The sequence below is a fragment of the Vulpes lagopus genome, chromosome 8 (genome assembly GCF_018345385.1).
Source record: "Vulpes lagopus strain Blue_001 chromosome 8, ASM1834538v1, whole genome shotgun sequence".
Lineage (NCBI taxonomy): Eukaryota > Metazoa > Chordata > Mammalia > Carnivora > Canidae > Vulpes > Vulpes lagopus.
Window position 1 is genome coordinate 79,767,614 of NC_054831.1, and position 72,089 is coordinate 79,839,702.

General features: G+C 40.0%; 2 protein-coding genes across 2 annotated transcripts; one reads left to right on the top strand and one right to left on the bottom strand.

Annotated features, from left to right (window-relative positions):
- Window positions 1-19,560: 19,560 nt before the first annotated feature.
- On the bottom strand, window positions 19,561-43,984 carry LOC121497759 (neuroepithelial cell-transforming gene 1 protein-like). The gene is made up of 3 exons (XM_041767481.1): window positions 43,739-43,984; window positions 23,678-23,744; window positions 19,561-19,656 (listed from the first exon to the last, which is right to left on the bottom strand). Exons 1-3 carry the CDS (start codon window positions 43,864-43,866, stop codon window positions 19,561-19,563), a joined length of 291 nt encoding a protein of 96 aa, XP_041623415.1. The 5' UTR covers window positions 43,867-43,984.
- A 10,476-nt stretch (window positions 43,985-54,460) lies between these two features.
- TUBAL3 (tubulin alpha like 3) lies at window positions 54,461-62,820 on the top strand. The gene is made up of 4 exons (XM_041766938.1): window positions 54,461-54,634; window positions 58,319-58,562; window positions 59,951-60,103; window positions 61,458-62,820. Exons 1-4 carry the CDS (start codon window positions 54,632-54,634, stop codon window positions 62,396-62,398), a joined length of 1,341 nt encoding a protein of 446 aa, XP_041622872.1. The 5' UTR covers window positions 54,461-54,631; the 3' UTR covers window positions 62,399-62,820.
- The last annotated feature ends 9,269 nt before the right edge of the window (window positions 62,821-72,089 follow it).

A 72,089-nucleotide genomic window follows, 5' to 3' on the forward strand; every position in this document is an offset into this window, starting at 1 on the left:
AGCTAGGACACGGACACTGATACTGGCCCTAGAGACTAGACATACAGAACAAGATTCTGGAAAAAGGGTAATGAGGTCTATAGTTGCTGATCGGTACAGATGGCGTTAAGCAATGGCCCACAGAGCAGTTGTGGCATAGGAAAAACATCCTATCGGAACTGCAAAGGTTGGAGAATTGGTGGTCTTCTCTTAACTGTTTTAAAGGCTTTGAAAAAGCAGCTGGTAACTTTCATAATGTTCTCAGAGTCATTACGGTGAGAAGGGGCAAGTGGGAGCCCCTGAAATTCTATCCCCTATCCCGGAGTCAAGATGATAAATGGAAGCAATATTGCACACCAAGGGAAAATGCAGAGATAGTCACCAAAGTTACAGTGGGCACTAATGACAGTCTCCACTACATTTCCATCCAATTAATTCATGGGGCTCTTACAATGAGATGGACCACGATGGCCAACAGTGGACTACTGTGAATTTAACTCAAGTGGTAGCTTTAATCTCAGTTGTTGGGTAAGATGCAGATCTTTTATTGGAACAGATCAAGACATCCTCTGGCATTTGATAATATGGCTATTGATCTGGCCCGTGTGTTCTTTCCAATTCACATTAGTGAGGAGGATTAAAAGTAGTTGGCTTTTATGATGGGAAGGACAGAAGTTTCTATTTCATGTCCTGAGGCTATTAACTTTTCTGTCAGAGTCCTAAAGGACCTTGCTATCCACAGAACATATTAGTTTAGTAAACTGACGACATCGTTCAAACAGAACTTGGTGGGCAGGAGATGGCAAGTATTCTGGACACCCCAGGAAGTCAAATGCATGCCGTGAAAATCCTGGGCCTCTCACATTCGAAGAGTTTTAATCAGTCCAATGGCCTGAGACTTTCTGAGATCTCTCCTCCAAGGTAAAGAACAAGTTGTTGTACCTTGCATTCCCTAGCACTAGGAAGGACTTTACCTGTATCTGGAAGTTTTGCTCTGACCCATTAATGGAGTAACCTAAAATGCTTTGAATGGAATCTGGAGCAAAAGAAGTCTTCGTAGCAGCCTTTTTTGAATGGAATCTGGAGCAAAAGAAGTCTCTGTAGCAGGTCTAGGCTGTGGTGCAAGCTGTCCTGCTGCTCAAACCATGTGACCCAGCCTATCTGATAAAGCCTGAGGTCTCTATGGTAGACAAAGATGCTGTGTGATGTTTTTGGCAAAGCCAGGAAAAGAATTGCAATGCAGGTCCCTAGGGTTCTGAAGCTAGACTATGCTTTTCCATGGCAGGAAATCACTTGCTGTTTGAGCAGCAGCTCATGTGCTAGCAGCTCTAGTACAGACTGAGGACTTGCCCATGGAACATCATGGGATTAATGCAATCAGAGCTGTCCAAAATGAACAGGGTCAAGCCTACCAAGTCACGGGGTTGGGCAGGTACAATGGCAACCTATTATATGATGGAAATGGTCTATGTGGAGTTAGGCCTGAACATGACCAAAAGGCCTAAGTAAATCACATAAAAAGATGTCCCCAACTGTCCCAGTACAGTGATATTACACCTTCAAGCCTTCAGTTGTTGTTGGTGGGTTCTTGATAACCAACTGATAGAGGAGAAAAACTTCCCCTGGGTTCCTGGGTAGATTAGCTTCATCTGTTGTTATAAGCACTACTACAGACTCCCTACTGCAATGCAGTGCCATTTAGGGATAATCTTGAAGGAGAAGGGTACAGGGAAACAATTCCAGCAGGCAGAGCTACAGGCAGTTGTCCAATTTATACAGAAGGAGAAAGGGCAGGAAATACAGATATATACAGGCTCCTGAGAAGTAATGAATAGCTTGGCTAATTGCTCAGGGCTTGGAAGGAGCAAGATTAAAACAAGGCTGAGAATTTTGGAAAGCAGCATATAAATGGACCTATGGAGTGTGCACAACGCGGGAGGATCTTTGTCTCGTTATCAAGAGTACAAAGGTACTAGTACCTTGGAAGCATCAGGTAAAAACAATGATTCATCCTGTGCATATCAACAAGTCTCTCTCCTAAACCATCACAGCGCTAATGGAAGAGGCCCACAGAGTGCGGCTGTAGCACGGGTATGAAGGGTATGTGCAGGTCCACCACCAGAGCCCTCGTTTACCAAGACTGACCTAACCACTGCCACTGATGAATGCCCAACCTGTCAGCAGCTAGAAATCTGGCCAGATAGTCCCATTCCCTGGGCAGACTTGGCGGCTAATTGATTACATCAGACCCTATTTCTAAGAGTGGGCAGTGGTTCACACCTGCTGCAATGGACACCTCCACTGGACGTTGAATTTCCTGGTCTATCTTCAGGGCCCCTGCCAGCACCATCCTCTAAGGGCTTGTATAGTGCCTGCTCTACTTGCATGGGATCCTACACAAGTGGGTCAGACTTCAGGACCCACTTTATAGCAAAGGAGTTAGAGCAATGGAAAGATAATCACTTGATCCATGGGTTCCTCCATATTCCCCATTATCCAGAAGCAGACAGCTTAACTGAATGACGTAATTGTTTATTAAAGATTTAGCTACTGCAGCAGCTCAGAGTTAAAATTCTGCAGTGTTGGAACTATCATACTTGGTCCTAGGAATCAAGGGGTGGAAGTAGAACTAGTCCCTCTCATCATCACTCCCAGATGTGGTGCTTCCCAGGTACAACCTGCTCTGTAGCCACCAAGGCTCAAAAAGGTAAACTAGGAGGTCAGACTCCTCAAGGATGAAGGTAGAGCAGGCAACTCAGACTCACTGAAGTGCTGGCCAACAGTGAAGGAACGCTATCACAGTAGTGGATGAGTAAGATGCTCATCATTTAGGGACTTGTGTAGCAGCAGACACTAGCTTGTTGCTCTGTATCAAAATTTGCAGAGTTGGTAGCTGGCCACTACCTAGAAGCCTCTGTGACAGACGGGATTTAAAGGAGTCTATGAGCACATCTCCACAGTACAGAATATAGACTATCAAACAGCATTTGTATCCTCTTCCTCCTCACATTCCCTAACCCTACCCTTTGATTAGTTGTACTACAAATCAATCTTTCTGCTCCAGGGCTTCTTGAATGCTTCACGAATATACAACCTACAAAAATACTAGGGTACATATATCCTACAGGGAACCTGGACCAACAGATGAGCTGCTTCTTCTCTGCCTGTGAGGATGCTCTATGTGACTCCTCAGAGGCCTAGCTGCCAAACCAACAAATCGCCCTGGAACTTACTTTTCCTCATTTTCCCAGTCCCTTATGTCCCCCAAATAAAGAATCTACATAAAAGCCTTACCTCATGTTCTACTTTCTGGGGGAAACGTAGACTAAGACCCTCGTATTTTTTTTTTTTTTAAATATTCGTTTATATGAGAGACACAGACTGAGAGAGAGGCAGAGACACAGGCAGAAGGAGAAGCAGGCTCCTCACAGGGAGCCCGATGTGACTCAATCCGGGATCCTGGGATCACAACCTGAGCCAAAGGCAGGCACCCAACTGCTGAGCCACCCAGGTGTCCCATTATTATTATTATTATTATTATTATTATTATTATTATTATTATTTTAGATTTATTTAAGAGAGAGAGAGAGAGAGAACACACAAGGGGGGTAGGCAGAGGGAGAGGGAGAAGCTGACCTGCTGAGCAGAGAGCTCCATGTGAGCCTTGATCCCAGGACCCCAAGATCATGACCTGAGCCGAAGGCAGACACTTAACCTACTCAGTCACCCAGGAGTCCCAAGACACCCATATTTCTAGTTCAATGAGGTATGAGCAAGTGGCACCAGCCACCAGCTCAGGGTGAGACAAACCTATCTTGGGTGGTGGAAGAGGAGGAGGAAAATGTGTTTCAATTACAGCTTTCCTGCAAGACTTACTCATGAGCATCTGATCAGAGAATGAACCATTCATGCCCACAGTAGCCATCTCCAATTCAGCAGAAAAGGACTGAGAAATAAAACTGTTGGTGTGGGGCCTATAGTTTGCCTGGAAAGAAACTGTTCTCTCTTCTCTCCAAGATTTCCTTCCCTTAGGGACTTTCAAGAGGAGAGAGGGCCAACGTGGCACTGAGCCCACATGAATGTCTGGTTCCTCTAGTACAAAGAGCAGAGGTGAGATTGAGGGCATAGTCTTGCTGGGGTGGCTGCACCCGGGTGGGCAAACAACAGCACGTACTAAAGGGCACATGGTATGCTACTTGCTAGAGGACATCCAAAAGACATGGCTCATCTTGCAATAAACTATCGTCACTACCTTGAGGAGTTTGACAGGAATGGATCCTTCATTAGCAGGATCTGATGGAGCCATTACTCATTCTCACTGATCCCATAGAGGATGAGATAGAACAGAAGTTACAAACCAACACCGAAAGGATTGTAATCTCATCCAGTACCGTAAAGAGACTCTTTCCTATTTCTCCTTTCACCCTTGGAATCTGGGTCTCAAAAAGGTGGGAAGGAGATGCATGCAATAAACAGAATACAAATCTCTTCTACAAATTTCTAGGTTTGCAGACAGATATAACCTGGAGACAGATATGCCTCCACTTCATGAGGGCGAAGACTATATTTTGTTCTCTGAGTGTCTAGCACACAGAAGGAGCTCAGTAATACAAGAATGAATGAATGAAGACCAAATATGCTGAGGAGTGGATAAAAAGAGCTATGAATCAAATTTGAGATTAAAATTTTATCATAAATACAGAAAAAAGAAATGGTTATACAATTTGTACAAAGTCACACTAATAGTTACACACGTGGGTTGAGTCCAAAACTTTGCAACTTCTAAACAATCTTTACTGGCCCTAGCATAATTTCATTTGGTTAATGGTTTATTTTATATTAGTTAACAAAGCAAACAGAAGGAGATGTTAAAAGAAATAGAAGTAATATTCTCAGAAAGGTAATAGAAGGAAGTACATTAATGAAAATAAAGACTATTATGGGAAAACAAAAAATTAGAGATCTTGGAAATAAAATTGTCAAAATTTTATTACCAAAATAGAAATGTAAATAGGCTAACTAGCAGAATAGACACTAATGAGGAATTAGCAAGCTAGAAAATGAAGTTGGGGAATAGCATACAAGATTAAAGAGATGGAAAGAAAAAAAGAGTTAGTAAACATAAAATAATTCCAGATTTTCTGAAATCTTCCTGAGTTCTAAAAGCTACAACTAGAGAAAGAGGATGAAAATAATCTGAAAACAAAAAATTTTACAAGGCATTTCTAAAAACAAATGTATGTAATTCTTTGCAATTAGAAGGTCCAAAATATGCCAAAAAAATTAATGAAAAATATTAAATAAATGATCCTATCAAAAGATAAAAACAAGAGACAAAAAAAAAAAAAAAACCCAAACCCTACAAGCTGTGATGAAATACACATAAAATTTACAATTTTAACCATTTTTGAAGATTTTATTTATCTGAGAGTGTGCGAGAGAGAACATGAGTGGGGGGAGGTACAGAGCGAGGAGGAGATGCAGACTCCCTGCTAAGCAGGGACTCCCTCCCCCCATCATGACCTGAGCCTAAGGCAGATGCTTAACCAAATAGGCCTGCCAGGCACCCCCCACTTTAACCATTTTGAAGGGTAAAGTATAGTAAGTAGGGCTCAGAAGCATTAAGTGCACTCACACTGTTATGCAACCATCACTACCACCATCTTCCTTCCCAAACAGAAACCTTATACACATTACTGTGCCTCTGGTAACCACTATTCTGTTCTGCCTCTATGAATTGGACTATTCTAGGTACTTCATATAAACAAACTCATACAACACTTGTCCTTTTGTGTCTGGTTTATTTCATTTAACATAATGTTTTCAGGGTTCATCTGTGTTGTAGCATGTAATCAATTCCTTTTTAAAGTTGAATATTCCATTGGATGTATGTATCACATCTTGTTTATCCATGAGGAAGTTTCTTTCTATTCCTAGTTTGTTGGCTATTTTTTTTTTTAATCACAAAAGAGTGCTGGATTTTGTCTTATGTTTTTTTCTGCATCAATTGAAACGATCATGAGGTTTTCTCATCCTGAATTGTGTTAATGTAGGGTTATTACACTGGTTTTCATTTATTGAACCATCCTTGCATCCTGGGAATCAATCTCAGTTGGTCTCAGTGTATAATCCTATTATCATGCTGAATCCACTTTGCAAGTATCTTCTGGAAGACTTCTGCATCAAAACTTATAAGGGAATAAGGGATATTGGTCTATAGTTTTCCTGTAGTATCTTTGGCTTTGGTATCAGGGTATTGTTGGCCTCTTCAATTTTTTAGAAGAATTTGAGAAGGACTTGTGTTAATTCTACTTTAAATGTTGGGTAGAATTCACCAATGAAGTCATCTGGTCCATGGCTTTTCTTTTTTGGGAGGTGTTTTGATTACTTATTCAATCTCTTTAATAGTTATAGGTCTATTCATATTGTCTCCATGATTCAGTCTTGGTAGGTTTCTAGGAATCTGTCCTCCTCATCTAGGTTATACAATCTGTTAGCATAAAATTGTTCACCGTTCTCTCTCATAACCCTTTTTATTTCTGCAAATTGGTAGTGATGTCTCTATTTTCATTTCTAACTTTAGTAATCTGAGTCTTTTTCCCCCCTTAGTCAATTTACCTAAAGATCTGTTGGTTTTATCTTTTCAAAGAACCATATTTTAGTTTCATTTATTTTTCTCTATTGTTGTTCTATTCCCTTTTTAATTTAATGCCCATCAAATCTTTATTATTTCCCTCCTCCTGCTAGCTTTGAATTTAGCTTGTTCATCTTTTTCTAGTTCCTTAAAGTGTGAAAATAGGTTGCTAATTTGAGATCTTTTTTTTTTTGAGAGAGAGAAAGAGAGTGCATGCACGCAAGCAGGGGTTTGGGGGAAAGGGAGAGAGAGAATCTTAAGCAGGCTCCAAGCCCAGAGTAGAACCCAGTGTGGGTCTTGATCTCACAACCCTCATGACTGAGCCAAAATCAAGAGTTGGACACTTAACCAACTGAGCCCCAAGATCTTTCTTCCTTTTTAATATAAGAGTTTAGAGCTATAAATTTCCCTCTTAGCACTGCTTTTGCCACATCCCACTAGTTTGGTATGTTTTGTTATGTCTTCATTTCCATTTGTCTTAAAGTATTTTCTGATTTTCTTTGTGATTTTTTTTCTTTGACCCACTGGTTGTCCAATACTGTGTTGTTTAATTTCTACATACTTGTGAATTTTTCACATACATTATTATACATAATATAGTAGTAAGGTAATCTGATACAAGATAGTGCTAAAATTTTCCTTCTATTATTTCTAGTTTCATTCCATTGTGATTACAAAAATATTTTATTTTTGTAATCACAATGTAATTTTGTAATTTCAATCTTTTCCAATTGATTAAGGCTTTATATGGTCTATCTTGGAGAATGTTCTACATGCACTTGAGAAAAATGTATATTCTGCTCGTTTTGGATAGTGTTCTATAGATGTCAGTTAGGTCCAATTGGTTTACGGTGGTGTTCAAGTCTTCTATTCCCTTATTAACTTTCTGTCCAGTTGTCTATCACAACAGTGGCAAAAATTTAAAACATTAAAAACATTCAGGGTTGAGAAGAATGCAGAGATATGTTTTCATAAACTGATGAAGACGTATAAATTTGTCAAACTACTGGAAGGCAAGTGAACAATATTATCAAAATTGAAACTTGTAACCCAGCATTTCTACCTCGATATCTGTATTAGAGACACAACAATGGTTCCTCTGTATACAAGAAGACACACTGTGGCATTATTTTTATTTTTTTTAAAGATTTTATTTTTTATTTATTTAACAGAGAGAGCAAGCACAAGCAGGGAGAGCAGTAGAGGGAGAGAGAGATGCACGCTCCTTGCGGAGAAGGGAGCCTCCTGTGTGGCTTGATCCCAGCACCCTGGGATCACGACCTGAGCTGAAGGTAGGTGCTTAACTGACTGAGTCACCCAAGCACCTCTGAAGCATTATTTTTAAAGTGAAAAAAATGGAAAAGATATTAAAGGGCCATTCTTTAAGGACTGGTTAAATAAATTATGGTACTTTATACTATAGACTAGGAATATGGCAACCAAAGAACAAGGTAGCTTTATATGGTATTGATAAGACATAAAGAGAAAAAAGCAAGCTATAACATGTGTATAGTACGATCATATATAGGTCACCATTATACACATTGTGTGAAAGTACTTAAATAAACAGAAAGGAACCTGGAACACATCAAATAGTAACTGGCTACTTCACAGGATGAAGGTGATACAAGGAAACTTAAAAAAAAAATATTTAATTTTGAACAAGGACAATACATTCTTGTATTACTTTTATAACTGAAAAGTAGATACAAGCATTTAAATGCACATAGTCTAGGAATGATTCACAGAGGTCTAGGAATGATTAAGCATAAGGATAAATAACTCTGGATACTTCAGTGGCTTCTTAGAGCATTATCAGGAGTAATTGTTTTATGTTTAACTTTTATGTTTTTGGCTAAGAAGAACCATTGTCTTGTATCTATCTATCCTCTGTTCCTCTTAACTTTCATTACTTGTGCTAGCAGTTGGCTTCATTTTCTGGACCTGTGTCCCAGAGAAATAATATTTTATTATATTATCTTACAGGGCAACCAGCAGAGACCATAAGTTACATCAAAATGGAAGAAAGGGGAGCAGTAAGTTAGCCTTATTCATAAGATAAGCCACTAGGGGCTCCTGGGTGACACAGTGGGTTAAGCCTCCAACTCTCAGTTTCAGCTCAGGTCTTGATCTCTGGGTTGGTGAGAACCAGCCCTGCATCAGGCTCTCTGCTCAGTACAGAGTCTGTGTGAAGACTCTTTCTCCCTCTGCCCCTCCCCCCTGCTCTCTCTAAATAAATCTTTAAAAAATATAATAAGCCACTAGTTTTAGCATGCCAGCTAGCTTCAAATTATTCAAATCTGTGCCTCAGAAAAATCACCAATTACCTGTCATGGTTCTAAGAGGTGGGTTTCTCAAAAGTGAGATTTTATTAAGCCAGGAACTGACAAAAGAGTATTATAATTCTAAACAATCACAAATGTTTTTAAAAATCATTTATTAGGAATAATATATATATAACTCATTATGTTTAATCTAAAAGTTAGAGTATACAAATACTCAAAGTATAACCCTTTAATATACTATTTAACTAATCAGAAAGTGAAATCCCTAAATCTGAACATTCTGAAAAAGAATGAACTATTCATATATATGTATAATCATTCCCTTTGAAGAGTTCTGGTTTGTTTTTTGTTCATGACTATCAGAGCTAAAAACTTTAGTCATAAAAATATGACTCAGTATTACTCATCCTGGTATTATTTGTAAAAAGTCACTTTGGACTCTTTACTATCAGAAGAAAAGGGCAAGGTTATGGTTGCTAACAACACAGCTGAGAAACACCTTTGAAAAACAAATACTTTGTTCCTTTTAAAATGAATAATTTTATATGTAATATAATGGTGAGGCAACCTGATAAAACAGAGTGCTAAAATTTAGAGACAAATTTGATTAAGCAACCATAACTTCACAACAAAATAGCCAAAGATCCCCTACATGACACATTCTTAACATCAGTATTACATTCCTAATGTAAGATATCCAAAATCAAAACATGTAACAATGCTCATATTACATGTTTACCTAAGTCCAAAGTCTTACTGGATTCATTTGACCTATATTATCTGTTCATTCATTAAATATTTACTGAGCACCTATTATGTGTCAGGCCATGGGGCTAGGTGGCTGAAGTAGAGGTAAATGAAGCAATGGCTGGAAGCAGCAGTCCTCAAAAGACCATACAAAGTGATTAGTATATTACATAATCACTGTTGTATTTATTTATTTATTTATTTATTTTTAAAAAATTTTTATTTATTTATGATAGTCACAGAGAGAGAGAGAGAGAGGCAGAGACATAGGCAGAGGGAGAAGCAGGCTCCATGCACCGGGAGCCTGATGTGGGATTTGATCCCGGGTCTCCAGGATCGCGCCCTGGGCCAAAGGCAAGCGCCAAACCACTGCGCCACCCAGGGATCCCATCACTGTTGTATTTAGATGAAAGGCCACGCAAAACACAGGGCTGGGAGAGTTGGCAGTGTATCTGTTTCACGGTGTGTTTTTGGGGAGAAGGACAACCTTAAGAATGTCACATTCTAACTTAATGGTTTTCTAACCCTGGCTATACTTAAGAATCACCACAACAACTTTAACAACAAAAACAAAACCCAAGGGACGCCTGGGTGGCTCAGCGGTTGAATGCTTGCCTTTGGCTCAGGGTGTGATCCCGGATTCCCAGGTTCAAGTCCCACATCAGGCTCCTTGCATGCAGCCTGCTTCTCCCTCTGCCTGTATCTCTGCCTCTCTCTCTCTCTGTGTCTCTCATGAATAAATAAATAAAAATCTTAAAAGAAACCAACAACCAGATGTTCCTAGGTCCCAAGGGCACCCATCCTTATTCCGCCATCTCCTCACATTTACACAGTCTGGGATAGGACCTAGCCATACATTTCCTCCTCTAAAAACTCTCAGGTGACTCTGACCTGCAGCCAGAGTTGAGTCGTTATTTTCAAGCTATAAATATAGCTTAATGCTACTGTGGATCATCAGAACTTCAATGCTGACCTCCTTCCTCCTCATGAAATCTTAATTTGTTCCTTCTCTATTCAATTTTCCCTACCTAGAGGGCTAATGGGAAAAGTAACCAGCCCAGGTTCATGGGGGTGGAATATAGCAGAGGTATAAGACTCTGGGAAGGGTTCCTGGATATAATGCCTGAGTGGGGATAGGCAGGCATTCTTCAGGCAAAGAAAATAAGGATGTTGAAGGGAAAGGAAACAGGGAGTATGATAAGAAGAGAGATTTTGAAGAGATGCTGCAGGAAGCTCATACAATGGGGATTACATGTTAAGTAATATCTGGGTTTTATCTTTAAAGCAATGAGTAGCTACTGAAACAATTTAAGCAAGGTACCGAACAGACCAAAGAGGAGCACCTGGGTGGCTCAGTTGGTCAGGCTTCCTGACTCCTGTTTTCAGCTCCGGTCATGAGAATGAGCACATGTTGGGCTCCACCCTGGGCATGGAGTCCTCTTGAGATTCTCTCTCCCTTCCTCGGCCCCTCCCCAACTTGCATGCCTGCGCATGCTCACTTTCTAGCTTGCTCTCTCTTAAAAAAAAAAAAAAAAAAAAACAGACCCAAGAAAAATCAATACAGCATCATAAAGAGGCTATAGGGAGGCCAGTTACAAGGCTGTATCTCTAGAAGCAACTGGATAAAGGGTCTGAAAATCAGGACTGTGATCTAGCTTAGAGATTCAGATTAGGGAGTCATCAATTACAGACAGCTGAATCTGGCAAGTGAATGAACTCTCCAAAGAAAGATAATTAAGTAAGAAGAAAAAAATTGATGAAGGGGATCCCTGAGTGGCGCAGCGGTTTGGCGCCCGCCTTTGGCCCAGGGCGCGATCCTGGAGACCTGGGATCGAATCCCACGTCGGGCTCCCGGTGCATGGAGCCTGCTTCTGCCTGTGTCTCTGCCTCTCTCTCTCTCTCTGTGACTATCATAAATAATAATAATAAAAAAAAAATGAAACCAATTCAATTATCAAAAATAAACTTTAAAAAAAAAATTGATGAAGATGAAACATTAGGAATGCTTTTCTCATTTCCACAGCCATCACTCTCATTCCAGGCTTCCAGACTCTGTACCAGGCCCTCACTAACCAGTACTTTCTACAGAGATGGAAGGACTGTAACCACAGAAAATCAGTTCAAGAATCCAGAATGTCCTTTCTGCTCATTTTCATAGATTGATAAACTCTTTAGCCTCCAAACTGAGTGGCCAATTAAGCCTCTGTACTACTTCATTTCTTAGTTCTTCCTCATATATTTGACTCTTTCCAAATAATGTTTATTATTCCTTACACTTAACTCATTTTCATTCTTGACATGCTCCAATCCAATGACAATGCTCCAATCCAATCTCCATTGTAGACGCCCCCAACTGGGGTGTCTGGTTTTTCTCCAATCCAATGATAATCTCCATTGTAGACGCCCCAACTGGGGTGTCTGGTTTTTCCCAGTTCATATTCACTTACATAAAAACTCAACTCCAAATCAAAACCTCCCCAAATCTTCTATTTCTCCCTCCAATTCCTCTTTTTAAGAACACTATCATACTTCTGTAATCTATGCAGGCATGATTTTGTCCTGGTTGGAAACTAAGGTTAAGTATAGGACCTGGAACACTATGGGTGCTCCATAAAATATTTGTGGAATCAAAAAAAAAAAAAAAAAAGAAAGAAAGAAAAGAAAAAAGAATTTAGAGCTGACCCTAGTGAAGTTTTGAGTATACAAAGATGATATTCAATAAATTATTATTTCAAATTCATTCTTTTCTTATCACAGTTGTATATGATTACTTAGGTTTAGAAGAAATGGAGATTATATCATGGCATGCAAGTGAGTCTGGTTAATGTCACCAAACTTTTATAAGGATTTCTTTCTTGAAGATAACTCCACAGTTTGAAGAAGCTAGTAACAGTACATGCAAATGTATAATCATTGCCCCAAACTTGATAAATTTTCAAAGACAATAAAAAGCTTATCTTTTGGCTAGTTGATGAATATTGGTATCAGTTCATAACATATGACCCTAAGAATTATAGCAATTTAAATAATTCCTGTAAATTCAGTGTCAATAACCTGTGATCAAATTATATTAGGTTCAGAAGAAAGCTAAATTTGCCTTTCACCATTGGGAATAAGATACAGAAGGCATAATTCTGGCTTAAGGTGGTGGCAGAGACATAGTTTTACAATTTTTCCAAATCCTTCAGAATAAGGACAGCTAGGCCAAAACCCAAAGGTTATTATGAATAGATATGTAACAAGGTACATATCTCCATTAACTCCAAAATACAAGTTAATATGGATAAACTACCAACAACTAACTATAAGATTTATATGGTATCAGAAGAGAAAGCAGAGAAAAATAAAACACCTGCCAGGTCTGAGTAGAGAGGAATCCTGAAACCATGACAGCTACTGGCTGCAGCTTCAGAGAGCACAGTAATTGAAACTGGGAAGGGTTTTATCTCCTCAAGGGTAGCAGTAAAGGGTTCAAGGCTGGAACACATGAGCTTAGAAACTTTCAAAGCTCCCTTCCAGGACAAAGCCATACACTGTGGCACAAGTTCTGGGAATAGATTCAAGTCAAGAGGAATAGAAGTGACAGATACACAGGAAAGAGTTCTGAATAAAGCTGAGGAGGGAAACAGGTCCTGGAGAGCTCAAAGTCTATCTATATCTACCATTTGTTAAAGTCAACAGAAGAGGAAGCTTTAGAGTCATGAAGCTAGAAAAGCTCTTCTGACGCACTCCTCCTTTCTAAGGCCATTTTCCTGTGGTAATGACCAATAGAAAAGAATCACAGTCACATCTCTATGAAGTTTTCATGAAGAAAAAAGGTATAAGGGAAAAAATAATATCCCAACAAAAAAAAAAAAGCCTGGTAGAAAAACATGCTCATAAAAAACTGTAATATTCCAATATTAGCTATTAAAGAGTATAAATCAGAATTAGAAAAGTGGTAATATTAAGGAAAGAATTAGCAATAGAGGAAAATCAAAACTTGAAATCAGACATAAAGGGTGTCCCCATGTCCTCTCAGTGGATGATTTCATCTTCTAGGGTGTGCATCTTCTTTGACACTGTTATTGATCAGGTTTTGTGACTCTGTAAGGGCAAACATTAAACTGCAGAAAGCTGAAAACAGTGCTAATACATTTTGCAGGTAGAGCTACAGATGAGGACATTAATCTGTTTTCCATCTAATTTAGCAATCTTATTCCACCATTCTTTCTTTTATTAAAAAATATTTTAATTAGTTTAGAGAGAGACAGAGAGCATGAGTGGAGGAGCGGAGGGAGAAAGAGAAGCAAACTCCAGGCTGAGCGCAGAGCCCCTCGTGGGGCTCCATCCCAGTGCCCTCAGATCACAACTCCAGCCAGAAGAAGTCAGACACCCAACAGACTGAGCCACCCAGGCCCCCCTTCACCATTCTTTCCTTCTTTCAGTAATTAGAATACTTCAGTGTTTCCTATAGTCCTTTGATTAGCTTTACCATTCTGTTGGTTCACTCATTATTATTATTATGTTAATTAAGTCTTTGACAGGTCTTCACACTTTAAAGTTAAAAAAAAAAAAAAAAAGGCAGCTAGAGCAACTAACCTAGCAAAACAGGAAACTCAATCTACAACAAAATGAAGACACAGTATTTCCCCCAAAACCTTTTCTTGGCCAGGCAGTGACAAAAAGGACAGCTAGGAGACCTACAGGGTTATCAAAGGGAAGGCAACTGGGCTTCTCTGAGAGCACTAGGGACAGGGAACCCCTCACGAGCATGCTAGTCTGCATGCTAGTCTGCGGACAGTAGTCTAACCTGGGAAGGACCCCAAGATCAAATTCTTGGGCTGAGCAAAGATCCTGCAGTGCTATAAAGGTTAAGCAGTCTGCGGCACTTAAACTCTTGAAGATAACACTACTTTGAAAAAACTACTAGGAGTAGATCCAAATTGAGTGGAACAGAGCAACAGAAGAAAAAAAAAAAAAAAAAAAAGCCCAGATAAAAAAGAGCAGAAAAGAAAAAGATCTCAGAAAGCCTGAGGCTGTACTGTTAAAAACCACTTTGTGAAGACAACAGAAGAGGGAGCTCTGGAGCAATGAAGGTGAAGACAGGGTAAAAGGGCTCACCCCTCTCACCTTTAAGACAGGAAAACTTATTGCACTTCAAAAAAAGAAAAAAAAAGAGCAACAGAAAAGAATAATGAATCCTATTTATTTATTTAAGATTTTATTTATTTATTCATGAGAGACAGAGAGAGAGAAAGAGAGGCAGAGACACAGGCAGAAGGAGAAACAAGTTTCCTATGGGGAGCCTGATGCAGGACTCAATCCCAGGACCCCAGGATCATTTCCTGAGCAGAAGGCAGACGCTCAACTGCTGAGCCACTCAGGCGTCCCCATGAATCCCTTTTAAAAGTATTATAAAGATGCAGAAAATGTGAAGTAGAATAATGTCTCTATAACATAAATTAAAAAAATTATAGAAGCTATGGAAGAACACAAAACTCAGAAATTAGGTGGGCAGAGAAAGCAAGATTTGTAATGAGGTGATAGAACTCAAAAAGAATTAAAAATAGAAGAAAATTATTTCAGAATAAAGAAAATCTATCTACTGCATTAAGAGAAAAAGAAGACAAAAGGGAAGACAAATTTAAAGACAGCCTGGGTGGTTCAGTCAGCAAAGCATCTGACTCTTGATCTCAGCTCAGGTCTTGATCTCAGGGTCATGAGTTCAAGCCCTGCATGTTGCTCTCCCTGATGGGCATGGAGCCTACTAAAAATAATAAAAATAAAAATTAAAAAGATATGAACAGATAAAAAATATTTTTAGTGATAAATATAAAAGAAAAAAAATCCAATCCAAGTATAAAAGGCAGGGAGAGGACAGAAAACAATGGAATAGAAAAAAATGACAAAAACTATGAGGAAAAAAATGTTCCTAAAATAAAAGATGACTCAAAAATATGTATTTATAGTAACTTTTCAACAGTAGCATTTTATGCAGAAATTAATGGAGTAAAATATTTAATTATCAAGGAAAGAAAATGTGAGCCATGGATTTCATCCATTCAAACCCTTCAAGTACAGTGACTGCAAATCAACCAATATGAACATTCAGTAACTCACATAATACTGTCCTCATTAACAAACAAGTCCTCTGAATTTTACTCAAGTCTAGAGGAGGGGTCAGCAAACTCTCTATAAAAGGCCAAATAGTAAATATTTCAGTCTCTATAGGTCAGATGGTCTCTGTCACTGCTACTCAACCTCTGCCACTGTAGTGTTTTTAAAAGCAGCCGTTGACAATACATGTAAGTCAATGAGCAGGTCAGAAATGGTTTGTGGGCTACAGTTTGCTGACCCCTTTGCTAGGGAATGAATTTCAGAAAACCAAAAACCTAGAACTGGTACTCAACATTCAATATACACTTACCTGTGAAACTAAAGCCTAGATAATGGTTACCAGGGTACACAGCACAGTCTGCAATGGCTAAATGCTCTGATCTTATGGACACAATTAAACTGTTCAATAAATGGAATAATGGTGATGTTCATGAAAAGTAAAATAAACACTTAATACTTTAAATGTATTAATTTAGAATGAAGAGATATTACTTTAGTTTATTAACAGGGGAGAAGGAGAGGAGGGAGAAGAGGTGTTAGTTGATTAAAATAATGCTTGTAGGAATGAACCAACTTACAAAGGCTAAAAAGAGCAAACTGAAGCAAAAAAAAAAAAAAAATAACCAAGAGAAAAACATGAACATTCCTAAATATGGAAAGACATTACAAAGCAATAAACACACAAGCAAAACAAACAAGGAAAGAATAAAATAGAGCACATAATGAAGGACAGCGTGCTACTGTGTAGCCAAGAAAGTGGAATATACAAATATACATGCAACTGCTTCTATTTTTAAAAAGTGAAAGAATAAAGCATAAAATTAAAAAAAAAGAGAGAAAAAAAAGATTCTGTATGGAAGAAAGAAGTAGGGTAGAAGGGCCAGGAATAGAAACAAGAATACTATGGAACTTAACTTTGAAATTCCACACAATTTTGTCACATGATTATAAGAAAAAATAATTAAAAAGTAGTAGTTTTTAAAAATTGAAAATAAAAAGGAACAAGTGAGTTGTTGTTGTAATTACACATAGAAAAGCACTAGTTCAGGGGCGCCTGGGTGCCACAGTTGGTTAAGCATCCAACTCTTGGTTTCAGCTCAGGTCATGATCTTGGGGTCCTGAGATTAAGCCAACCCCACCCCGCCCCATCATGCTCAGCAAGGAGACAAGGAGTCTGCTTGAGATTCTCTCTCTCCTCTGCCCCTCCCCTGTTCCTACTTGCAAGTGCTATCTTAACAAAAAAAATACTAGTTCAATAATTGAAAAACATAGTAAGCTGTACATACGCACTACAACTTATATGTAAAAAACAAAAAAATCTGAAAAATGAAACATGTTTTCAGTAATTGTCTCATTTATAGTAATACAGTAGTGATTTGCAGTAATGTAGACTGTTGTCTTTGAACTGTGAGTAAATCAAATCAGTAATTATGCCAGTATCTCCAAGACCTAGATTTTTGGCGTGGCCGAGAAATCCAGATAGTAAGATTGATGAGACTGAGTAAGAAACATTGTAGCCTCAAATATGAAATATAAGTATAAACTTATAGTGATATATATTTCCTAGCTTTGTCCATTAAAAGGCACAGAAAAAGGATCAATACAGCAGCAGGGAGTGTTCTTAAAGTACAGGTTTAAGCCTCTACCATTTCCTAAGGAAACCAGGATTTTTATAAATGACGGAGTCCAGGTATGGAGCAGAAACAACAACAAAATGTACAAGTGGGCCTGGAATAACTGGTCATCCTTGAAGAAAGGGAGGCCACTGAGCCTCTAGGTATAAGGGGGGGGGGGGTCAATGTCAAAGGATATAGGAAATCAATGCATTGCATTCCTTAAATTTACATTATATTAAATGTCAATTATACCTTAAAACTAGGGGAAAAAAGGACCTAGGAGCAAGCCATTCTGAAGCAGCATCCAGTGGCCAAAGATAGGGTAATCTAAACATTGTAAGAGTAATAACCAGAATGGATCAGAACACCGCAAATGTGCTAATATCTGCAAGTTCATAACTATATTAAAAAGAAAAAAAATTAACTATTTTCAGAGAATTGTAATGAATAAAACTCATCACTTCTGAAAACCGATAAAAGGAATCAAATCAAGCACCTGTCCTACCTTTAGTATAAGTAAGTACATCATAGTAACCAAATAGTTGATGAAGGGAGTTCTATTTATTTATTTTTTAAAAGATTTTATTTACTTATTAGAGAGAGAGCATGAAGTGTGTGGGGGGGCAGGGGGAGAACAGAGGGAAAAGCAGACTCCTTGCTGCGTAGGGAGCCCAATGTGGGTCTAGATCTCAGGACCCTGAGACCATGACATGAGCTGAAGGCAGATGTGTAACTGACTGAGCCATCTAGGTGCCCCAAAGGCAGTTTTCTTTTTACAGAAATATAATAAAGATGACTGATAAAGGCACTTTCACCATTTTGCAACCTTCAAGGAACAAATAAATCTAGGCAATGATAATTAATTTTGACAACATCACAAAAAGACATGATGTACCTCCCAAGGAATTAGAAAGCCCAAACCATCTCTAGCTCTATCAGTTTATCAGGAATAAAGGGAAGAGAGGACAGAAGAAATGATACCATGGAGACACAACCATGAACATGCAGACTATAAAAGGTCCTACACACGATTTCTTTTTTAACAACAAATCCTAAAAAACCCCAAAAAGCTAGAGAGGGAATCTGTGGATTAAAAGACACTGAAGAGACAACGTTTGGACTTTTATATGAATTCCAATTCAAACAGACAAAATGAACAAAACCAAAACAAAAAAGGTGTAAGACAAATCAAGGGAAGTATGAACACTTAATCTGACGATACAGATAAAATGATACAACTTAAAGGATTTTTCTTCAAAATAATCCAGGGGAGAGGAGGCAGGTTGATAGTTAAAATGAGAATGATCCGAATTGCAGAAGTTGGGATAAACCAAAGGAGGATTGTCTTTATGCAGAAGTTGGGATCAACCGAAGGAGGATTATCTTTAAGTAGATTTGACCATGGATTTTATTGTGGTGAATGATAAATACTGTCCTATTTCTGTATGTGATCTGACTTGAAGCATACCTAAAAATATTCAGAGCTGCCATTTTATCCTTTTTTCTTTCTTTGTAAGATTTTTAAGTGTAACTAAAATTGTTTTGCAAAAAGCCTAACACTTAAAACACAGAGTTCTTCCATAAACATATTATGTACATACACATGCCCCATCCCACCCCCCTCTGGCTAGCTGGATTTGGTAAAATGTTGATGGACAGACCTATAAAAATTTGCCATCATTTCACACAATGCCAGACATTTTTTAAATCTCACTTAACAAATGTATAACTTTTACATAACGATCTTTAAAAAAAGGTTCCTTAAAACCAAGATGGTTCTATAAAGTTGGCCAACTGACGAAAATGGTCTAAGAAATTCCAGAGACACTAGGTTTGGGGACTTAACAATTTTACATAGAATTCACTTAAAAATCCAGATTTCGATAGTCCTAAAGGTAGCCAAGGGCTAGAGCACAGTAGCAGCTGCCTCTTGCAGGAGGGCATGTTTCTCTTTTCCACCACAGCCCTCCCTTCCTCAAGGCATATACAGTAGGCCTGACCTCTTTACACATTTGAATGTGAGAGCACTAGCTAAAGCCTACATGGTTCTTAAGGAAGGCTCTCACCTCATTCTTAAGAACAACAGGAAAAAGAAAATACCTATAAGAGCCAGCATTATTCAGTTTTGCACTTACAATTTTTTAAAAATTAGCATTCATTATTATTATAGCTACAAAAAATAAAACACTATCTGCATTTTTTAAGTGCTTTTCTTTGACAGAGAAGGAAGGCTTACCTTTAGATCAAGGCTGTTAAGGCTCACAACATCATCATCCTTTGCTCTCCGCTTTCTTTTCTATGTGGAAAAAAAAGATTTCATTCTTATAAAAAAGGAATGCATGTTGCTTCATTAAACAAAGACTCCATAAAGCCAGAAAAAATCACTATAAAAAAAGTGAAGCTGTACTTAAAATTTTTTTAAAAGAGGTTATTTCTGAGGGATGCTCATAAATTATCTCTAGTATATTTACTACTTAGTCTCCCTGAGTGAATCATCTCATGCTACACCCTATTAAAAAAAACCTTACGGAAAGTTTTTCTAGAACACAACTCTGAGAAAAAGTAAATTATGTTTTAAACATAAAGGCAACTTTTTTTTTTTTTTTTTAAGGAACACATTATTTATCCTATGGAGGGGGGAAGGCCTTCACTAGGAAAAAAAAATCCTTTTCTCATGGCTCAAAGAAATTAAGACTTGTTGCCTGAAGCAGGATTTATTGGTTGGAAGACAACACACTCCTAGCTATTATTCTTCAGCCTCATTCAACTCTGCTGATGCCTGTAGTGGCAAAACTGTGTACAATCTCATTTCTGTCCTTTATCACTACTGAAGAAGAATCGTTAAGTAACATGTCATCCACTTACCCCTCAGAATAACTTTTCGGATTACCTGTGACACAGTCTAGCTCTTGTGAACTCTCAAAACTGACCAGCCAGGGTTCCCTTCCAGGACCTGACTCTATCCCAAGGAGAAACTGCTAGTAGTGGAGTCAAAATCGAGTAGGATAGGGACTACAGAGAAAAGGAAAGATGAAGTCCAGATGGAAGGGGGAGAACAGATGGAGCCTGGATCTCGCAGAAGTAAGGCATCATCAAAATAAGGAGAGGGAGCTCTGTGAAGTTAGCAAAGTTCTTTGTGAAGATCAAAGTTGATCTGAATCAAGCCTCTTTGCAAAGTTCAGAAAATCTAAATTCACATTAAAATGAACAGAAAATTCTCCAAGTCAAATCCTATACAAAGTAACTAAGGAAAAAACGGGAAAAAGGGAAGAGTAACATACCTACAGGGAATGAAAGTACCTCAGAACAAAATGCTCAAAGAAGCAGAGCAAAGCTATGACATACTTTTCAAAATTTAGCTAAAAGACATTAAGAAAATTGTGTAAGATCTGAAAGAAAATATAAATCAGGATTGGAAAAAATGAAAAATGATGTGACAAGAAATCTTTATTGATCCTAAGTTCATATCCAGAAGATCTAGAAAAATATGAATAATATGATCCTAATTTAGAAAAACAAACTAAGCAAAGATCATGCATGTGTGTATTTTATTTGTAAAGCTGTGTGTGTGTGTGTGTGTAAATAATTATATGAGCAAAACATAAAGGACAGGTACAGTGTTGCTGACAAGGGTTAGAGTGGAGGTTGGGGATGGAAGGATTGACGGAAGAGAGGAAAGGGGGAAAACTGTCAGAAAGAAGTGTACTGAGGGGAAAAGCTCATTTATGAGTGTACTTATGCATTTATATAAAATCACATACATGTGTCTGCATATGTATAAAGACATTTAACATATTTTAAAACATTCTATTGTATTTTCTTTTAAATATCTTAAGAATATTTTGCTTTTCCTATTTACATGTGCAGCCCATCTAGAACTTGTTTGTTGGTATATGGTATATGGTATATAACTATGCCACAGCTAACTAACTGTCCCACCGCTATTATCTCTGTTGCAAGCACTATTCCCCCTGATGCCTATGATGCTGTAAGTTCTCATACATATGTCAGTTTCTGGGTTCTCGATCTTACAGCATTGGCCTACTTACCTAGACTTTCATCCACACTGTGGTTCCATACTTAACTGTACCTGTGGGGTAAGTCTAAACAGCTAATATAATAAGTCACATGTATCCCTGGCTTGCACAATACTTTTACAGCTGTCGGGCCTTCACTTTTCTTCCTGAGCTGTAGAATTGAGATCTCTTATACTCTATCAGAACTGCACTGAATTTATAAATTAATACGGGGAGTACTGATATTTTCATGTTGCATGACTCTCCATTTAATTTGGTGTCTATGTTCTTTATTAATGCTTTCCAATCTTTCCCATAAAAATCTCACAGATCTTCTCATAGATTTATTCTAGGTTTAAAAATTGTTATTTCAATAAAAGCTTTACAAGTTACATTTAATTGTTTATTGCCAGTATATATACATTTTACTGAATTCTTTTTATAAATTTTATAGTCTGTAATCTTGCTTGAACTCTTATTAGTTCTAACAGCTGCAATTAATATTCTCTTGGATATTCTATGTAGATAGTCAAATTGTTCCTAAGTAATGGAATCCTACTGTCTCTTCCTTTCTAATTTGAATACTATTTGTTTTCCTGTCTAACTGTGTTGGTTAGAAGCACCAGTACTATACTGGATAGACATGGTGACAGTAGGCTTTTTAAAAAAAATTTAAGGGGATGTTTCTAACATATTATCATTACAAAACATGTTGCTTGTGGTAGGTCTCAGGCTAAGGAAGTTCAATTCTATTCCTAGTTTGCCAAGAATTTTCTCATGATTGGGTGCTGATTTTATTTTTAACCATTCTCACTTTTCCTTCTATTTTCTTGGGTTCATTCTGCTGTTTTCTCTAATTACTTGAGCTAGATGCTTACTTTTTGTTTTTTTCCTTTCTTAAACCATGTTATGTAAAAGTTTATAAATCTCCCTCTTAGAACTCCTTAATCACATTCCAAACGTCATATTACATGAACCATGAGATGTTTCTTTTGTCATGGGAGAACTCTACAAAAGTGTTTTTCCCAAGTGGGATGTACCCATCCCAGAGGAGATGTAAGATATCTTCCCTGGAGTGGAGGAGGAAAATGCAAGAAATTCTATTTTTATGTATTTACTAATCCTTAAGAATAAGCTTTACTAATATTCAATACACAGATGATGAGCTCATCATCATCTACATCATAAGGAAATCTAACAGATTAAGAAATTGACCTCACACTGTGAAAATGTCATGGCTATTTGCAATAAAGACTTATGTCCACTATCATGAACTTCACCCTAAGTTGAGTACTGTGCTGTTAGTAGTTAATAATGGTGGTACATACATAAAAATTCCAAATAAATGTATCAGGCATACATATTCAAAATATTTTTGCTGATAGGTTTACAAAATCAAGTTTGGAGATACTTCTCTACTAAAGTTTTTCTGTGTGAGTTTAGGCTTGTCAACTATTAAGGGAAAGAAACTAAGATGAAAAAAGTTTCAAAGAAAATAGAGAATTATATTAAAGTCAGGAGATTCTTGTTATGAATGCTTCACTGACCAATTAATATAAGTTACTGGTGTTAAGAGTACAGAAATCTCAAAGTCCCCAACAGAAATATAAATTAAATACAAAAGAAGAGAGTACAAATTAAATCTGTATTGCTGAACCCATTGGCACATGATTATGTAAAGCTTGGCAACCTAGAAACAGAATGGTATGTGCTATTTCTTCCAAATAAGAAAATAAAGAATCATGTTCTATTTGTATATACACTATTTATATGAGTATTTATAAGGTATGAGTTTTTAATTACAAAAAGAATCAATTGTCTGGTGTCATTTTGCAGTTAGATGCCTCCGTAAAGTCTCATTCTAAAAATAATGAGACTAGGATACAAGGATGATTAACAACACAAAATAATTCACTCATATATATCATATGAAATCATTTTTATATTTTTCAAACAAGAAAAAAGCTGTTAGAGTATGAACACAAAAACAATTTCATGTTTCATAATATATTCTAATTTAAAAACTGGTAGTAATAAGAAAAAGGGTTGCATAGGGTTAAAAATAAAAAGATCTGGTACTTTTCAAAATACGTTTTATATTTAATTGAAATAAAAGTATTTTTTTTTAGCTTGTTAGCAGAAAAGAATTAAATTAGACTGCCAAGGATGGTGATAGGAACTCTGTACCTTAAGATACTCAGAGAAGTACCGACAACTGAGTTGTACACCACACTGACTGAAAGACAATCTAGGAATTAATTCTATCAATGCCCAGACATAAAATACCCAGGAGCTACTCACCAAAGTGAAGTCCCAATGGGGGCCAGGTGTTAAAAATGTGAAGGAGCTACCTCTCCGAAGGGAATATCTGTTAAAAGAAAATTCAAGTAATAAATAAACTGAGAGTAACTTTTATAAAACAAAGCACTCTAGACATACAAAAAGCTCTTTTTCATAGGTTCAAAATGATTTTAAGTAGCCTTATTAGTCATTCCATTGTAGAAATGAGAGCATGCAAAAAAAAAAAAACAAAAAAAACAAACAAAACAAAAACAAAAAACAAACCAGGGTATAGGTTTTAGTCATTTTTACGATCTTTAAAAAAGTGAAAGGGCACTAAAATAAAATTAGTGGACATATCAAAAATAATTCACCAAACCAAGCAGGGTTACTTTAGGTACATATACATGGTTCAATAGCAAGAAATCTATATAGTATAGTATACTAATAGGTTAAATAAAAAGCAGTAAATGATGCAAAAAGTATTTAATAAAAGTCATTATGTACCGCTAGTATTTTAAAAATAAAAGGATGTTCAATATAATAAAACCCAAACATATTTAATTTGCATTTCATGTTTAAATCTCTTCCATGTACTTTTTAAAAAAGTTATGGCTTAAATAACCAAATAAAGAATTTTAAAAACTGTATCTGAGATGAAGATCTCAAGTAAGATTAAAATTTGACTAGAGTTTTTGTTCATTACTATTAAGTGACAGACTTTTCTTCTGTGTTATTTTTCCATTCATGAGAATCCTTATAACCAAAACCTGTCTTCACCTTTATAATATATAAGCCTCTATGTTTATAAAACATGTAGAAAAAAAAAAACACAAAATATAGATAGCACAAGAAATACGGTTTATAAATACTTACCATTAATCACTTTGGATGTAAGTAAATATAAAATAAATAGGTTTTCCCCTTGTATAGAAATAAATGAGAAAAGCAAAGGCTATATATTCATAGCCTGCCAGACGCTGGGGAGTCAGTCACCATCACTTGTGTTGAGGAAGACTCAAAGGCAGGCTGAAGAGAGGGAAAGCTTCATAGTGGAAAAAAGGGAAGGTTTCAAAAGTGTGCCCTGATTGGAGACTGTTGGCAATGGGAAGCTGAAGGTGAGACATCCTATGTGATTGGTGGTGGTGGCAGGGGGTGTATTTGGCTTGCTTTGATTGGTTCTAAGTTGGAAGCAAGGATAAAAATTAGGGAACCTGGCAGTTATTGATCAAGTCCTGGCCACATGGTTCAATTGTTAGAAAAGTTAGTGTTTCGCTTTCTGGATTGTAAGGCCATCCTCCATTTGTATATTCATTCCACCTCTCACCCTTGATCCTCATGGTCTTTATTCACTCTAAGTTTTATACCACAGACGCTATTAAACCTACAAGACTTTACAAGCTTACATCAAATACAGGTAGTTTTTTAAGCTAAATATAAAGCAGCAGTCTGCTTACATTTTGACAAGGAACACAAGGGAAAATGGCTACACAGAGAAAGAGGATGTCAAAAGGCTTCACAGAATCAATTCTTAAACAATACTAAAGCTAAATCAAAGAGAAATAGTAATTAGCAAAGCATAGGAGAGCCAGGAAGGCTTTTCCGGCAAAGAGAACAGCACAAGTGGGAGTGAAATGAATTATATTCAGGAAACAGCAAGTAGTTCCTTATGTTTGAGTATCTAAAGAAATAAGGTAGGACTAGATAAAAGGCCTTACATAACAACCCTTAGAGAGTATGGACTTGATCTTGAATGGCGGCAGCAATAAGCCTTGGAACAAGAGGGATGAACTGGGAGGCAACAAGACTGGTCGTGAAGAAGCAAGAGGGTGAAGGAATAGCAACAAAGTTTAGTGAAGCATATTAGAAAGTGGGTCAATGACAAAACTAGCAGATTTTTCCCTCTTTCTATGTCAGCCTCAGTTTCCAGCAAGTTTCCCGGCACAGAGAAATAGGGTTCCACTGATAATTAGATGCAGAAAGATCTTAAGATATTTAAGTAAGCATTTCCTAAATAATTATTTATGAAATATTAAAACAGTAGCCTTTGTTACTATTTTAAAAAAGATTTTTATTTATTTATTCATGAGAGACACACAGAGAGAGAGGCAGAGACCCAGGCAGAGGGAGAAGCAGGCTCCCTGTAGGGAGTCCGATGTGGAACTCGATCCCAGGACCCCAGGATCACGACCTGAGCCAAAGGCAGACACTCAACCACTGAACCCCTGGATGCCCCACCTTTATTACTATTAAAACTCATCCCACGCCCTTCCGTCCCCCCATCCCAGGCCTCCCCAGGGCCTCTTTAGTGGAGCAAGAGAACTTAAGGAACTGATTTTTCTTGCCACTGCAGAAAAACTAACAATGAAGAAAATAGTATGATTTTTGATAAAACACTAGAGTGAGGTATTTAGGTTAAACCAACATGACATCTGAAATGAATCAGAATTCATATGTCTAAACAATACATAGATATAATATTATAAACAATGCTAAAAGAGAATAGGGAAAAGCAGGACATTCATACCCCACAAGTCCATGGATCATACTTTTTAAAAATACTTCTCTAGGTAAGTGCTGTTATATACTACATGGTTAATAACAGCATCAGTGGGGACTTGGTTGAGAAGCATTAATTATGATTTCTCATAAGATTATTTTTAATCCAATGCAAATATTCATTACAAAGTAGTAATTATAGTAGCACTTAAAATATTCAATAAATACATCCTTAAGATGAGTTTTAAGGAGAACACAAAACCAAAGTTACTCATTTCTTTAGTCCCTAGAATCAACCAAACTGACCTCAGAATGAATTTCATGTTTGAAAGCTGGAAAGAAAAATAGCTCTTAGGAATTTCAAATAGGTCAACAAACTGGAAAAATATTTCCAATCAGATGGCAAGATTCTTTCCAGTACAAGCTGTAATCAGTTTTATAGTAATGCTATTTTTTCCCAATTCAATAACAAGTACCTATTTATTCTGAATACCCATGGAAAAAAAGAACCCAATAAACAAATTGTGCCTCAAAATCATGTAAGACAGTGCCAACTTTTAAAAAATCTTGGAAAGACATACAGTTATCTTTCACAGGGGTCAGGCCCAAATGTAATAGCTATTTTAAATCCTTGTGGGAAAAAAAAATTTTATTTCATAAAATGTTAAAATTGTAAGTGGCCTTTCTAAAAGATACTAAGCAGAGTTCATTTAAAGAGGTATTAAGGGCTGAAATAAGAAATGATGGTCCTTCATCTTTTCAATAATTTTTGTCCAATCCTCTTTTTTAATATATTCAAACAATTACAACATTTCAGGCATAAAATAAACTAATAAGTGAAGGAACCAGCTTGTTGTAGTAAATCGTGTTTTCTATTAATCTCATTGTGATTATTCCTTGGCCTAACATCCATACTTCTTTTCTTATCTTTTCGTGTGTTTTTAAACAATGTAAATTATTTTTACATTGAACTAGTTTTGGCCTACACAAAGCAAAACTACAATGGTAAAGATGATATTCAGTAAGAGAAAAATTGTTAGTTCATTCTTAGATTATGATTTGTATTACTGCCCTCTTCTATCGTGGCAAATAAGTAAGAATCGTGGCAAATAAGTAAGAACTGAATTTGAATTATAAATAGCAGAAAGACAGCTCAATGAACATTTTCATAAAATGTACTAGACAACATAAGGGAGTTAATCCTTCCAATTAAAAAGGAAAACCACAAAAATGTAAAGATACTGGCTTATAGCAAGGTAGACATTTAGAAGTTTTTAACAAAGAACCACCAAAATGAGTTAGCAAAATAAATATTTTTAAAAAGCAAGGAAAATAGAAGGGCTAAAGATAGGAATATAACAGACTAGGTCACTGACATTTAGCAAGACGACTTGATGCATAGGGCACCCAAAATAAGACAGAGTATAATTGAAAATTGTGATGCCTCCAGATCTGTTAAGGAGAATTAGTTCCTACATGGTAAAACAAGAATACAATAGGGCTGAAATACAGCTGCTAGACAAAGGAAGCTGGTCCTACACACCAGCAGTGCAACTCAAATAAATGTCTTAGCCTAATTACAAACTACTATGTATAACTCATAAGCAGCTAAAATTTAAAATTTTACTTTGTAGATGCTAAGGGTACCATGAATGTAGAAAGAATGATGTAAACTATTCTCTGTAGTGAAAATTTGTTGATATGTGGGGTGCTGAACTATTAAGGTTCTCAGTTTCTTCGTAAATCAGGCAAAAAACAATGACAAATATTACTGAAACAATTCATTTATTTGGGTCAAATATCTGATATAATGGACTGTTTTGACTACTTAGCATCTTTGCTATTAAGAAATTGTCTCTTCTTGGGGCACCTGGTGGCTCAGCAGTTGAGCGTCTGCTTTCGGCTCAGGGTGTGATCCTGGGGTCCTGGGATCAAGTCCCAAATCGGGCTCCCCACAGGGAAGCTGCTTTTCCCTCGCCTGTGTCTCTGCCTTTCTGTGTCTCTCATTTATAAATAAATATATAAATAAATAAAATCTTAAAGAAAAAAAAAAGAAATTGTCTCTTCTCCCACTTGGTAAAGTTTCCACAAGAAACTCATATAGACTAATATCTCTTACTATTAGGGCTTTCTCAACTTTGTTAGCTGTGAGCTCCAAATAATAGATATATTTTGGAACATTTCTAGAACACATTTGAGCATCACGCATACACACAAAATGTAGAATATTCATTTCATATAATGGAATACTATTTAGCAATAAAAAGGAATGAAATATTCATGCAAGCCATAATATGGATAAACTGCAAGATTATATATTGTATGATTCCATTTATATAAAATGTAAAGAAATATAAATTTATACAAATGGAAAGCAGGTTAGTGGCTGCCTAGGCCTAGGGGTGGAAGTGGGGGTTGACTGCACACAAACATGAGGTAATATCCGTGGTGATGAAATGTTCCATCAACGGATTGTGGTAATAGTTGCACAACTACATAAATTTACTAATATTCACTGAATCGTACACTTACAATGGGTAAATGTTATGATGTGCAAATTGTATTTCAATAAAACTGTTAAAAAAGTAATCATTTGATTTGGGAGCAAATAGCCTTAGGAACTAATGAGGATACCCTTTTATTTTTAGCAGCTATATAAACAGTAATGACAATGACAATCTCAAATTATCGAGAACTGGCTCAATTATTTGTTTATATGCCCTAATGTGGTTTAAAATATGTTTTGAGGGACACCTGGGTGGCTCAGCAGTTGAGCGTCTGCTTTGGCCCAGGGCATGATTCCAGGATCCAGGATCGAGTCCCACATCCGGCTCCTTGCAGGGAGCCTGCTTCTCCCTCTGCCTATGTCTCTGCCTTTCTGTATCTCTCATGAATAAATAAATAAAATCTTAAACAAAATAAATAAAATAAAATACGTTTTGAAAAATAGCCTATTCAAAAAGTGAAATTTCTTTAAATAAGGGAACAAATCCTTAGCTCTGAGTTTATATAACAGCTAGTCTGGCTAAAGACTACCTTTAACCCTGGATATCATTCTATATATTTATCACTTTCATTGGAAAAAAAATGTACAGAGTAAGTCCCATCACCACTGGTTAATCACTGGGATGGAATTATCTTTCTTTTCTAATTTTTTGATTTTATTTATTTGAGAGAGACGAAGAGCATTCGCACCCATGCACATGACAGTGGGGGGAGGGAGAGGGACAAGCGAGCTCCCTGCTGAGCATGGAGCCTGATGTAGGGTTGGGGGAGGCATGCTGCTGGATTTCAGGACCCTGAGATCATGAATCAAGGGTCTATGGCTTAATTGAGTGAGGTACCCGGGCACCCCATGCATTATCTTTCTACCAATGGAGAACATTACTTCAAATCTGTTAAAAGAAAAATCCTATAAAATCCTTAGAAGGATCAGTAGGGATTTATGCTCCTGCTATACAAGTGATATATAATATTTGGTAGATTCTCCCAAGGCTCCAAACAGCAGAAATAGAATTATTTAAATGTTATTTATATCCAGTAATTGTAGTATTTGCATAGAAAAGCTCCTTAAATGTGGTTACATGACTGATGGTAATTGTTTCAATGGTTAATGCTACTAATACATCTCTTTGGAGACATTTTGTAGAGGCATGGCAAAGGGAACATTAAGAGTTAGGAAATACAGGACATTTTCTAGCATCGAGCTGTGAAATTTCAGAGAGCTTCACATTCTCATCTATAGAAGAATTTGTGCTAAATTCTAAGGCCCTCTTGGCACTAAAATGGATGACTCAATGTTTCTTAGAGTTAATAACAGCAGCATCAAGAAATTCATGGAATGCCTGTTATGTCCCAGGCACTATTCTAAGCGTTTGGATGTTTACATGAGTTCTGTACATTGACTCATAACTCTTACAAGCAACTCTAAAAGTCAGGTTCTTATAAACAAAGTATAAATGAAGAAGGTGGCAGCACACATCAGTGAAACCTTAGTCAAGGCCTCAAAGTCAGCAGTGGCAGCATCAGGATTCACATCTAGTCAGTTTGCATCTCGCATTACACTGCTAAATATCCTACACCACCTCTACAAAAGCTGACAACAGAGCTAACTGCTAATATTCTTGATAAATGTTAAGTAAGTGATAGTTCTAGTGTTTCCTGCAAAAATTACAAATTATAATACCTAATATTTATGGAGCATTTGCTCTGTCTAGGTACTGTCCTAATGCTTTACATGAATTATGTCACATGATTTTCAAAACCTAACGAGGCAGAGATACTATGAAATAAGATTTAAAGAGGCTGAGTCCTCAAGAGCCAGAGTTTGAACCCAGGAAACCTGACCGTAAAGCCTAAACTCTTTAAACACTAGTATTTTATTTGGGTTATGGGTGTCAGTCTAAAAGAATGTACATTCCCAGAGAAAATAATTAGGTGAATCAAAGCTAGGGCCAGAACAGTCAGCATCAGGGAAATGAGACCAGGAAAGCAGGCCTTCCTCTGAGCTCTGAGTTATATGGCAGGGCCCAGGGCTGTAAGTGGACAAGACCCTTTCCTCCTACCCAGGACAAAAAGAGAGGGACATAAGGGGAGAAAGGATTTGAGAGGCCTGCCATAGAACCTACACAGAAGCTTACACTCCACTGGATTCTAGCTGTTTCTACCTTCCTCCCCATTAATTTCTCCCCTGCTAGAGCCTATAGCAGTCACTACACATATGACATGTTCCCCCCACAATCTGTATGTAGCGGAGGCAAACCAGCTTCATAACCCTTTATTTAACTTGGTACAGACTTAAAAACAGTAAGTCATCTATCTCTCCTAGGAGCTGTACATCCTAGCCATTTCTATTGCCCACTTCATTCTGACGTAGCGCATTTCTTGCTTTGCGGGCCAGGATTAATTATTAGCAATGGGTGTAGCTGGAAATGAGCTCCAGACCTGTGGGTCAGGTTATTAGAGGGTGGGCATGCATGTGTATGTATACATGTGCATGCACACATGCACAAATACGCATGCGCGCACACACACACCATGTGCTGACTAGTTTCACTTTAAATTTCTGACCACAAATTTCTTTTTTTTTTTTAAGATTTTATTTATTTATTCATGAGAAACAGAGAGAGAGAGAGAGAGAGAGAGAGAGAGAGAGGCAGAGACACAGGCAGAAGGAGAAGCAGACTCCATACAGGGAGCCAGACATGGGACTCGATCCCAGGTCTCCAGGATCATGCCCTGGGCTGAAGGCAGCGCCAAACCGCTAAGCCACCCAGGCTGCCCTGACCACAAATTTCAGGTAGGTCTTCACTCTGGCCTAGCAGTGAAATTACTGGTCATCTCCTCTCCTACTCTTGGAAATAACTATTTCAAACCTTTCTCTTACTCTTCCAATACTCCCTCCTCAACTGGCCCTCATTTTCAGCTTATGACTTTGCATCTTATAATATTATATCCCCCACATTTACGCTGTCCAATCTACCAATATATTCTAAACTTTTTCTTCTTTTTTTGTTACAATGTGTAAGCCGTATTAGGAGACCAAACCCTCCACCTATACACTGGGTTGTATCTTCTCTTCTCTACTCTTTAGAGAAGCCAGAGACAAAACACATTAACTTCAAAAAACCCCAATAATCAGATATGAAATGTAACTAGATGAAATGCAACAATTTAAAGATAAAAATTGCTAGAGGAAGATCCTTGATGAATAAGGGCACATAGTATAACAAGGTTGTCTTGAAGAAAAGCAATTGTGTGATCAATGGATTTATGAACTGATTTAGCTGGTCATTTTCAGAGAACGATGTATTTACTTGAAGGAGCCACTAACAGATAAACTATCATTATTTGGACTTGAATACTTTGCAGGCATTTACTCTACAATGAAGTATTCCTGCCAATGATAAAAATTTGTGCTTTCAAATGAAAATTAGAATGTTTGAAAACTGTATCATGTGAGCATACCTCAACACTTAAAAGCTTTTCAAGTGAGATTGGTGATTATATAAATGTGATTTTTTGATAGCATGTAATAGTTTGTATCAACCTTTGGAAGATCTGCATAACTCAGTACACCAGTATTTTTTAAATGACAAATACATGTCATCATGGATAAGTAAAACATATCTATTAAAACATTTAAAAGACAACGGATTTTAGTATAACAAAGAATGAAAAGTTCATGATACATTTCAGATTCCAAACTGCAGCCAAACCTTAAGAAACTACCACTTGTCAAGTTCTGGTATATTAATCCAAGAAGAATACTCATAATTGTCTGAAAAGACCATTAAAGGGCTCATGCACTTTGAACTAAAAATCTATGTCAGGGCATATTTTCTTTATATACTCATCTATACTTCATTCTCTAATATACTTCATCTCTACATACTGCAGGAAGCAAAAGAATCCTGCTCCCTTTTATTAAGTTAGGTATTAGAAATCAATGAAACTTATAAAAACTCCAGACCTCTCACTAATTTTTGGTTTTGAAAATCTTTGTTTTCAAAAATATGTTGTTTATGCAAATATAATGGGTCTGACTGCTAAAAAAATTAACAAATTTAATCATTCTAAATAAATATAATAGACATCAACAAAAGCTCTTTGGTATCCTCAAGAATTTTAAAGAGTATACAGAAGTCATGATACCACAAAAATGAGAACTGCTACCCTAGAAAAGACTTGTACAGGTAAAGAAAATGGACACCCAAATATACCTTATATGATATACCAAATAAACTCCATCTGAATTACGGAAAAAGACTTAAAACTATTGTAGTAAATAATATTTCACTGTAAAAAAGTATCATAATGTATTTAATTTCCTTCCAGTTTTTTCTAGCCTTTTTATTACTATAAAAATGTGTTGATATACTTGATTGTACATACACCCACATATACTTGTACAGTTACTTTCTTAAGATAAATTACTATATATATAGTGTTCAGTTTAAATATATGCGCTCTTAGGGGCATCTGGGTGGCTCAGGTCGTGATCCTGGGGTCCTGGGATTGAGCCCCCCATCAGGCTCCCCACAGGGAGCCTGCTTCTCCCTCTATGTCTCTGCCTCTCTGTGTCTCTCATGAATAAATAAATAAAATCCATATCAAAAAATATATATGTACAAAATTTTGTTCCATCTGCCAAATTTCTTCTACAACATACATGTAATGGGAGTACCAGAGAGAAAGGAGCAGAAAAAATATTTGAAGAAATAATGCCTGAAGACTCAAATTTACTGAAAAACAAAAACATATACATCCAGAAAGCTAAGTGAACTCCAAGGAAGATAAATTCAAAGAGATCCACAGATATATCACAGTAAAAATGGTCAAACATTGGAGAGAATCTTTTTTTTTTTTAATTTTTTAATTTATTTATGATAGTCACAGAGAGAGAGAGGCAGAGACACAGGCGGAGGGAGAAGCAGGCTCCATGCACCGGGAGCCTGATGTGGGATTCGATCCCGGGTCTCCAGGATCGCGCCCTGGGCCAAAGGCAGGCGCCAAACCGCTGCGCCACCCAGGGATCCCCATTGGAGAGAATCTTAAAAGGAGCAAGAGAAAAATGACTTGCTAATTACAAAGTAATCCCAACATGTTTAAGGGCTGACCTATAAGCAAAAACAATAGAAACCCGAAAGCAGTGGGATGTCATATTCAAAGTGCTCAAGGAAAAAGACTATTGACAAAGAATGCTATATCCAGCAAATCTATCTTGCACATATGAAGGTGAACTAAAGACATTATCAGATAAACAAAAACTGAGAAAATTTGTTGTTTGTAGACCTGTCCCACATACAGAAGTATTCAGACTAAAAGCAATGAGCCTATAGGAATCTACCCAAAAAAACAAAGAGCATCAATTAAATCAGTTTAAAAGAGAAAAAAAAATCCATAAAGAAATTAAAATGCCATAAATTAGAAATTTTATGCAAAAGAAAGCAATAAAGGGCAAACAGAGAAACAAAAGTCACATAGAAAACAAAATAAAATAGCAGGCATAAATCAAATTTTATCAATAGTTAATATTACAAATGAGGGAGTAAATCACCCAATCAAAAGAGATTGTTAACCTGGATTTAAAAAAAAAGAAACATAATCCAACTATATATCATCAACCCTTGAACAATATGGAGTTAGGAGGACATTGTGACCCCACCCCCCACCCCCTGGACAATGTGGTCAAAAATCCACATTTAACTTTTCATTCCTGCAAAACTTAATTACTAATACCCTTCTGCTGTTGACCATAACCCCTGACAATAACACAAATAGTAGATTTGCACTTATTTTGCATATGTATTATACAAAATACATTTTTACTATAAAGCAAGCTTGAGAAAACGTTATTAAGAAAATCATAAGGAAAAGAAGATATATTTACAGCACTGTCAAAAATCCACATATAAGTGGGCCCCTGCAGCTCAAACCCACATTGTTCAAGAGTCAACTGTACCATCTATAGAAGATATATCTTAGCTTCAAAGATACAAATAGCTTGAAAGTAAGAGAGAAGACATCATACAAACAGCAAACCACAAGAAAGCTAGACTGTTATCTAATATCAGACAAAATAGACTTTAAAACAAAAAACAGTAACCAGAGATAAGGGGGCCATTTTATAATGATAAAAGGTTCAATGCATCAGGGAAGAATAACAGCTACAAATGTATGTATCTAATAAAATACAGGAAGCAAAAACTGACAGAAATGACGGGAAAAACAGTTCAACAATAATACCTTCAACACCTCGTCTTCAATAATGGTAGAGTAGTAACTAGAAGATCAACTAGGAAATACAAGACTTGAATAGCCTATAAACCAACTAGATCTAGCAGCCATCTATAGACACTATGTCCAAAAGCATATAGATTCTTTTCAAATACACATGGAACATTCTCCTTGAGAGACTATATTCTAGGGCATAAAACAAAATTTAATATATTTAAAAGGATATAAATAATACAAAATACATTCTTAGCCACAGTGGAATGCAAGTGGAAATCAACAACAGGAAAAAAAAATTGGGAAACTAACAAATATGTGGAAATTAAACAACCCACTCCTGAGTAATCAATGGGTCAATGAGTGAAAGAAGAAAGCAAAGGGAAATCACAAAATAATTTGAGATTAGTGCTAGTGAAGACACAAAACATCAAAATTTGTAGGATGCAACCAAAGTGGTGCTTGGGGAGAGACTTACAGCTATAAATAACTATATTAAAAGATTTCAAAGAAATAGTTTTCCATTTTAAGACAATGGATAAAGAAGGGCAAACTAAACCCAAAACAAGCAAAGGAATAGAAATAATAATAAAGTAGAAATTAATGAAACAGAGAAAAAACAGTAGAGAAAAATCAATGAAATCAAAAGCTCATACTTTGGAAAGATCAACAAAATGGACAATCTCCAGACAGACCAAGATTAAAGGAAAGACTCAAATTACTAGAAACAGAAATAAAAGATAATAAATTATCATTTATCTTATAAAATAAAAAAGATTATAAAAGATACTATGAATAAGTGTATGCTGACAAATTAACTTAGATGCAATGAGGAAATTTCTAAAAGACACAAACTACTGAAACTGACTTAAGAAGCAGATCTAAAACAAGGGAAGAGACTAAATTAGCAATCAAAAAACTATAAAGAAAAGCTCAGGTCCAGATGGCTTTACCCCTGAATCCTACCAAACATTTAAAGATTTAATACCAATTCTTCACTAACTCTTCCAAAAACGGAAGAGTAGGGAACACCATTCAATTCATGAAACCAGTATTACTTTGATGCCAAAACCAAAGACACTAAAAGAAAACTATATTGTGAATATAGATGGAAAAAAATTCCCAATAAAATACTAGCAAACTGAATCCAACAGTATAAAAGTTATACACCATGACCAGGGAGACTTATAGTCAGGCAAAGATGTTATAACACCTAAAAATTAATGTAATACATCAGGGGTATTGCACCTGGGTGGAAAGGTTGGTTTGGGCATCTGCCTTCGGCCTGGGTCATGATCCCAGGTCCTGGGACTGAGTCCCACATTAGGTTCCCTGCTCAGTGGAGAGCAAGATTCTCCCTCTGTGCTCCCTCTCTCTGACAAATAAATAAAAATGTTTTTAAAAATGCAATACATCGGGATCCCTGGGTGGCTCAGGGGTTTGGTGCCTGTCTTCGGCCTGGGGTGTGGTCCTGGGGTCCTGGGATCGAGTCCTACGAGTCCCCCGTCGGGCTCCCTGCATGGAGCCTGCTTCTCCTTCTGCCTGTCTCTGCTTCTCTCTCTGTGTCTCTCATGAATAAATAAAATATTTTTTTTTAAAAAAAGGCAATAGAGGCAGCCCGGGTGGCTCAGCAGTTTAGTGCCGCCTTCAACCCAGGGTGTGATCCTGGAGACCCGGGATCGGGTCCCACGTTAGGCTCCCTGCATGGGGCCTGCTTCTCCCTCTGCCTGTGTCTCTTCCTCTCTGTCTCTCATGAATAAATAAAATCTTTGAAGAAAAAAAAAAAAGGCAATACATCGTAACAATAAAAAACAGACCAAAGTTAGGGTGAGGTGGGGAGAGAAGCATCTGACAATATCCAATACCTTTTCAAGATAAAATCACTCAAAAAACTAGAAATAGAAGTTTGATAAATGGCAGTCTGATAAGGGCATCTACAAAATTCCACAGCTAACATCACAGTTAAAGGTAAAAGACTTGATGCTTTCCCTCCAAGGTCAGGAACTAGATAAGGATTTCCAGTCTCTGATTCTATTCAACAATGCACTCGAGTTTCTAGTGAGGGCAATCAGGGAAGAGAAAGAATTAAGGTATCCAGGTTGGAAAAGAAGAAATATAACTATTTTTATTTGTTGATGACATAACATTGTAGAAAAATCCTGAAGAATTCACCAAGAAAAACAATCAAAACGATCAAAAATGAGTTCAGCAACAGTGCTGGATACAAGAATCAATTGTATTTCTATACACTTGAAATTATGAAACTGTAAATGAAATTAAAGAAATTCCATTTACAATAGCATCCAAAAGAAAAAAATACTTAGGAATAAATTAAGCAAATACTACAAAAGTTATACTCTGGAAACTGCAAAATACTGATGAAAGAATAAAGATCTAAATAGTTGGAAAAACATTATTTGTTCATAGATGAAATACTTAACATGGCTAAGATGACAATACCTCCCACAACTGATCTACAGATTCAATGTAATCCCTATCAGAATCCCAGCTGACTTCTTTGTAAAAATGGACAAGCTGATGCTAAAATTCACATGGAGTTGCAATAGACCCAGAAGAGGTGAAAGAGTCATGAAAAATGAAGAACAAAAGCAGGACTCGTATGTCTCGATTTCAAAATTTACTACAAAATAATGATAATAAGGTGTGGTACTGGAACAGGGATATACATACAGATCAAGGGAATAAAATCTAAAGTCCCAAAGGAAACAGATACTTATGATCAACTGGTTTTTGACAAGATGCCAAGCCCATCTGATAGGGAAAGAACAGGTTTTTCAACAAATGGAGCTGGGACAACTGGACAGCTACAGGAAAAAGAGTTCTCTTACTTCACATCATATATAAAAATTAACTCACATGGATCAAAATCCTAAATATAAGAGCTTAAACTGGAAAACTTAGGGGTAAGCCTTCACAACCTTGAATTTGGCAAAGGATTTAGATGTGACACCAAAAGAAAAAGCAACAAATACAAAAAAATTGGACTTCATCAAAATTAAAAAAAAAAAAAAAACTTTTGTTCTTCAAAGGACATCAGGAAACTGAAAAGACAACCGAGAATAAGAGAAAATATCTGCAAATCATAAATTTGATAAAGGACTTGAGTTTAGAATAAAGAACTCTTGTAACTTAATAATGAAGGACAAATAACTAAAAAAAAAATGGGCAAAAGATGGCCCAGCAAAAAAGGCCCCATGATTCCATCTGTATGAAATGTCCAGAGCTGGGAAATACAGAGACAGAAAGAACTCAGAGCTGGGGACAAAGGAAGGGGAGGGGCTTTGGGGAGGTGGAATGATAACCAAAGGGCATGGGGTTTCTTTTCAAGATTAATAAAATTATTCTAAAATGGTGGTGATGGTTGCACATACGTGAATACATAGAAAAACATTGTATACTTTAAATGGGCAAAACTGTATTGTATGTTGTTTTTCAAATTAGTGTACAGTGAGTTTATCTACAGAAAGTTTTATATTTACATAGATTCATACACCAGGTTTTCTCCTTATGATTTCCGGATTTGGTGTCAACTTAAATAGTTGTTTCTTCCTTCCTCCACTATTAATTGATATTACCCTGTCATATTTTGTGTCTTTATGCAGGTGTCTTACATTCTTTCTGGAAAATGGAATAGTTATTTCACTCCCTAGTTTGCCTCCAGGGTTCTTCCAAGTTCATTTTTATCCTCATGCTGCTTGTGTTACCCCCCTTTCTTCAGCAGACCTCATTTCTACCCTCACACAAAAAAATGGCAGCCTCAAATTCCCGCTCACAACGTTCCCTACTCCTCAAAACTTATCCAAAAGTAAGCCATCCATAGCTCTTAGCCAGGCTAAATTCTCTACCCTTAATCTGAATTCCATCCTTTTCTGCCTTCTTGGCTCCTTGCTTAATCATCCTTTCTTTCCTGTCTCCCTCTACCTATTTCCCAATCCTATCAAGTTTATACCTGAAGAGTCTGCCCCACAAAATTGTGTTACCTCCCCCGTTACTCTTGCCTTCCTGTTGCAATGAAACTTCTTGAAAGTGCAATCCACACTCAGTATTTGTTTTCCAATCTCATTGCCAGCTCTCATTCAAAAACTCAGTTTTTATCCAGACTACTGCAGACTGACTTCCCACCAAGTCATCATCTACACTTGGGATTTTTAATTTGGTATCCATAGTTGGACTGCAAGGGACTACAAATCTGAAATTTGGGGGTATTTTCTAAGACTTAAGGAGTGTTATGACCCCAATTGCTACCTACTTTTCTCAGTGAAGGCAGAATGACCTTTTGAAATGCAAATATGATCATGCCCCTGGCTTGTCTTTCAGTATTTCCCCATCACCTTTAAGATAAAACCCAAACTCTTACGACATAAAGGACTCCTTCATGATGTGGCTCTTACCTCTTCAGCATAATCTCTCATCACTATCCCTAAATCCTTCCCTCCACACAAGTAGTGTCCAGTCACAGCCAACTAGGTGATATACAGAACTCATGCTCATTTGCCTCAGGGCCTTTCAGCATGCTTCTCCCCTGTAAGAAGCCACCTGTTTACACCTCTCTAGATTGGTCCTTCAAGACTCAGGGATTTCAACAGGAAATCATTTTCTGTTCTTTTCTTAAGTGTTCCCTTTATTTGCATCTATGGCATCCTGTGTACACCTCTACGTAACTTTTGTCACAATTGTAATTATCAATGTATCTTTCTTCCCTATAAAATTATAAACTCTTACAGATTAAGGATAGTATCTTCCATCTCCGTTTTCTAGTATCTGGCATTTACATATTTCCTGAATAAATCATACCTCATTTTCTTCTCAAACCCTGCAAACATTCTAAATTCACTATTTTAACTAGTCTACAGAAATGATCTAAGATGGTGTTCTTCTCATGACCAGATTTAATGGTCTTTTTCTTCCTTATCCAACTTAAACTTTGCAGTCCTTCCTTATCAGTAACATTTGACATAGTTTACCATATCCTCTTTCTTGAAGTCCTTTCTTCATCTGCCCTCCTAGATACTGTTCTTACTTGGTTCTGACGATTCTCTTTACCCTGACCTTTAAATGTTGGGAGAGCTTCCAGAGTTCGTCCTCAAACTCTTCTTTATTTATACTCGCTATCTATATGACTTCCCAGTTCCATGATTTCAAGCCAATTTGCTGACAACTCTCAAATTCGTATCCGGATATGTAGGTGGGTTCACTTTATGAAATTTTACTGAGCTAAACACAATTTGTGCACTCTTTCAAGTGTTAAAGTTCAATAAGAGGTTAAAAAAAGAGAGAAAAAAGCAAATAAGACAGTAATGAGTAGAATAATGTATAGAATTGTTGAATCGCCATATTGTACACCTGAAACTAATAGAACACTGTATGTTGATTATATTTCAATTTAAAAAAAGAGGAAAAAAAATAAAAAAATTGTGAACTCTTTATTTTATTTATTTTGTGAACTCTTTAATAAGTGTCTCATAACCTACCAGAAAACAAACCTCCTCCAAGTCTTCCTTTTCTGACATGAGTAAAATCCACCCTTCTACTGCTGAGGCCAAAAACCTCAGAGTGCTCCTTTGTCTTTTTCTCTTAACTCCACAGTTAATCCATCTGCAAATCCTGTCAGCTCTATTTTCAAGCACGTCCCAAATGTGAGTATTTTCCACATCTCCCACTCTGATATGATATCTCCACTGCAATACCTTAATTGGTCTCTGCTTTTTAACAGAGTGGTACTTTTAAAATATACATCACATCATTTCCTCTAGCTTCCCAACTCACGAATTCAAATATAAAGCCCTTTCCGGGGTCTCCTAGGTACTGCATGATATGGCCACAGCCATGTCTCTGCATCCTCTGCCCTTCTTCCCCTGAGCACTAGCTCATCTTGGCTTCTTTGCAGTTCCTTAAACACACCAAACAAGATTCTACTTCAAGGCCTTTGCACTTGCTGCTCCTCTCCAAATATTCACAAAGCTTTAGTTGCTTAATTCCTTCAGATCTCAAATGGCGTCATAAGACAGGCTTTTCCTTCTATTTTTATTTTTTTAATTTTTATTTATTTATGATAGAGAGAGGCAGAGGCACAGGCAGAAGGAGAAGCAGGCTCCATGCACCGGGAGCCCGATGTGGGACTGGATGTGGGACTCGATCCAGCGTCTCCAGGATCGCGCCCTGGGCCAAAGACAGGCGCTAAACCGCTGCACCACCCAGGGATCCCCCTTCTGCTCTTTTAAAAATAGCGACACTACCCCTTCCTTAGGTCTATCCATGCCTTTATTCTCTTCACAGCATGACCACCTGTTGTTTTATATATTTGATTCAGGTCTTTCTCACCCAATCAGAATTTTTAAGACTTATTAATTCATGAGACACACACAGAGAGAGGCAGAGAGAGAAGCAGGCTCCATGCGGGAAGGCTGATGCAGGTCCTGGGGACTTGAGGCTAAGGCAGATGCTCAACCAGGTGACCCTCCCCTAGTGAGAAGTCAAGCTTCACAAGAACAGGGACTTCATCTACTTTATTCACCAGAACTCCCAGAATCAAAACAAAAAAACAAAAAACCTAGACCTCTGCGGAGTAACCTACTGATGGGTTTATATGGGTTTACATCAGCCTTGCTGATGAAAGTAAGGTGTCTTGGCTCTCAAAAAGGGATCAGCACATCAGGCATACAGGGAACGTAAGTCATGTACCGGACTTTGCCCAAAGCAGAATGTGAAATGGCCCACAGGGGCTTCTGAAATGATGAGCAGAGGTGGAACTCACAGACGAGAACCACAAGCAGGAGCGAACAGGGCTCTCTGCGCAGCTGCTCTGTCTGCCCCGCACAGGTCTCGATCTGTACAAGCCAGGGCCGGCACCGTCTCCAGGTACCGACGGGCGAGGGCGAGGACAGGCCGGACACGGAGGGTCCCACCCGCCGACCCGGCGGACCACCTCCCACGTGGGTGGGCAAGCGGAGCTCTCCGCACTTCCCTGCAGCGCTGCTCCTCAGACGGCCTCCTGAAGCCCTCAGTGCCCCTTCTGGACACTCGGGACACTCGAGACACGGCGTGAACAGGGAAAAAGGGTCGGCGGCCACCCTCTCGCATCTCTGCACCGGGGAGGCTGGAACCGGCAGTTCTGCTCGGTTCACCGACTGGGCCAGTTCTCCAAAAGACCGATGCTGGTGTCCCCAGACATCACAGGCCCCCTCTGGGCCAAAACTTCCCTGCCTGTTGGGGGTCACCCACGGCACTTTCAGGCTCCCGGTTTGCATTTAGGACCCGCCCCCGCAGCCTGCGGAGAGCAGGGTCACCGCCTACTCTGAGCCTACCCCCAGCTGAGCCGCCCACCCCCCCCCCCCCCCCCCACCCCGCTGCCTGGGGGAGGGGCAGCAGGAGGAGCCAGAGGAGCCTGAGCCTGCCCACAGCCAGGGGGGGGAAGGGGAGGAGGAGGAAAAGGAGCAGGAGGAGGGGGAGCAGCCTGAGCCCCCCAGAGCAGGGGGAGGAAGGGGAGGAGGAGGAGGAGCAGCCTGAGGCCCCCCAGAGCAGGGGGAGGAAGGGGAGGAGGAGGAGCAGCCAGACCCCCCCAGAGCAGGGGGAGGAAGAGGAGGAGGAGGAGGAGCAGCCTGAGCCCCCCAGAGCAGGGGGAGGAAGGGGAGGAGGAGGAGGAGCAGCCTGAGCCCCCAGAGCAGGGGGAGGAAGGGGAGGAGGAGGAGCAGCCAGACCCCCCCAGAGCAGGGGGAGGAAGGGAGGAGGAGGAGGAGCAGCCTGAGCCCCCCAGAGCAGGGGAGGAAGGGGAGGAGGAGGAGCAGCCAGACCCCCCCAGAGCAGGGGGAGGAAGGAGGAGGAGGAGGAGCAGCCTGAGCCCCCCCAGAGCAGGGGGAGGAAGGGGAGGAGGAGGAGCAGCCAGACCCCCCCAGAGCAGGGGGAGGAAGAGGAGGAGGAGGAGGAGCAGCCTGAGCCCCCCAGAGCAGGGGGAGGAAGGGAGGAGGAGGAGCAGCCTGAGCCCCCCAGAGCAGGGGGAGGAAGGGGAGGAGGAGGAGCAGCCAGACCCCCCAGAGCAGGGGGAGGAAGAGGAGGAGGAGGAGGAGCAGCCTGAGCCCCCCAGAGCAGGGGGAGGAAGGGGAGGAGGAGGAGCAGCCTGAGCCCCCCAGAGCAGGGGGAGGAAGGGGAGGAGGAGGAGGAGCAGCCTGAGCCCCCCAGAGCAGGGGGAGGAAGGGGAGGAGGAGGAGCAGCCTGAGCCCCCCAGAGCAGGGGGAGGAAGGGGAGGAGGAGGAGGAGCAGCCTGAGCCCCCCAGAGCAGGGGGAGGAAGGGGAGGAGGAGGAGCAGCCTGAGCCCCCCAGAGCAGGGGGAGGAAGGGGAGGAGGAGGAGGAGCAGCCAGACCCCCCCAGAGCAGGGGGAGGAAGGGGGAGGAGGAGGAGCAGCCTGAGCCCCCCAGAGCAGGGGAGGAAGGGGAGGAGGAGGAGCAGCCTGAGCCCCCCAGAGCAGGGGGAGGAAGAGGAGGAGGAGGAGGAGCAGCCTGAGCCCCCCAGAGCAGGGGGAGGAAGAGGAGGAGGAGGAGGAGCAGCCTGAGCCCCCCAGAGCGGGGGGAGGAAGAGGAGGAGGAGGAGCAGCCAGACCCCCCCAGAGCAGGGGGAGGAAGAGGAGGAGGAGGAGGAGCAGCCTGAGCCCCCCAGAGCGGGGGGGGGGCGCGGGGGAGGCGGAGCGCACGCCCCCTCCGAGGCAGGGCTGGAGGCGGGGGAGGCCTCTCCTCCTCTCTCCCCGCTCCCCGGGTCCCACCCCCCAGCCCCCGCCCGTCCCCCCAGCCCCCGCCCCTCCCCATCCTCTCCCCCTCCGCCCCCCTCCCCGCGCCTACCCGCCGTCCGGCTCGGGCCTGGGGGCGTCGGCCGAGGGTCCCGCGGCGCCGTCGGCGTGGAGCCCGGAGGCCCGACGGCTTCGCCTCCGCGGCCGGGGCGGCTTCGGGGCCGCGGGCGCGGGCTCCATGGCGCGGAGGGGGCGGGCGGGGGTGGGGCGGTGGCCGGGTGCCCGGGGGGCCCGCTGGGACGGGCACGGCGCCCGACCGCCTCGGCCCGGAGCGCGGGTCCTGTCAGGGGGGCGCCGCCGCCGCCGCCGCCATCTTCCGGGGTTTGAAAATGGCGGCCGCGCGGCGAGCAGCCAATCGGGGGCGGCGGGCGGTTGCTAGGAGACGCGAGGCCCGCCCCCGGCGCGCAGGCGCTTCCGACCGCTCCTGGGGTTTCGCCCGCTGCCGGGGCGCGCGGGAAGGGTGCTGGGGTCCGAGAGAGCCCCGGTGGTGGTGCCCTAAGCTGGGATGTGCTGGCCACATACCCCCTCGTGACGTAGATCCCGGTAACCGCAGGTGCAGGCGACCTCGGGGCGGCGCCTAGGGAAGCACTGCTGCGGTCTGACCGCCCTCGGGAGCCGAGTCAGCAAGTGAAGGACCTTCTCAAGTAAAGAACACGGGCGTTCAATAGCACGGTCTTTGCTTTTAAGTTCTTGCGTTTTATGTGTCAAAGGCTGCAAAACTTCTCTCTGACGCTACAGATTCCGTTTCTGGGACTACATCCTAAGGCATCATAAGGTTGCATGTGCAAAATAATAAACACATAACATAAAAATAAAAATTAAAAAAAAAGGATTGCATGTGCATCGAGGGGTGCAGAGCATGCCCCGCCCCCAGTGTGGTGTCGGGGCTGTTCTGAGCTATGCGCACCTGTTCTGAGCTCGTCCTTTCCTTCCTCAAACCTGGAGGTTGACTCCCCTGTGAAAGCTGCCCTTCCTGGACCAAGAAGAAAGAAGCGTCCTGATCAACCCATTGGGGAGATAGGAGGAAGCCCAAGGACACAGAATTCGTAGAAACAACACTCATTACAGTACGTCTTCTCTTCTCATATATTGCAGCTACTTTCCCACAATTAAGTCTCTCTTCCTCTGACCTTTTTTTTTTTTTTTAAAGATTTTATTTATTTATTCATGAGAGACACAGAGAAAGAGGCAGACACACAGGCAGAGGGAGAAGCAGGCTCCCTACAGGGAGCCCAACTCAGGACTCGATCCCAGGACCCCAGGGTCCCGACCTGAGCCAAAGGCGGCGGCTCAACCACTGAGCCACCCAGGAGTCCCTATTTCGTAATTTTTTAAATCATGAGATGCTGAATTTGAATTGCATTTATAAGACAAGGAAAAGTTCTTGTGTTATGAGAATCATGTTGAGATATCCTACCTTATCCTACCCTTCCCCCAAAGTTAAAGAAGAGAATATTGCTTTGAAGCCGTTAGAATAAAGCAGTACAGAAATGCTAAAGAGCAAAAAAGAAAAAGAAAAAAAAAAAGAAATGTTAAGGAGCTGTTTTTCTGTTTTTATTTATTTAAGTCGTGTCTGCACCCCACAGGAGCTTGAACTCATGACCCCAAGATCAAGAGCCACATGCTCCTCCAACCGAGCCAGCCAGGTGCCCAGAAGGAGCTTGTTTCAACCAAAACAGAGATTTACAAATATTCTCTTGGGGGTCTTTCTCAAAGGTTATTTCAACAACTAGTAGACTGATATGAAATAGTACACAAATCAATGATTCTAAAACCTATTCTCTTTCATTCCCTAAGTGAATCCAACTCTCTTTTTGTGAAACTATTTACCAAGTGATACGGATCTTGCTTGTTTTAGCAATCAGTGCGGTCAGATAGTATGTGCCAGTTGTATGTGAGTGGGGTTATAGAGGGAAAATGCTGGGAATGCACAAGTTTCTTTAATTCTGCACCCCGGATACTTCAGTTCTTTCACCAGGCCCTCAGACACATGTTTTGCAGGAAAATCAGAGTTAGAAGAATGCTTTAAAAGATATTGAAGCTGTGCTTTCATAAACTGCCAAATGGGAAGGTTACTCTGATGGTAAACTTATTTGATGAAGACAATGTTCCATCATCTAATCTGACCAGCAGAACAGTATGTACAGGCACCAGAGAGCAGACTATTTGAAATCAGTTTTATTGTTTTTTAAAATCTATCGTGTGTTTGTGTGTAGGGGAAGGAAGGGAGAGTTCTTCTTCTTTTTTTTTTTTTTCATCCATTTATCATCTATTTACTATCGTGGTTTGCTTTTAGATATTTTAAGGAGAAAAACAGTAAAATTGGAAACTAGAGTGCCAGCTGGGGGAGTTTAAGGAGAATGGAAGTTGGGGAGAAAAATGTGTGCCCAGGAGAAGCACAATTGATTAGAAGTAGATTGAGTTGAATTGCTTTTATTCTTGGACTGTCTTGTGAGGAGGCCATTGGAGTTTTAAAGTACTGAATTATGTTAGTCATGGGGGAGGAGGGTGGAGAGGGAGGAATATAGGGATGTGGGCTCAGTGGGGGTGGGAATGACAATGAAAAGTGATTCTGGCTGCCAACGGAGAATTAGCAAAGATAACTTCAGAAATGTCAGAATATCAGAATTACTTCTCAATGCTGAACAATTTTTGTTGAACAGGAATTTCTTCCTTAGAAGCGTTCTTTTTCTCATTCACTTAGCCAGTGAGTTGACTGGCCTATATTAAAAAATACTTAAGAAGAAAAAAAAAAAGAAAAACAAAACAAAACAAAAAATACTTAAGAGGGGAACTTTGTAAAGAAAGGAAATCCTAACTATACACACCATACTTTTATACATGCAGGTATTTTTTCATTCTCTTTCAAGATCTAAGGAGTGTCACCCCATGTGTCAGTGAGGGGTCTACCAGAGAAATAGAAATAGTTATAAATTTATATAATATATATGTGTGTGTGTGTGTGTGTTTATGTTTATGAAAAATGGAGTTTTATACAGAGGAGAGATTTATTATATGTATATGAGATAATGAAGTAGTATATTATACATATGTAGAGATGTATTTCATGGAATGGCTTATATCACTGTGGGCACTGTAAAGTCTCAAGTCAGTAGGACAGACTGGAAGGCTGGCAATTCAGGTAGATGCTGAAGCGGCTGCTGCTGCTTTGCTCCTAAGGCATTTCAACTGATTAGATGAGGCCCACCCACATGATCAAGGGTAATATTTAAAATCAATTGATTGTCAGTGTTAACCATGTCTACAGAAGGCCTTCTCAGCAACACCTAGGTTAGTGTTCAATTGAATAACTGAGCACCATGGGCTAGCCAAGTTGGTACATGAAACTAACCATCACAACAGAAGACTTCTCCAGACTTGAAATTCCAATTATTATTACTTTAGGGAACTTTATTGCTTTTAGATTTAGTCTTTCAAGGTAGTAAAAAATTACTAAAAAAAATAATACTAAGATGTATTTCTTAAAGTTACTTTGCAAAAGAGATTCTTCTAATTTTGTTCTAATTCCTTTGCAAATCTAAGTTAATCATAGCTCTATATGAGGTTGAGAATTTAAAAAAAAATAATGAAACATACTGAATATGTCAGTGGACCAGAAATGAGATACTCAAATCATCTCATTTTCCTTTATCTTGTTTCAAATTAAAAATAATCAGAGGGCAATGGGAGAAATTTGACACAGCAACATAATAAACATGATTCTGATTTTATAAAATGGAATCGGCTTACTCTTCATCTTTATTATATAGAACTACCAGAACCCTAAAAATTTGGGGGATTATTGGCAGGTAGGGACAGACAGGATTGACTTTATGAAGATCAAATTCTGAGACAAGTAGAACTCATAAATTCAGGAGAAAACTGCTGGAGAGCACATGATTAAAGGAGCTCCCCATGCAGAATCAACAGGTACAAGATGCAGAAGGAGTTTGAATGATTTGTTGGAGCCATTAAGTTGGAAGGTATATACGGAGCAGGTGAGTCAATTGTGAAGTATACTTGCCCATAGGCTAAAGCAGTGAGTGGGACTCAGAGCTGGAGATGTGGAGCAGTGCCTCAGAAAGCTGAATATTCCAGGGAAGATGAAGAACACTAAACCAGGAGACGTACAAGCCACTCTGGCAGTACATTCCAACCCTCCCCCTTTTATCACTAGAAACAGGCTGTAGAAAATAGCACAGCTTGGCAAATAGAGGTCTAAGAAAACAAGATGAAAGACAAAACCATGACTGTTAAAAGATTTAAGGAAAACCTTCAAGATGAGAGAGACATCAAAATCCTAAAGGGGGAAGAATTTGAAAACAAGGAAAGAGAGTAAATAAAGTAAACAGAAGAAGACTTCAAAGGGACAGATGAGATGCCAGTTCAGCCATGAAAAAAAAAAACACTAAAATTCTGGCCATTTAAAATAAAAATAAACCAAAAGACACACCAGTAGCAGAGCCAACACAGATGAGAAGCAAATTAGCCAAAAGTTCTAGCTGAGGAATTTTCCAAAAATATAATGCAAAGAGCCTGGGAAATGAAACTATGAAAGGACGATTTAGAGTCAAAAGGGTAGAACTAAAAGTTTCAACTTACATCTAACAAGAGTTCTAGGAAAGAGAACAGGCAGTATGGAGAGGAGAAAATAATCAAATAAATAAAAAGCCCAGACTCAAGAAAGCATATGACCTGAATATTTGAAGTGTCCTCCAAGTACAGAACAAGGTGATTTTAAAAAGATTTACTTATATAGACACGTCATGAAAATTTTCATGTTAGAAGAAATAAAGAGGAAAATCATAAAAGTTCTCAGAGAAAAATAGGTTATCTACAAGGAAAAAAGAATCAGAGCAGTGTAATAGTTTTCATTGGAAAGAAAGAATAATGGTCGATATCTTCAGAGATTTGAGGACATATGATTTGGAACCTAAAAGCCCATATTCAAACAAATTGTTACTTAAAGGTTAAGAAAAAGAGAAAACATTTTTAGATCTGCAAGAAGAACCTATCAAATGGACCATCTGCATAATTGAAAAAATTACTTGCAAAAAAAATTAAATTAAATTAAAAAAAGAAAAAATTACTTGCATATATAATGTAGTAACATGACTAACAAATCCTATAAGAAAGAATAAGTGGGTTACAGGGAGCAGTAGTGTATAAAGAAGCCAATACTATTTATCTTTATGCCCAAATAATTTTTGATGGCTAGTGTAAAAAATTTATTTTAGTGATACTTTGGCACCAAAATTCCAGATATTTTCAGTTTGGGAAGTGATAGAAGTGAAGATAGCATCAATAGAGGAAGAATGAGGGGTGCCTGACTGGCTCAGTTAGTGGAACATGCTACTCTTCGCTCAGTGTTATAAGTTCAAGCTCCACATTGGGTGTAGAGATAGATCACTTAAAAATAAAATGCTGGGATGCCTGGGTGGCTCAGTGGTTGAGCGTCTGCTTTCTGCTCAGGGCATGATCCTGGAGCCTGGGAATCGAGTCCCGCATTGGGCTCCCTGCGAGGAGCCTGCTTCTCTCCCTCTGCCTGTGTCTCTGTCTCTTTCTTTGTCTCTGTTGAATAAATAAACACAATTTTTAAAAAGATAAATAAAAATTTTTAAAAAAATTTTTACAAAGGGAGAGGGGAAAGATTAAAAATGTGTGTGTGAGTTTCAGCAGGTAACATATATCTAAAAGACAAAAATATAAGATTAAAATAATATATAAATTAACAAATATAATCAAATCTGCATTTAAAATTTTGAGAGTAACAGAAGTCCTGGAAAATGTGCTACAACTTACAAACCACTAGAAAAAAAATTGTGGTGCAAAGAAAATTCAGTCGATCTATCAAATTGGAGAAAAGTAAGAAAAGAAAAACATAGTGGAAAACATGAAGTAAGGCAAGAATATACTCAGGCATATTGGTAATCACAAGCAATGTGAACACATTTTCCCATCAAAAGACAGACTCTCATCATCCTTATAAGAAGCACATCTACAAGTTTAAAAATAAACAATTGGAGGGACACCTGGATATGTCAGTGGTTGAGCATCTGCCTTTGGCTCAGGTCATGATCCTGGGGTCCCGGGATCTAGTCCCACATCAGGCTCCCTGCAGGGAGCCTGCTTCTCCCTCTACCTGTGTCTCTGCCTCTCTCTCTATGTCTCTCATGAATAAATAAATAAAATCTTAAGAAAAAAACAGTTCCAGCTCCAGTAATAAGATGGGATAAGTTATTTGGACCCTTTTGACCACTAAGTGAAACTAAAAATGCCAACTAACACACAAAAGAATATATTGAAAGGACTCATGAATAAGATAGGCCAGTTCCTGAGGAAATGAGAGAGGTGGTGGAGGCCAGAAACTCCCTTTTGTGCTAAAGGTGCCAAACAGGGAAGCATCAGCTTTCATGGACTCAGTGGGCACAAGGAAGAGAACCCCAACCCAAGATAGTTTCATAGGAGATCCTTCTCCAAAAAGTTCAAATCCCAAAATACTTTTAGAATAAGGGTAAGTCCGCTCTAGTTTTCAACACTCAAGAAATGACAAAGCTTTTTCCTGGCATTGAGCAGAGCAGGATGTTGGGAGGGATTGCATCTCAGAAGTTATAACCACAAGCTGGCCCTAGACCAAAAGGGAACCTAAAATCATTCACTTGGATGGTCTGAAAAATAAAACTTCAGTGAATCAGTGTAAACAGGTAAATCCCCTAGGTGCCTTGCAGAAGCAAATGCAAATCATCTCTGGAGAAACATGTTCATCTTAGACCTCAAAGATGCTCTTCATGTAAGTTTTTGAAGAAAATCAGAAGCTCACACATAAGGGGGGAAAAGCCACTGTTGGGAAGAATCAGAAAAAAAAAAAAAAAAACTGAAAGAGGAAACAGACCAGAAGGATGTTTGTTTCATGGAATAATCAGACAGATTAGGAAACATTTACAGTTACTGTGTCTAAATGAAAAAAGACAAGATGGAAAATATCACTGGGAAAGAGTCAATTACAAAAAAGAGAAAAAAGCTGGAGGGGCTCCTAGGTGGCCCAGTTGGTTAAGTGTCTGCCTTTGGCTCAAGTCATGATCTCAGGGTGCTGGGATTGAGTCTCAAGTCAGGCTCCCTGCTCAGTGGGGAGTCTGCTTCTTCCTCTCTCTCTGCTCCCCACCCCTGCTCATTCTCTCTTTCTCTTGCTCTATCTCAAATAAATAAAATATTTATTTATTTATAAAAAGCTGGATGTAGCATATTTAGAAAAAAAAAACTTCTAAAAGCGAAAAAGTATATAATTACAATTGACAACTCAGTATGTGACTTTTAAAAAAGATTAGGTGAAGCCAAAGAAAGACAATGGATGAAGAGGAAGATAGCCATAGAAATTAAGCAGGATGTGGCACAGGGGTACAAAGAGATTGCAAATACAAGGTGTGCAGAGATGTACCAGCTACAGTAAAAATGTCAACCAAAAGGTAGAGGAAAGAGAAAATGAGAGGAAAGCAATATTCAAAAAGGTAATGGCTGAGAACTCTCTAAAACTTAAGAAAGACATGGATCTACGTATCATTAAGCCCAACAAATCCAAAGCTAGACAAATAAAGAAATCCACATAAAGACACATTATAAAAAATATGCAAAAAAAAGACACGTACGGTAAAACTAAAGAAACTGAACACAAAGATGAATTCTAAAGCAGCAAAAAAAAAATCAGCCAATCAGTCTTGCCATTTGCAACAACGTGGATGGAACTGGAAGATACTATGATGAGCAAAATAAAATAGTCAGAAAAAGACAATTATCATATGATCTCACTCATGTATAGAACTTAAGAAACAAAACAGGATCACAGGAGAAGAGAGGAAAAAAATAAAACAAGTTTAAATCAGCGAGAGACAAACTGTAAGTGACTCTTAAGTTTGGGAAACAAATGAAGATCTCTGGAGGGGAGGGGGATGGGAGATGGGACAACTGGGTGGCGGGCATTAAGGAGGACAAGTGGTGATGAGCACTGGGTGTAATGTAAGACTGATGAATACTGAACTCTACCTCTGGAACCAATAATACATTATGTTAATAAATTGAATTTAAATAAAATTTAAAAAATGTGATATGTACATACAAAGGAATGTTAGCCATAAAAAGAAAGGAAATTCTGACGCGTTCTACAGCGTGGATGAACCCCCAAAACACTATGCCAAGAAGAAGAAGCCAGACACGAAAGGTCACATATATTGTATGATTGCATCTGCATGAAATATCCAGAATAGGTAAATCCATAGAGATGACGTCAATCAATGGTTGTCAGTAATTGGGAGGTGGAAGGTGGGGAGTGACAGCTTATCAGGTATGGGGTCTTTCTTGGGGTGATGCAAATTCTTTGGAACTTGATACAAATTATAGTTGCACAACACTGGGAATGTGCTAAACACCACTGAGTTGCACAATTTAAAATGGTTAATTTATGTTGTATAAATGTCATCTCAACCTCAAAAAAAGGGAAAAAGATCCTAAAGCAGCCAAAGAGACCTTAAAAGGAGCAATATTTATACCCATAGCTTCTTGTAGTCAGGAACAGGAGCCAGAAGCCAGTGGACTCAGGGAGAAATGTTGCCATAGAATCCTTACCTGCTGAAATAACTTTCAGGAAGATGGGTGAAAGTAAGGCATTTCAGACAAAAGCAAAAAAAAAAAAAAAAAGTAACTGAGAGTTGTCACTCAAGGAAATTCTGAAGGACTTACTTCAGACAGAAGAAGTAAAAAGGAAAAAAAGTAAGTTCTGAAATGGGAGAAGGAATGAAAAGCAAAAAAAGCTGTAACGTGGGTAAATCTAAAACAAACATTGATTTTATAAAAGAACAACAATAATGACCTACAGGCTTAAATACATTTCATTGGTGCAAAAGAAAGGATGTAAAAAGATAACCTGGACATGGGGACAGGCAGAAATAAGATAAAAGTGGTGCGCCTGGGAGCTCAGTCAGTTAAGCACCTGCCTTTGGCTCAGGTCATGGTCCCAGGGTCCTGGGATCGAGTTCCGCGTTGGGCTCCCTGCTCAGCGGGGAGTCTGCTCCTCCCCCTGCTCCTGCTCTCTCTCATGTCCCCTCTTACACTGTGTCTCTCTCAAATAAATAAATAAAATCTTTTTAAAAATTAAAAAAAAGAGGAAATAAGATAAAAGCATAAAATAAGACACGATATCTAAACCCATCTATGTTAGTTATTGCATTAAATGTAATGAAACCAAATTAGTCGATTAAAAGATAAATTGGAAAAAACTCAGTTATGCCTACAAAGGACACATCAATAATATGACAATACTGAAGGGTTCTTAAATTCTTAAGAATGTAAAATGCTGGAAAAGACATCATTCAGATACTAAGAAAACTGCATTAAAGTAGCAACATTAATATTCAATAATAAAGATGTTAAGGCAAAATCATTCATAGATATAGTCATTTTATTTTATCTTATATTATCTTATTTTATTTTATTTTATTTTATTTATTTTATTTAAATTGTATTTATTTATTTGAGAGAGAGAGAGAACACGAGCAGGGGAGAAGGATAGAGCTGAGCAGGGAGCCTAATGAGGAAGTTGATCCCAGGACCCTGGTATCATGACCTGAACTGAACGCAGACGCTTAACCGAATGAGCCACCCAGGTGCCCCAATATAGCCATTTAAAAATAATAGAATATTTCAATTCCACAGAAAATATAATAATTTAATGTCACATGTTCTTAACATAGCCTCAAAATATATAAAGCAAAAACTGTCAGAAAGAGAAACAATAGACAAATAAACAATCATAATGGAAAAATTTAACACATCTTTAGAAGTAACCAATACTCAAAATTTAGATTACATAGTGAATCAGTTTGAAATATGTATATAAAAACATTGCATCCAATAAACTACAGAATGTACATTCTTTTCAAGCATTCACAGAACATTTTCAAAACTTGACCACATAGCAGAACATAGAGGTTGTCTTGACAAATACATATAGACAGAAATCATTTAGAGTCTGTTCTCTGATCTTAGTTTGAATAATCAAAAATCATGGCATCCGTGTATGTTGCGTATGACCATACCATAATTTAAAATAGAACAAATAATAAAATTAGTAATAATAAACACCCAGAAAATCGCCATACATTTGGAAGTGCTGGTGGTCAAGGTGCAGGAGTAGGAGGTGGGAGGTAAAAAGACACTTTTCTCCATTTGCTCTCTGCCCCCTGGGGGGTTGAGTCTTATTTAAAGAGAAGATACTCAGGTAATACTGATGCACTAGAGAAAGTTATTTGCTGCTGCAGCAAATTTTACTCCTTCCCTTTCCATGTTTGACAGTCTTTTTTTTTCTTTTTTTAAATTTTATAAATTTATTTTTTATTGGTGTTCAATTTGCCAACATATAGAATAACCCCCAGTGCTCATCCCATCTAGTGCCCCCCTCAGTGCCCGTCACCCAGTCACCCCACCCCTGCTCACCTCCCCTTCCACCACCCCTAATTTCCCAGAGTTAGGAGTCTCTCGTGTTCTGTCTCCCTTTCTGATATTTCCCACTTATTTTTTCTCCTTTCCCCTTTATTCCCTTTCACTATTTTTTATATTCCCCAAATGAATGAGACCATATAATTGACACAGTCTTAATACAGGAGGAAGATGTTTGGAAGGAGACATTTGTTATTTTTAACAGCAAAAAAAAAATGAGTTTAAGGTGGAAGTAGATTTGGGTAAGCTCCACTGGTGGCCGTGCACAGACTCTCCCCGGGGGGTTCAGGTCCCCTGGGGGACAGAGAGCAGCAGCGGAGGGGCCTGTACAGCTTTAAGTGAAGCAGGTGCCTGGGCCCTCAGGTGGAGTCATTTCCTGCCCTGTGATAGATGTGATAAAGTCGGCCTGGGCCCCGCTCGCTCGTCCTTGCCGGCCCGGTGGGGGCATCTCCAGATCAGCATGGTAAGTGGCTGTGTCCCCGGCTGGCAGTGCCCTAGCCCTAGCTGAGGGTACTCCCCAGATTTGGTCCTCTCCCCACTAACCCGCCCTTCATAAATTCTTACTCCAGAGAAGAAATCGGCAAGGGGTCGTTTGTTTCTATCAAGATTTGGATAAGCTCTCGTCCATCCAGCTGTAGTTTTGCTGCTTTGGGGGAAAACTTGGTGGGTGTGCAGTGCTCCACTGCTTTTAACTCAAGTGTTGAAACAAGAACCCCTCTTTTCCCTTAGGTCTACATTTGTCGTAGACCTGCTGTGCTGATTTTTTTTTTTTTTCTGTAGAAATCCATTGCTTCACTTTTAGTTACGCTTGTAGACTTTCTGGGGACTTCAGACCCGGGTCATTGTTGCTAAAGCTCATAAATGCATGGCAGGGTAAAGTGCAGGGACATCCTCGTCCTCTCTCGAGTTTCCTTCTTAGGAGACAACAGGAAACTTAGTTACTTATGGTAATTCGTCTTTGGGGATCCTCTCTTAAGATCCACTTTCCCTTTAATGTCTTATGTGTCCGTCACAGTAATTTTTGGTATCTTAGAATTTTAAATTCTTAAATGGCAGTTGCCTTTCATAGTGCTTTCTCATCTTTGATGTTCTCATCCCCCTTGGACTTTCTCTCCCCAACATTTTAAGGATGCTGAAGCTGTTCTGCTCTGAAAAAAAAAAGATGCCTTCCTACAGGAGGGGTCCCTGCGGTCAGGGAAATGTTGTTCCCCGTCTTCACTGAATCAACTTTGGTATCCTGGGTGTGAAACTGTTCTTTAGCGTCTTGCAAGATACCTACCCTTTTTTAGGACTGCATCTGAATCTAGGAATCTACGACTTCTCCTTATCTCAAAATAAAACGTTAATTAGAAAATGATGCCTTCCTAGTAATTCAGATTGACCTTGCTGCAGCTAACATGCTGCGATTTATAATATTGATACAGAATGCACAGTTTACAATCTTACTTTATAGTGTGACTAATATTTAACAGATAGTTTGCAAAGGAGGGACCGGCTAAGAGAGGAAGGTGAAGATTACCTTCTGTCCTCTGGGACACAGTCGTGTTATAAACTCAGCTGCTTCTCAAACCAGGAAGGGTGTGATTGATCCTTCTTGGGCCAAGTATTCCTGGCTTGTTCGGAAAGGACAGAAATTGAGGTGTAAGTGGCTTAAATTATGTGGAACTCTTGAAATGCCCCTCCCTTCAGCATTTTTACCTAAATCTAGGGAGTTTTGATCTGATTACAGTATCTGATGTACTGAGATCATTTGCAGTCCAGCAGGTGTGGGAGGAATAAAACCATGCTTTGCAGACAACTGTGTTAGAAGCCTATTTATTATACTGGAACATGCTGTTTGATATTTTTTTTTTTTCTGTGCCGGACAGACATTGGAACACTGGTTGATGCTAAGCGAGGTGCTTTCTCAATTGAGCTCGCTGCCTTTGTCATGAGAGACCCATAGTTGCACGGGGAGGAAACAGGAGGAAGTTCTACTCAGGGGGTGAACTTGCATTCCTCATAAAGCAAAGAGGGCTGTGTTAGGCCTGGCGAATCAAGGAGGCCTGGTATAAGGGCTTGATGCAGCGGAGCAAGAACAGAATCCAAGTCGCATTGCAGGGCTGTGACCGGCCAGAGCTCCCTCCCTCCTTCCCTCCCTGGACTAGTGGTCTTTTCCTAGTTGAATCTCAGACCTTGTCCAGGAAAAGAACAGCCTGTACAAGGGCAGGGCTGCCCACCGGCTCACAGGCTAACAGCTGGAAGGGTCCCAGTGATGCAGAGAACACGCTGCTCACCCCGTGAGCCCCCCTGCATACACCTGTCCTACGCCCGCTGGCAACCAAAACCCAACCACATTCAAATTGGCGATTGCTGTTCTTATGTTTTTTTTTTAGGATTTAACCTTTTCTTTACTTCTCTTAGTTGAGTAGATATTTGTGTCTGTTTAAATGACTCAAATTTGTTGGTCTTTAAGAAGAGAGATGTGGGGATGCCTGGGTGGCTCAGTGGTTGAGCATCTGCCTTTGGCTCAGTTTGTGATCCTGGGGTCCTGGGATGGAGTCCCACTTCGGGGCCCCCACAGGGAGCCTGCTTCTCCCTCTGCCCGTGTCTCTCCTCTCTCTCTCTCTCTCTCTCTCTCTGTGTCTCATGAATTAAAAAAAAAAAACATATGAATGGTGATTTAAACGTGGGATGGGAGAGTGGAGGCTGATGACAGTGATGGAAAACAGTAGAGTTTAAACCAGGAAAAAGATCACTGTCCAGATAGAACTACAGTTAATATTTGATGTACTTTAAAGATCTTTTTCTATGCTTATTTTTAATATATTTGATATTTTATTTAATATATAATTATGTGACTTACATACCTTTTACATCATCTTTTTTTCATAAGCTTTTCCCATGTCATAAAATCTGGAGGGTAAACTTTTAAGGGTTGCCTAACTGTTCTTCAAATGCTCAATAATGAATGAATGTAGATTGGTTCTTGCTTCTCACTCTTATAAACAATAATGCTGTGAATGCCATTGTGCCTAAATCTTTGCATTTTAGATTATTTTTCAAAATAATTCATTTGTGTATGTCACTTGCCTATTTATCTACTAGATATTTCAAGTATATGGTTGGGTTTTTAAAGATTTTATTTTTAGGTAATTTCTATACTCAACATGGGGCTTGAACTTACAATCCTGACATCAAGAGTAGCATGCTCTACCAACAGAGCCAGCTAGGTGCCCCTCGAGCATTTTAAAAAATTAATATATATAAAATTGCCTTATTGATATACCTTAATATGAAGGACTATACATAACTCATTTTTATATACATCATTATTCTTATTTGCTTATTATAGTATTGAGATTTTACAACTTTGGGTTGTTAAATCTATTACACATTTCCTTGGTAAATTTTCCACTGCTTTTATGATTAGAACATCCTTCTTTCTTTCTTTCTTTCTTTCTTTCTTTCTTTCTTTCTTTCTTTCTTTCTTTCTTTCTCTTTCTTTCTTTCTTTAATATAAATTTATTTTTTATTGGTGTTCAATTTGCGAACATATAGAATACCCCCAGTGCTCATCCTATCAAGTGCCCCCTTCAGTGCCCGTCACCCAGTCACCCCCACTCCCCTTCCACCCCACCTAGTTCGTTTCCCAGAGTTATGAGTCTCTCATGTTCCATCCTTCCTTATTTAGAACACATATGAATAGTAAATATAAAATCTCAATATATGAAAAGGTAAAATCTTCAATTTAAGTGCTATGGGTTTTAATATATATCAAGTTTATACATTGATCTTTGGTTTTATCCCTTTCTAGTAACTACCTGATATTTTTCTAGGTGAGGCGGCTTGATTTCATACATATATAGTATATTATGTATATATATTTTTTTACCTCACTCTTGGCCTGTTACATAATAAATAGTTAAGTTATGTTGTTGAAAGAAATCTTTCAGTAAGGTTGGAGTTTTTGGTTCAATTGTTCTTAAAACATACCTGTACCTGGTTTTTGATTTCTACAAGATACTATTAATTAGCCTTATCGTACATTTCTCTTATTGGCTTATGCTAGCTTGCTTTCTATTGCTTGTGAGCAGAATTACTGAGTGAGCAAGCTCATGTTATCTAAGAAGACTATTTAGTTCTAACTTCCTGTGGCTTATTTCAGAGGGAGTGCCTTTCCATCCACATTGGCCAAGCTGGCATCCAGATTGGGGATGCTTGCTGGGAACTCTATTGCCTGGAACATGGAATCCAGCCAGATGGTGTTGTTCTCAACAGTAAAAAGGATCAGCTGGAAAATGCTAACATGGAGCATATAGATGCATCTTTCAATACCTTCTTTTGTGAGACGAGTGCTGGGAAGCACGTGCCCCGAGCACTCTTCATGGATCTGGAGCCCAGTGTTATAGGTAACGTAAGACTCGCATTCAACGGTACTTAACCAGGTCCACAATCAAAGCTAACAAATCCAGTACCAGTGGATGGGATCACTAGGTTATATGAATCTATCTGAATAAGATCATAGGGACATTTTTTAAATCCAGAAGTTCACTCATGACCACCTAAGGTGATTGGCATGAAACATACCCTAAGGGAGTACTAGTATAGCCTTCTTTTTTTGTGTGATGAAACAAATTCAAACCTTGTTAGTTTCTCCACACACATCTGTTGTAACAGAAGATTAAATCTTTTCTTGAGTTTGAAGACCAGTTGCTAGAGGGTTCCAACAAAGAATCTGAAATTGGCATTACCTGAGCATGATTCCAAACAGGCAAGGAGCCAAACACATCTTCTAATTGTGGGGAAATCAGTACAATTTTATGATTATTAATGGCAGACTTTGTAGTATCTTGTCCAGAAACATGGTGTGGCCACTCGGCTCTAATAGCAAGCGTCTCATGAGCACAAAGCTGAAGTCCATGGCATTTTTATAATCTAGCCTTGGAAGTGGTGAAAGCAGCTGATCTTGTCCAAAGGCACCCGGAATGGTTTTAGAATGAAGGAAAGAGTTTTGGTTGTGTTTATATCAACTGCTTTCGAGTTGGGTGGGCGTTGGAGCTGGTCACACCTTCTCTGCTAAAGCATACTCCTAATAATTGAGGTCGGTTCACTTTTCTCCACTTTTCTGGCACTCAGTTGGCTATTTGTAGATAGAAATACTCGCCTTAGAATGCCAGAGTGTCACAGCATGCGTGATGGGATCTGTGTGCACCTAGAACCTCAGAATGTGACTTTATTGGAAATAAGGTCTCAGTGGGTATATGAGGTTGAGGTCCTACTGTGTTGGGGTCGGCCCTAACACTAGTAGTCTGTGTCTTTGTGAGAAGAGGGGCCACAGGCAGGGGGAGTGGGCATGCATGACGGAGGCAGGAGTGGTGCAGCCCCAAGCCGAGGAGCTCACCAAACGGCCAGAAGGAGGAAGCCAGGAGAGGGGAGTGAAACGGCTTCTCCTTGGGACCCCTGGAGGAAGCAGCTTTGCCAACACTTTGATTTTTGGACTTAGGGCCTCCTGAACTGTGAGAGAAAACATTCCTCTTGCTTTAAGCCACCAAGTTTGTTGTAATTTGTTACAGCAGCCACAAGAAACTAATAAAGGGTGTAGGATGGGAGGACAGACTTTCAATCTATCTGGAAGCGATGACCCTATTTGTAGACTAGGGAGGCCAGTCCAGTGGTGTAAAGCCCTCGCTTCACGTCAACACTGGGGATGGGTGGGCAGGGTGCTGGGCTGTGCAGGAATTGGCGAAGGGGTGGTGGTCGAATGGATGGAGCACTGACCTCCTGTCCCCTCCTGCAGATGGCATTCGAGCCGGCCCGCGCCGTGCGCTCTTCCACCCAGAGCAGCTGGTCAGTGGGAAGGAAGACGCTGCAAACAACTATGCCCGCGGTCGCTACTCCATGGGGTCAGGGATCATCGATCTTGTGCTAGAGAGGATCCGAAAGCTGGCAAGTGGCCCCCTTTCTCCCCAGGGGCTGCAGCACCCCCGGGCCTGGGACCTGCCCTCCCAACAGCACCAGCGCATCCTCCCACCTGCATCACCGCTGTGGCCTCTCCCACAGATGCTCAAAGCTGGGAAGCATCCTGCTGTTGGCCTTGGTTAGGCTCTGTCGTGTAGGAAGGGCGAAAGAAACCTTTACCCTTACTGCAGCCCCACCTACTCTCTTTTTAGACTTATGAGGAAATATTTTGGGGGTTTTTTTCACTGTTTTATTGAGATAACTGACCCCCAACCCTGTAAATTTAAGGTGTACAACGTGATGAGTTGATACACATCTATGGCGCAGTGATTGCCACAGTACAGTCAATGTGTGTGTGTGTGGGAGGGGGATGAGAACATTCAAGATCCACTCTCTTATCAACTTTCAGGCGTACAACATGGTATTCACCAAAGTCACCACATTGTCCACTAGATCCCCAGAACTTACTCATCTTCTAACAGGAGGTTTGTGTCCTTTGACCTACAGCCCCTGCCAGATACCGTTCCACTTTCCGATTTTATGAGTTTGACATTTTTAGACTCCGCATATGTGAATGGGATGATATAGTATTTGTCTTTCTGCGTCTGACGTCTCTCACTTGGGATAATGCCCTTAAGGTCCACCTACGCTGCCACAAATGGCAGGATGACCTGCTTTATAATGACTAGCTCCCTCCTCTACTCTTGTTTCTGCAACTCCTCATGGCTCGCCTTGTCAGCACAGGCTTCCAGAGAGAGCATCCTGAACCTGGTCCTTTTCTAGCAGTATCCATTATTCATGAAGTCAACAGGAGGCACATCCTACCTGGAGATTGGTTACTGTAGTTACTGACTGTTAATTCTTCTTTAAGGACCTGCCTTTGGAGGCCCCTTTGTCTAGTGCTTATTTCGGTGTCTGGTGTAATCCTCAAGGAATCCGATGTCTTTTAGCCCAGAGTAGATTGCACATAGAAGCGATAGGGTCTTCATCTCCCGGGGCGGGGGTTGGGGAGGAAAGTGGGGGGATAGGTTGCTTCAATAGTTTGTGATTTTGCTTTCTTCATTACTGAGAAAGACCTTGCTTTAGGTCACATGCAGATAAACTTGGGGAGGGCAGCTACAGACAGCTGAATATTTCTGCTTTGCTTAGAGTGAAATTCTAAAGTGCTCCCCCAACCCCCAGAGGTAACCAACCACTTGCGTGTGTTACGATGGTGTTAATAATGGTACACCCGTCCTTTCTGAAGGTTTTGTTTGTTTGGGGGGGGAACTTGTTGACCTCCCACTACCACTGCTCCTGGGTTCATTTGACCCAGTTCTCACATCTCCTCTCACCTCCCCAGACAGAGCAGTGCAGTGGACTTCAGGGATTTTTGGTTTTCCGAAGCTGTGGAGGAGGCACGGGGTCCGGATTTACGTCCCTCCTAATGGAGAAGCTCTCGATGGAATACAGCAGGAAGACAAAACTGGAGTTCTCTGTGTATCCAGCCCCTAGGATCTCCACTGCCATAGTGGAGCCCTACAACTCCATCCTCACCACGCATTCCACCATAGAGCACTCGGACTGTACCTTCTTGGTGGACAATGAGGCCATCTATGACATCTGCCACCATAAACTTGGTGTCGAGTGTCCCTCTTACGCCAGCATTAATAGGCTCATAGGTCAGGCAGTGTCTTCCATCACTACTTCCCTCAGGTTTGAAGGGCCCTTGAATGTGGACCTCATTGAATTCCAGACCAACCTGGTCCCTTATCCGAGAATACATTTCCCCACGACAACCTTTGCACCCATCATCTCCGCTGAGAGTGCCTACCGTGAGGAGCTCTCTGTGTGCGACATCACTGCGGCTTGCTTTGACTTCTCCAACCAGCTGGTCAAGTGCAACCCTCGCCTGGGGAAGTACATGGCCTGCTGTCTTCTCTACAGAGGGGACGTGGTCCCCAAAGATGTGAATGCAGCCATTGCAGCCATGAAGTCCAGGAACTCTGTGCAGTTTGTAGACTGGTGTCCAACTGGTTTCAAGGTGGGCATCAACAGCCAGCCACCCACGGTGATGCCAGAAGGGGACCTGGCTAAGGTCCAGCGGGCCGTGTGCATGCTGAGCAATACCACGGCCGTCGTGGAGGCCTGGGCCCGCCTGGACCACAAGTTCGACCTCATGTATGCCAAGAGGGCATTTCTGCATTGGTACACCAGAGAAGGCATGGAGGAAGACGAGTTCTCAGAGGCCCGGGAAGACTTGGCCGCCCTGGAGAAGGATTATGAAGAAATGGGGCGAAGTTTCTGATGTAAACGTGGCCAGGGAGAATGAGTGTTAGGTTGAAGTGTCATGCTTTCTTTTCAAGACATCTGCTCTTGGTGGGTAGAGTTCCCCTGATTGGAAGAAACTGGAAACCAAATCAAGCAAGCCCCTAAGTTCCACACTACATTGAATGGGTCAGTATCAACACTGAGCTTGGATTTCCTTGTCTGCTAGTTCAGCACAACTACCTATGAACCTCCTACGTTTGGGGTCCTTCGAGCTTCTGGATCCCGTCCATGTTTCTTTTTTGTTTTTTTCTTTTTCTCCGAATGGAAACCTAGCTTTATTCTTTGCTTTTTCAACAAAAGACGATGAAACCCTCAAGTCAGTGCTTTCGCTTTTCCTTTCCTGAAGTGTAAAACAGCACACAATAATGTTATTTCCCCCATGGCTATGTTTTGTACATTGATTAAATAACGAACATGTTCAGTATCATTCTTTTCTTTCTTCCAAATGTAGGCCTTAGGGTCTCAGCTTGCTTTTTATACAAACAAAAACAAGAATATTCTTGGGCCTTTCAAAAATGTGCATCTGTGTTCCTATGGGTCAGAAGGTAAAAGGGATCTCTCTCACCACCCCTGTCCTTGAAAAGATGTTCTCGAAGTGTGGTCAACAGAGTCCTGCATCAGAACCAGTAGAGACATTTAGGAAAAAAATGCAGATTCTTGGGACCGACTCTTGATCTTAGGGTTATAAGTTCAAACCCCATGTTGAGTGTAGAGATTACTTAAAAAAAATTAAAAATAAAAATTTTTTAAAAATGCAGATTCCTGAGCTTCACTACAGAAGCTCTAGGGGTTGGAGGGGGCATGACCTAAGAGTTTGAAGCTTAAAAACACTTAACGGAATTCATTTTTGGTATTAAACTATACCACTTTCAAACAAGTTATAACATAGAATGGAAACACATAGCTATAAATGCATTAAAACCATCAGTCACATTTTTATTATCCATGATGTTTTACCTGACTAATCATTGGATTCAGGGAGAACTAGACACTACAAAGGTGCTCACTTGGGCTTGGGGGTTGCTCTTGAGCTAATGGTAGATAGTTTCCAAGTGCCTCATTCAGCTGTGGTGTTTACCTTGCAGTCCTCCATTTGTAATCTCTTGGCCTCAACATGGTCAGGGCTTTTGATTCAGGTAGACATCTGAGGGGAATTGCCACTAAAGCCTTGGTTGAAGGCATAAAGTTGAGTGTCCTATTCTTTTTTTAAGATTTATTTATTTATTCATGAGAGACACAAAGAGAGAGAGAAAGGCAGAGACACAACACAGGCAGAGGGAGAAGCAGGCTCTTCGTAGGAGCCCAATGCGGGACTGGATCCTGGATCCTGGGATCAGGACCTGAGCCGAAGGCAGCCGTCCAACTGCTGAGCCACTCAGGCATCCCAGTTGAGTGTCCTATTGAGATATTTACCAAACTACAGTGTTATCCTCTTCTTATTGTGTAGACCCAGGATGGCCACTCTACCTTTAATGGTTTCCTGGTAGGTGCTTTTATATACTAATATCACTGCCCTGGGACAGGGTCTTCAAGAGCTCCATTCACACGATATACCATTTTGTGTTTTTCACTCCTACATCGTCACCATGGGGGCCAGTGAGTGCAGTGTGATGGAAATGATGTCTAGACACTTCAAGACCTACCTGTCAAGATGTGGTTTTCCAGCCCACTCATCAATGAATTTTTGCTCAGTTCTCAAGTCTCAAAGCTTTTGGTTGGATTCTCTTTGGACTCTATGTTCAAGGTCTTTTGCTCAATTTATGTTGAAGCTAAAACAACCTCATTCAAGAGTTCCCTTTGGAACCTGAGGCCTGTTCATTGTAAGATGTGCCAAGGCTTCCAGGATAATCATAAGGAAAGGAATGATTCTCATTTCTATGTCTCTGACTTGCTGTGATCATATATTTGGAGGAAAGTAAAAAAAGAAAAAATTTTCTACAAATAAAGAAAAGATTTGGTGTAGTCTGTGTCATTTCCCCCAAATCCAACACAGGCCAACAGTGGATTGTGTGGCTCTTTATTTAAGTATCAAAGAAAACCATCAATGCTTGAAGGAGCCTATATCCAAATTTATGGGGCTCTATTTTTCAACTAACCTATACGCCAGTATTTGCATTTTAAAACCCTCTGTCTTATTCAGTAGTAAAGATATTTGATAACCTAAATATAGTAGACATTTCACATACTTGTAAGTATTAGGATTAGATCTCCTGAGGAGCAGTCATCAAGCCTCTACAGTATGCCATACATAATATTAGATTTGCCAAGTATTTTTCTGTATTATTCATATTTCCTCTCTATTAATTTATTAAACATTCATTAAAATGTTTTTTTCTTTCAGTGGATACCATAGAAACTACAACATTCAAACCTGACTTGTTAGCATTAGTGTTTTCACCACTTCCTGGATAATAAATACCAGTTGTAGAATAATAAATACCAGTTGTAGAATGCTTCAACTCACTCACTACTCTCTTGTCTTTTGTGTATTGTTACCTTATATTTTAGTGCCATCTATATTTTAAACTCTAGAAGGCATTGACTGTTATTGCTGGTGTTTTAAGCCAGGTGTTTGCTTGGATTTGCCTTCCTAGTTCTCCTCTTCACTCCCTCTGGGTTATCATGCTTCCATGTGGCGTCCTTTTCCTTCTGGCAAAATTCCTCCCTTAGACACTCTGTTGATGTGGATCTGGGGTTGACAGGGAATGATATTTGCTTTTTCTTCCTCAAATAGTGAGATCACCTGCAATAATAGAATAATGAACTTGAGGAAGGGACTCTCTTGGTCATCTGTGGTCTATAGCATAGATAGTGCTTTTTTTTTTTTAAAGATTTATTTATTTATTCATTCATGAGAGACACAAAGAGAGAGAGAAAGGCAGAGACACAACACAGGCAGAGGGAGAAGCAGGCTCTTCATAGGAGCCCAATGCGGGACTTGATCCTGGATCCTGGGATCAGGACCTGAGCGGAAGGCATCTGCCCAACTGCTGAGCCACCCAGGCGTCCCAGTTGAGTGTCCTATTGAGAGATTTACCAAACTACAGTGCTATTCTCTTCTTATTGTGTAGACCCAGGATGGCCACTCTACCTTTAATGGTTACCTGGTAGGTGATAGTCCTACCAGGCATAGTAGGAGATGACCTTATTTTCTACTTTACCGAAATCACCTCCATCTGATTTTAACTTTTTGTGTTTCTCTTTAATCATTTCCTTAAATTTATTTTGAATCTACACATATTCTCTTCCATCCTGATGCCATTTATAATTTTTGCACCTTCTCTTGACTATGACCTTCCAGAAGACCTTATGCCTTCAATCTCAATCTTTGTATAGGCTCTTTCTCCACTAATTTCATTGTTGTTCTTTTCCTTACTCACAACCTCTTCCCGAGATTCTCCTACCCCATGGCCCACTATCACATTTTTCCTCTCTGTCAAGCTTCTCTAGGGAATATATGTCTGATGCCCATGCCTCATTTTCTGCTTACTGCTCGTTTGTGATGCGTCTTCCCCACCATTCTACTGAAAACTTTACCTGTAAGATCACCAATCATACCTCATTTGTTGAAACAAAGACTTTCTCAGCCTTCAGATTTCTTTGCCCTAAATGTTTGGTTATTCCTTTTTTCTTGAAACTTGTCCTGTGGTTCCTTCAGCTCTACTTGGTTCTCTCACTACACCTGGCATCTCTGCGGGCTCCTCTTCCGACTCGTCCACCTCTGATGGAGGCAGGCTTGATGCTCTCCTGTGGCGCTCGGCTACCTTGTCCACAACCACATCAGCTCCACGTGGGTCACTGTGAAAACTTTAAGTTCTCCTTCTCTCTCAAGTTTTGTACTGAAACTACCACCTACTTGCTGGACCTACCTTCTCAGATGTATTGCCTACACTTAAATTTAACTTTGTCCAAGAAAACCTTACCATTCTCCTCAAAAGAAATCTGCTCTTCCCCTGGTGTTCTCTCTTGTTTATGTCATCTTCCCAGATTCTAAAACACTGTCATCGTTGACTGTCTTCTGATTGTCTTCTTGCTCTCTACTTATAGGAGTCCTACCCATTCTACCTCTGTAATGAATCCATTCCCTTCCTCCTCTTCCCATAGTAGCCGACCTAGCTCAGGCCTTCACACCCTCTCCCCAGAGCTAGCACCAGTAGAGCCCAAAGGCTTTTCACCTTTCCCTTTGCCTTCCTGACCTGTCCTGCACACCACGCTGAGACGACATTCGGAATTATTTTGCCCCCTTGCTCAAAGGTTAGTGATTCCCAACCTCTTAAGTAAGAGGTCTAAATCCTTGCACATGGAGTCCCCTACGTGACTCAGCAGTTGAGCATCTGCCTTTGGCTCAGGTTGTGATCCTGGGGTCCTGGGATCCAGTCCTGCATCGGGCTCCCCACAGGAAGCCTGCTTCTCCCTCTGCCCGTGTCTCTGCCTCTCTCTTAATCACTCATGAATAAATAAATAAATCTTTAAAAAAAATTCCTGCACGTGGTGTGCAGAGCCTGTCCTCACTAGTTCCAACTTTAATCCCCAGTGCCATCCTTCACTGTGCTGCCATGCACTCCATCCAAACTGGAGCGCCCCTCCCCAGCCCCTTTTAGCACCTGTTCTTCTCTCTCCTCTGCCTTTGCTCCTTCTTGCTGCTTGCTTCCTTCTTTCCTTCTGTGGCTGAGTGATGTAATACTTCAAACCCAGTTCTCCTGTTCCATGTAGCTTCTTGGGCATCCATTTACTCCCACCCCAGGATTAGGGGTACTTGGGATACACTATGAAATCTCTCACTAATTGGAAATATTATAGTAAATACTCACTAATGAATTATGCATACATTTTCATGTACGCATCCTACAGAGAGCTTTGAACTTATGTTAGATTTTTACTGGTTTTAGGAGCATTTGTTGTTTCTCTCTTCAGACACCAGAGGGCACTAGTGAATGCTCAAATAACCCCCTCAGGTCACATAATTGTTCTGTTATTTTCAAGGAAGTTCGTGTGTGTGGGTGTGCAAGCGAGTGCCTATGTGTATTCATACACTCAAAAAAGACTATTCAGAGGTTTTCTCTTGTTTTCAAAAATTAATAGTCTACTAACATTAAGATTAAAAAACTATTTGGGGGCACCTGGGTGGCACAGTTCGTTAAGCATCTGACTCTTCCTTTCAGCTCAGGTCATCATTTCAGGATGGTGACATCCAGCCTCACCAGGGCTCTGTGTTGGGCGTGGAGCCTGCTTTCTCCCTCTTTTCTCCCTCTCTAAAAAACAAAACCAAATCTAATTATTCCTTATACTTTTAAGGTCAGCATGAGAATCTGATCATTTCTAAGCTTAGCAAATTTAATCGCTTTTAAAGGGAATACACACAAATTTTTCATCTCCTTTGCAATCTTAGAAGATTGCTCTTAAATATTTTAGATTGCATTTATAAATTTAATATATTCTGTTTTCTTTTAAGGGCTTTGTCCAACAGACTTGCACAAGTACTCGAAATAATTCTTTTAAAATCTAATAAGTGAAACTATAAACGTGCTGATTAAGCATGCTTAGGTACTCCAAACCGCCTATAAACTAGTAAGATTTTTATTTAAGATCACAAATATAAATCATTCACTCAGTTCACATATCTTAAAATTGGAATTATAAGCCTAAATGCTTCTATACTCAACTATCAGAAAAGCTGTACTTTAAATGCTAAATATGTACGGATTCCTTGTCGCAAGAACTTTACTACATTATTTAATTGACTCATTCACTAGTTATTCACTGGCCACCTCTCAGGTGCTACTCACTCTTCTGACCACTGGGGATATAATGTTGAATAAAGCAAAAATAATCCCAGCCCTCATGGAGCTTATACAGTAGTGAAGATGGGGGTGGGTATGAAAGATCATAAACAACAATTGAATTATATCAGATGTTAGAAGGTGATAGGTACAGTTGGGAAAAATAAACCAAGGTAAAAGGAGAGGGGGACGGTCAGTGAGAAAGAGGCATTTGTCAAAGACGTGGAGGAAGTGACATACAGAGAATGCAGATTACCTGGAGGAAGAATGTACCAGGAAAACCAAACAGCAAAGGAAGATCTAGAGGAGCAGCCCGTGGGGAAGAAGGGAAACACTCTGGTGTCCTGAAAATCAACTGGAAAAAGGTGTGTGAAGGAGGAGGTAGTTAGTGGTCCACTGTATCAAATGATGCTTACAGGTCAAGAAGGATGAGGGCTGTCCCTTGACCATTGAATACAGCAATGTGGAAGTCTTTTCTGACCTTGATGAGAGGTTTCAGTGGAAGGGTAGAGATGGAGGCCTGATGGCGTGGATTTAATGGGAATGAGAGACACTCATTCCCAAGAGAGAAATGGTTCAAAAGTAGATTGCCGTAAAAGAAGCAGAGTAATAGGCTACTGTCTGCAAGGAATGGCAGTCAAGGTTTTTTTGGGTTTGGTATGATGCAGGAAAAGTACAGTGGGTTTTTGTGCTGATGTGAATAGCAGGTGGGGTAATGCCGATGACATGGGAGAAAGAAGGAAGAGTTGTTGGATCAGTGTCTTAAGGTGGCAACAGGGGAGGGGAGGGGAACTTTGTGTGTGACACAGGGCTGTCCCTGACACAGGAGCACCAATGGTGCGTCCAATGTAGAGAAGAAAGAGAGCTTGTGGATAGTGACACTTTGCGTAGGTGAAGGCCGTGATGGGATTTTATGAAATTTTGCTTCAGAAGCATCTAATTTTCTAAGTGAAATGAAAAGCAAAGTCATCACCTAAGATTGGATATGGGGCAGAAATATATGAGGTTTGAAGAGAGAGGAAAATGAGTGAACGTCTAGGGTAGTAGGAGTGGGAGTGTAAGGAAATGCAATGTCACTGCTGCACTGCATGAAGAGCTTGTCAGGATTGCATAGTGGGATTGGTGATTGTGTGTGCGCATAGGTGTGTGCATGTTCAGCTTCAGAGTGCAGGGACAGCGTGGTAGAGTGAATTCATGGGGGTTTAATCCATAAGGCAAAGCAGAAGCAGAACAAGGGAATTACAGGTGTCTACAGAGGTACAGTGATGATGATTGATCACAGCATTTACATTGGCAAAGAGTGAAGGGCAGTTTTGAGGATTGAAGGATTATTGGTCTCAGTGAGGCTGGAAGATGGTTGGGGTTGGCTTCCTGGGAGGAGCAAGCTGGGGAGATAAGGAGGGGTAGTTGGACAGCTTCTGGTGTAATGGCAAAGTCTGGAGTGTGACTTTAGGAGTGAGTTGGTCAGGGTCAGGGAGTGGCAATGAGACCCAGGATGTTGGACAGGTCATCTATACATGTGTTGAAACCATAAAGGCAGGAATGGTGTCCAAGAGACTCATGAGCTGAGAGCTTAAGTGATGGGGAAACGAGGTGTACTGACCCAGGCGTTGGTGAATGGTAACAACAATGGGCAGTGGGGTGATCAAATGATGATGTGAGGTTCAGGTGGCGAATAATGGCTTAGGGAGGAAGTAGGGATGATCTCCTGGGATGAAGCATGCTTACCTTTAAGAAAATACTGGGTCATCCCATAGGTTCGGGGTTTCCTTCCCAAGATAATGTTTTTGTCTTTTGCCTTCTTGGCTTACGGAGGTTTCTTAGTGACATCCACCAGGTTGTGACAGGTTCTGATGGAACACGCTCAACCCTAGGAACAGTCTGTGATGGGAATGTCATTAATTAAAGAACACGGGGGAGTCATTATGTTGTACCTTTGAAACTAATATAATGACATAATGGTACATGTCAATTATACCTCAACAATTTAAAAAAATATTTTATTTATTTGAGAGAGAGAGAGAACAAGTAGGGGAGTAGCAGAGGGAGAGGGGGAAGCAGATTCCCCACTGAGCAGGGAGCCCGACATGAGGCTCAATCCCAGGACCCCAAGATCATGACCTGAGCTGAAGGCACACGCTTAATTGACTAAGCCACCCAGGTTGCCCCAATAATTTATTTTAATATAACAAATTGTCTGATGGCCTATGCTTAGATTAATGTGATTACTTAATTTTCAAGTCAGACTGGAATTCATCTGTAATTCTTACTATCTTGCCACCATTTGGCAAGATTTTGTACTTCTTTGGCTCTTAATATATGCAACTGTCTTTTTAACTTAATACTACATTCTTGTGAACTTGTGCATCTTCCATTTTTTGGAATTATATTAAATATCTGACTGAATGCTGAGTGTCCCTCAGCTTTCCCTGGTTATTTGGTTATAGCTCTCAAGTCATGCCACTGTCACAAAGTAGGCCCTTTCGCTTGCGGTTGGTGTTTGTTTTCATATTTCTTATGACGTAGGACATTTAGAGATCACTTCATCCATTCACTGGTCTTGTCTCCTTTGAGCAGCCTCACTTGGCTTTTGAGCCTTGTCTTATTTTTAAAGAGGGTTTCAACATTTTTTTCAAAGGAGTTTAAATCAACACAAATAATCCAACAGAAATTGTGTTGAGAATTTTCACTGATGTGAAATCATTATTATCACCCCCAAAAACCCACTTCCAAAACTTTCCTGTGAAGCTCATATGCTTTTGTGTTCATCACATCTTTTTAAAATTGTTTTCCATGATGGGATTTCCTTTCCTGGACATGATAAAGCGACACTAGTGTTTTCGTTGGCCTCACGAATCTTACTGACCCTTGACAAGGAAAGACCACTGTTCCCTTTGGTATCATTCATCCCACGGTCTCTCTATGGATACAGCCAAAGCATTATAATAATAATTATTATTATTATTTTAATTTAAATCCACTTCAGAGGAGGGTCCTCAGTGCTAACACAGCACAGTCCCTCAAATTCTAATACTAGTTAGGAACCTACTATTTTTTAATTTTTAAAAATGTTTATTATATAATATGTCGGCTGAACTCAGTTCTATCAGCCTTTGTCAATGGGTGTTCCCTCCTAGACCTTCTAGCATGTGGCGCTCTCAGTTCTAGGGCACAGGATCTGGGGGGCTCCCTGATATGATTCGGATGGGAGCCTACACAGTGAGACTTTGCTGAAGACTTCTGAGGATTGCAAATTCATCAGTAATCTCCACAAAATGCAATAACGCAGACCAGTGAAAACCTGAGCAGCCCTCTTCGGGGCTGTCATGACACGGGGCATCCTTGATAAGGAGCGGAGCCTGAGTCGCCTGCCCCGAGACAGGTCACTTGGTAACAGACTAGGCTTGTGGGTGGGAAGCAACCTGTTCGTGGGCATCTGCCCCGCAGAGTTATCCAGTTGTGTCTTGGGCAGGTGACAGGTATTGTGCATCGAGGACTCGCCAAAGCCTCAATCACAATGTTGCATCCTGTGTACCTGGAGCCTGCTGTGGCACTCAGGGATGACCGTGGGCTTGTCATATCCTCCTAAAATACTCTTCAACTCTTGCCACTAAATTGGAACATTAGATTCTTGTGGCTGGGGAAGTTGTTCCTTTCCTATGCACGTATTCTTCTCTACGGAGGAGAAGGCAAAGGGGCTGGGGGGTGGGTGGTCCTTCCTTTTAAAACAATTAAGATTGGGGCACCTGGCTGGGTCAGTGGGTAGAGCGTGCGACGCTTGATCTCTAGGTTGTGAGTTCAAGCCTCACCTTGGGTATAGAAATTTGTTTAGAGATAAAATCTTAAAAATAAAATAAGAGGATTGACACCAGTTCTCTCTCCGCCTCC

Coding starts and splice junctions, on each gene's coding strand:
- TUBAL3 (XM_041766938.1), top strand. Junction 58,563..59,950: donor TCTGGAGCCCAGTGTTATAG/GTAACGTAAGAC, acceptor CCCCTCCTGCAG/ATGGCATTCGAGCCGGCCCG. Junction 60,104..61,457: donor GAGGATCCGAAAGCTGGCAA/GTGGCCCCCTTT, acceptor CTCCCCAGACAG/AGCAGTGCAGTGGACTTCAG.
- LOC121497759 (XM_041767481.1), bottom strand. CDS start 43,866: ATGGAGCCCGCGCCCGCGGCCCCGAAGCCGCCCCGGCCGCGGAGGCGA. Junction 23,745..43,738: donor AGGCCCGAGCCGGACGGCGG/GTAGGCGCGGGG, acceptor TTCTTTTAACAG/ATATTCCCTTCGGAGAGGTA. Junction 19,657..23,677: donor CCCATTGGGACTTCACTTTG/GTGAGTAGCTCC, acceptor TTTTCCACATAG/AAAAGAAAGCGGAGAGCAAA.